Raw genomic sequence first — 72089 nt, forward strand, 5'->3', positions numbered from 1 at the left:
TTCCTTGTGAAAGCATCTATATATAATATGAATACTTTTCATTATTAAATCATACAAGAACATTTTAACAAGAATATTTAAATAAATTTAAGCAAGAATATTTTACACATTATACCCAACAATTATTTAATTGATCTTTGTTATTTCACATTTTTTTCTTAATCCGAAATGTGGGTGTGTTTACCCCCTTTTATTCATTTCGATCTATTGGGTTGCAATATAATCCTAGTTTGGTACCATTGTATTGTTTGAAAACACTTTGTTATAGGTTGGGTTTCAATAAAACTTTCCCATATTTTAAATATTTTGACTCTTCTTTCTGGGGCATTATTTTCACCAATTCCATCTGGAAAATATAAAATAATTTTTCTTTAACAGTTTCATTGTGGCTGGAGATTATTCTATCCACATGTGCAATAAGCTTTTCCTTGCTGCTGCAGATATTGTCAATAGTAATTTTTTTGGGTCCCTTTAAAATATATGTATTTTTTTGTTATTTCTTTTGGTGTTTGGTTACAATTGTATTCAACTTCTACTTTTCAGGGATTATTCTTTGTAAACATAATTCTGTAATCAGACTAAAACAATTTAAGAGGGATTTAACCCTTTGAGTGCTAAGTGAATTTGCCAAAATGGGTGTGAAAATTGTTAAGCAAAATTATTTATTCACCATAACGACTTGTAATGTTTACCTTATATAGGAATCTTTTTAATGCAAAATCTTTCATTTGAATTTATAAAACAAATGTGAGACTGGAATTTTAGCAGATTTTGTACATCTCACAGATGTTAGCACTCAAAGGGTTACACTAGGACTTGAGGGTTAACTGCCTACATCAGTAGACCCCCCTCAGCTTGCCAATGCAAGTGTTGGTTCTGCAGTTAGACAAATGAAAATGCTGCAAAAGTACACATGGAAATGGGCATTAAGCATAGGGTAGGTGCACAGACCACTAATGTTCCACAAAAAACGCAAGTGCATGGGGCGTTTAACTGTCAGCAGGCAAATCTAGCCATTTCCCACATACACAGCTCCGGAGCAACAGGTGACAGATTTCTCTACCATAGGGACAATGGCTATTTGTCTTTTCTTCGGTCTGTGGTTTGCAGAACTCTAGACAAAATGAAATACTTATAAATTCTGTGTTTTAATCTATCATATGAACGTGGGGGCTTATTTTTTTAACAAAAGGGCAGATATGCATTAACCGCCCATTTACTGCACTATATAGCTACAGCTTAATACTGGATTGCATATCAGGAGTTAAAACACTTCATACAATTAGTGCATTGATTTTCAAACAAGGTCTCCTTCTAAACAAAAGCTGATACCTTGACAATTATGTATATTCAAACTGGCCCCCAATACTTTGTACTACATTTGCCATCCTAAACAGTCACAGTAATCTACTAGTCCTGCATCTGGTATCATGGACACATCAGGAGCTTATAGTAAAGTATACGCAAATAGCTGTCAACTTGTGCAGGTTTCTTCATGCAATTCCTTGGGGGGAGCACCAGTGTCAAATTCGGTCATACATATTTCCAAGGAAAGCATGTTTGGAAAATTTGTGGTAACGAAGCTGGAAGTGTGTGTGAGCTCTCCTACAAATGTACATCATCATTCCCTTACGTTTTATAGAACCAGTACCACTTGAGTAAAAACTGAGCCCACATCTTTTCTGACATAATAAAATTTATTTCCATTTCATGCATTACGGCAGCTACAAGAGTAATCATTTAAAACTGAAGGACAATAGCTTTCTCTGGCCGTACAATGTAGCCTCATTTGTGAAATGAATGGAAAATCCACAGATACAAAGAAACAAAATTAAACAATCTTCACTGTTTTGATCTGCAAACTGACAGCCACAGACTGTAGAGGATTCTGGGAGTTCAGCATCTCACATCTGAATACATTTCACTCTTAAGTTAACCATAATCAAAAGTCAAAAACTTTTCGAAAGCAAGGACATACCCAATGTAACAAGCATTTACTGTATCCCCCGTCACAAAAGTTTTTATATTTGGCCCCTCTTAAGACTGTTATAATTGTACAGCTACAAATAGCTACACTATTGCTCTTCATATCCTGAGGATCACTGGAACGAAAAAAATGCTAGTGTGTCATTCACCAATTACCAGAGACATTTCTAATGCTTTCAGTTCTAGGTAAGCTGAACTCTTGATATGCAATGTTTACGGATGGCAGAACTCCCACCTATCTCACAGGTATAATATGTGCAAACTTGTATGAGCTCAGCAGTGAGGCTTCTCACTTCTCTGCTCATCTCAAGACACTTTTGAAGCAGCAAAAAGCCAAGCCTTTATATTTCACAACACAAAGGCTTAACTGTAACTGAGAAAAGAAATCCTTCTCAGGTAGTATTTAAAAATGTAGCTTTGGAAAAAAAGCTACCTAGGTCTTCGTGAATTAGATTTGAATTCTTAAAATTGTTTAAATAATCTGCAGAATACAGACTGATGCCCAAAAACAAATTCCACTTTCTTTTGATACACAAGCTAGAGATGAAAATAGAAAATAAAGTGTCATTTAAGAAATACAGTAAAATACTTAAAGTCAATATGGTAATTTGTCATAATGAAAACTACAATTAAATTGTGTCAAGTTTGCATTCAATTAGTTTTAATCAGAGTGGGCTAATTAGTTTACAATAAGCCCAGAACCAGGAATATTTGTTTTTTTTTGTAATACAAAGCCTGAATTTCAAAAACTGCGTGGGGTATCCATGATAAGGGTTCTTTTTAAGTCACTGAGGTGGATATTGGGTTCATAAGTAGGGGTGGGGGGGAGATTTCCAAGTCAATATATTATTAAAAGGCTAGGAATTTGTTTTTAAGAAGTTAACGCAGAACTGTTACATTCAGGTTACTATAAAAAGCATTCAAAAGCAATTCAAATACTGAAAAAGGGTTTTAAATTGGTATTTTATTAACATGGTAGTTTGCTCTGTAACATGTGCTTACACATTTGCACACTCTGAATGATCTGCTTAGAATTATGGTGTTTATGTAATGGACACGAGAACAGGGTAGTATTGCATGTATTTCTATATATATATATAAAAAAAAAAAAATAGAAAAAAAAATATCTTAGGTTTTCAATATTGTAGGCAATTTTGTCCACATCACTTACGAAGCTATTGCCAAATCTCTCCGACGATGCAGACTTTGGAAGGGATGAAAATAAAATGTTGAGTAAGGGAATTCAACAGTGGCATAGCAGAGCTCTCAATATGAGAAAGCTGACAATGTGGACTTGTTCTTTTCTGCTGTGTAAATTTTGTCATAGGGAAGAGTGTATTGTCAATGGGCAGAAAGTAAGAAGGCGATGTGAAGTAGGCTTCTGTAGAGTCAATTTTCCTCACAGTATTGTGCAGGGTCAAGAGAAAAGCTTAATCCTTTTCGGGAACCAGTTTCAAGACCTTTCCAATTGCAATGGTCTTACCTAAAACAAAAAAAAACAAAAAAAGTTACTAATAATAATATTTATAAGCCAAAAAAAAAAAAAAAAAATATATGTACTTCTGTCGAGATTACTAACAATCAATCCCCAAGCCAAGCAGACCCATTATGAAATACTACGGAACACATGCAACTATTCATCATTTATTGTTCTCTGCATATACACATCACATGTGACCAGTTACCTTGGCATTTATATCTAGGGGGGGTGTGTGTCACATTGGCATGCATGGTCAGGTACTTGGGCTTCAGACAAACCTTCACGCCAACATCAGTTCGTTCAAGAAAATAAATAAATGACTAAACGTATGGTGGAAAGATAAACTTATATCTCCCCAACCCAGTCACCTACAAAGTCCTTTACTACTTATTGTCTGGTAAATCAACAGAAAATGTTACCGCCTAGGTTTTTAAATTTATTGGGGCACATATAAGCCTCACTCCTATAATGACACCAGCCACTCTGTGGGCAACTCTATTTTAAAGGCAGGAATCCACTATTTCAATTTATGTAGCCCACTAGTTGCTATTGGCTAGATCACCTACAAATATTACCCTCTGCTTTAGAAAAGGTTTTCTGTATATGGGTGGTAAGGAAATGTGTACCCTTCATGCCCATAATTACACCTGCAAAAGTGGGTCCAGCCAAATATGATAGAGGGGAGACCACTTTCAAATGTTCTGCCCCTGTAGTAGTTGGTATGCTTTTACCCACAGTCACACTGCAGTTAACTATCGCCCAACGGTATCCAATTCAGGGGGGTTCTCAAACTCTGTCCTAAGGAGGACCCCCACAATTCACATTTTTCCTGCAAACCCAGCAGGTGCACAGGTGTAGTCATTACTCATTTTATAAGATCCACAGGTGGAGCTAATTATTTCCCTTGTATTCTGTGAGTAGACCTTAAAAACATGCACTGTGTGGGGTAATGAGGACATAGTTTGAGAACCAGTGATCTAATTAGACCTGATAAGCTGGCACTGAGTTGTACCTGTGTGTTTTCATTGCACCCAATGTTTCTTTGCAGGTAACTGGATATCAATAACAAACTGTACACATACAGATGCGGTCGACAGTAATTAGGGTGACCATTAAAAGATCAACATGCATTAGGTCAACAGTCAAAAGGTCAACGCAAGCATTTTAAAAACGTGTTTTATTTTTTCATACTTTACTATCGAAGTGGGCATAGAGAGATTATAATAGTGTGCCCATTGTAATGAGGCACAGTGTCTAAAGCATGGCGAGAGGAGCGCCATGCAAGAATAAGTGGTACACTCAACGGTGTCCATGTTGACATAAAAAAACCTCATGTCAACCTTTTGACCATGTAGACCTAATGCATGTCAACCTTTTTACGTGTCAACATTTTGACTGTCTAAATAGTAGTTGACCTATTGACCCATAGCACAAACAAGATTTTCTAATGGGATGCAATAGAGCTGGCAAACAACACTGCCCAACTGAGAATGCAGCTCATCTCTTCCACTGAGCGTGTAATCCTGGTGGTTGAGCAACAGTTGTTACATTGCGGGACTGTATTTGGACCGGATGATGCTGGTGGAGCGACTGCTCAACAGAAAGCACAATTAAACTACTTGGGAATTCCAGAATATTTATCAAAAGGCAGCTCTCTAGAACCATCCATCACTGCAAAGTCCACTGTGACGTTACTGCCCCACATTTATGTAGACTGGTGTGTGTGGTGAGAGCACCAACTTCTGAATCCAAAAGGGCAGCCCCTGTTCAAGTGCAACCTCTGGTGCCACTAAAAAGGAGACCTGTATCTCATGAGAGGGGCAGACTGTTTGCAGATTTTCTGATGGATTTGTTGCATCGGGTCAGAACTTCCATCTAAAGCGACCATGAGTGAAACTGAGCATATCACGTTTATGGTGGAAACCAGCACTCTCTCAATCTGCATGCAGTAACCTATAGACACTTGGCGGTAAAGGCAAGAACCTGCATATCTGGTCTATAATATCACAAAGCTGGTCATCAAAGAGGAACACCCTGCTGAACTCTAGTGCTCAGCAAAGCACCCAGGTGGAGCTTTCTTCCAATAGATAGTGCATGACAATGAAGCTCTATCACAAGACTAGGGTATTCCCTGTGGACTTCCAGAGACTGGACAGGATGAAAAGATAGCCTTAGGGCCATATTCTCTAAGCTTCAAAGCGATAAAATGGAGTGATAAACAGTCAGCTCCTGTCTGATATTTTTTAAACACAGTCTGTGACATGGAAGGTAGCTGATTGGCTGGCTATTTATCATTCTCCATTTTATCACTTTTGAAGCTAAGAGAATCTGTCCCTTTCTTCTTTGCAGAAAAAGCACAGATACCTGGGTATCTGTTAAGGGCTCCTGTATGAGTGGTTAGGCCTGCAGCAATCAAAAACAGGGATTGTCAGTCCCTATATAACAAAGGAAAAGTGGGGGGGAGATTGCGCAAAATTGATGACAGAACCAAGGTTTTGTAAAAATGTAACAATAACAATTTCTACATGTAACACTCTAAAAAACGGTGCAATTGCATAGGGGGGATTAAAATGGAAATAACGGGAAATTGAAAAGGCTGAGTCCAGTAATGGATAATGTCACCTTATTCTTAGGCAGATGGGGACGGTGGAATTGTCCTCCAGACACTGGGACAGGGATCGCTTTGCAGAGTTTCCTCCAAATCGGAATTGATGTAGTATTTATCCTTTGATTTGGATTCTCTGTAGTGTTGAAATTCCACTTGTAACCATGTGTAGGTACCTTAGATATGTGGCATTCCTTCAGAGGTGGTACCACAGTGGAATGATTGGTGGGTAGGTGCCCCGGTCTGGTTTCTCCACTAATGAGATGGAAATTGTAGTTTTCCTGGCCAAAGGTGATGTCTGGAACAGCAGCAATGATGGAAGGGGGTGGCTGGTGTGCCTGTGCCAACACATTTCACTGCTTAAGAGCAGCTTTTTCAAGGTAGCTTTATCAGGCTGAGGGTGGGGGTATATATACCCATATTGATTAACAAAGCATGTACACCTGTGTAAAAACAATAATCTTTCTAATAAAACAAAACAATTATATACAGACCTTGATAGGAGCAGGAGACAGATTTCATTTAAAATATGGTTATAGCCATAAAAAACGAGCAGTGCTTCCCTATAAAAACATGTTAGTTTCATACTCACACAGCCGGCGTCTTCTGACTTCCGGCTGTGTACTTCCGGGATCTCCAGTGGAACGCACGTGAGACGCATAGCGCTGTCTCATACAGCGCTATCGGGACAAAGAATAAGTGTATTTAGAAACTTATTAAGCATAAATAAATATATTAATGTTGTGGGGCGGCTGTTTTGGAAACCGCTCGGCAGAGATGAGTGTTTTAATGAAATACAATGTCAGGTGGTGTAACCACGTACGGCTATTAATTGATTCCCCAGATTTTTGGGAGAAGGTGCATTAATATATGGTGCCTATCTGAACTTAACGGATACGTTGTTTGGCACGCACGCACACACATGCGGTCCATAGGGGGAACCCGGAAGTAGGACATGTCTGTTCAAATAAACTTGTAAATCATTATTTGTTCACATTTTGTGCTCCACACTATTACTTATTGTATATAGTGTAGAGGGAAGTATACAAAGCTATAAAGTAATTTAATATAAATAAAATATACAAGTAATGGCTAAAAACGGATGCTTTTGTTAACACTAGACATATTAGACATATTAAATACAAATGTATTTAATATGTCTAAAATGTCTACTTGTATATTTTATTTATATTAAATTACTTCTCCCCAAAATCTGGGGAATCAATTAATAGCCGTACGTGGTTACACCACCTGACATTGTATTTCATTAAAACACTCATCTCTGCCGAGCGGTTTCCAAAACAGCCGCCCCACAACATTGACATTTATTTATGCTTAATAAGTTTCTAAATACACTTATTCTTTGTCCCGAAAGCGCTGTATGAGACAGCGCTATGCGTCTCACGTGCGTTCCACTGGAGATCCCGGAAGTACACAGCCGGAAGTCAGAAGATGCCGGCTGTGTGAGTATGAAACTAACATGTTTTTATAGGGAAGCACTGCTCGTTTTTTATGGCTATAACCATATTTTAAATGAAATCTGTCTCCTGCTCCTATCAAGGTCTGTATATAATTGTTTTATTAGAAAGATTATTGTTTTTACACAGGTGTACATGCTTTGTTAATCAATATGGGTATATATACCCCCACCCTCAGCCTGATAAAGCTACCTTGAAAAAGCTGCTCTTAAGCAGTAAAACGTGTTGGCACAGGCACACCAGCCACCCCCTTCCATCATTGCTGCTGTTCCAGACATCACCTTTGGCCAGGAAAACTACAATTTCCATCTCATTAGTGGAGAAACCAGACCAGGGCACCTACCCACCAATCATTCCACTGTGGTACCACCTCTGAAGGAATGCCACATATCTAAGGTACCTACACATGGTTACAAGTGGAATTTCAACACTACAGAGAATCCAAATCAAAGGATAAATACTACATCAATTCCGATTTGGAGGAAACTCTGCAAAGGGATCCCTGTCCCAGTGTCTGGAGGACAATTCCACCGTCCCCATCTCCCATCTGCCTCAAAATAAGGTGACATTATCCATTACTGGACTCAGCCTTTTCAATTTCCCGTTATTTCCATTTTAATCCCCCCTATGCAATTGCACCGTTTTTTAGAGTGTTACATGTAGAAATTGTTAGTTACATTTTTACAAAACCTTGGCTCTGTCATCAATTTTGCGCAATCTCCCCCCACTTTTCCTTTCTTCTTTGCGCCTCAATTGGACTGCTATGGCCTACTTGAAGACAAAGAGCTGTGGAAAGACCAAAAACGACAATGCCTAAAATTGGAAGTGGTCTACCTGGGACCCAAACCAAAGGAAGCACTGGTTACTGGACCAGATAGAAACATGTAAGCAGGCATTCTGGATGTCTAGGGATTGTAAACCAAAATAATCAAAGTAAGACATTCCATGTGAAATATAGTGACCCTTAAGTATCTGTTGAAGATTATTCAAAAAGAAAGGTTTGGCTTTTGTACCAAGAAAAAGTTGACTTAGAAGTCAGTGTACCACAGCATCAGACATCGATGCAGTCTGGCCTCCCACACTGGGATCCCAGGTGGAGGGCTGCCTTGTCAGGTGGCAGGCATGTCAACCGGGCATCTAGTACATCAGGGCACCTTAGCTCAGGGTTTGGAGCTCTTGGGGGAAGTTCCCTGGAACATGGAGAAAGGCTGGCCTTAGGGCTTTTCCTTATGAAAAGACGCTTGTTACTTAGGAAATGCTGCTAAAGAAAGAAATGCAGACATAGCTACAGTGGCTATGATCCGTTCAGGGTCAAAAAACATCTCCCAACAATAAAGATCTTCAAGGGCTTTCTTGGACAGTATACGTGCCAGGAACAAAGCCAGAGGAAGCCAATACATTGGATTTTAGGATACTGGTGTCCAGAGCAGCATTACCCAAGTAGGGGGCCACTACCATTAAATGTGCTATGGGTTATTTTGGGAACCATAAAAGCGTATCACTTTCAATGTATACCCCCAGCTACCGATTATCTTTACCACCCAATCGGGCCCCAGCACTGGATGTGCAATAGCACTTGCGTGGGAATCCAACTTCTAATCCGTCACTTTTAGTCCACTAAAAGTTCTGCAAATTGTGCAGACTTAGGGAATTCCATCGAAACCAATTTCGGACATTTGAAAAATCAGGGCTTTGGATTTAAGGGCCTTCTCCTCGTCCTAAAAGGACCAATTTAACCACTACCCGAGATAGGGATTCCTCCTGGACCATGTCGGAATTAACAGACGCATCTTCCTTATGGCTGTAGTAAACTGGTGTGTCTGGTGCAGAACCAGATTGGGAATAGAATGTTCACTCTTTGTATAGTTTGCGTTTGGAAACACGGTCCCTATCCAGCATCTGCTGAAATGAGGCAGACACCTGTGCTATAGTATGGGATTTTAAACAACTCAACGGCGGTTCCAAAGATGGTCCATGCAGAGTAGACTCCATAACCACGGCAAGCTGGCCACCTGTAGTAGGGGGAATGGACAGAGTGGCTTGTTAGATGATCAACCAGCTGCAACATAACCTGTGATGGAGAGGCACCCCAGGCCAGAAGCTGTGGGTGGCACCTCAGACTATCTGTGAAGCACTGAATACAGAGACCATCCTGAACTGGATCCTGTGGGAAAAGACCAGCAGAACAAGTTCTGAATGTACGCAACACAGGAGCTTGCACCTCCCTAGTTGTTTTGATCATAGAAGACATGTTATAAAATCTATCGCAGTGCCCGCACACCAGGTTAAAGTAACAGGTGTGCAAATTAGAACAGTTCAAGGAATGTAAGGGCACACAAATTACTAAGTGGGGTTTCATAGAAGCGGAACAATGATTCCCTGAACCCTGCCTGCCCAAGGAGAAAGACTGTAGAAAGATTAGATATGTATAGAAAAGGCAGCAAGTACTCAAAGAGGATTTACGTGCAAAGGGCCTTATTCTAGTTCACTCTTAGAGGCAAATTCCTTCTCAAATGGACAAAGCCATGTGCACTGCAGGTGGGGCAGATGTAACATGTGCAGAGAGTTAGATCTGGGTGGGGTTTTTCTTCAAAGCGAGATCTATATTGCGGTGTAAAAATAAGGCAGTCAGTATTTTCCCTGCACAGAAACAAAACTCACCCAAATCTAATTCTCTCTGCACCTGTTACATCTGCCCCCCCTGCAGTGCACATGGGTTTGTGCATCTGAGAATGAATTTGCCTCTAAGAGTGAACTAGAATAAAGGCCCAAAAGTCACAGCCAAAGCATAATAACGCTGGTTCTTACCTTCGTCTCGTAAGGTAAATCGACCCATCTGAGGGAAATCTTTGAATGTTTCAAGGCAGATAGTCCCTGCTGCCCTTAAGCGGGCAATGCATACTTGATCTTGTTTTACAAAGCGGGGCCGTATCTTACTTTTTTCCCCTGATTTTTTGTCTACCAAACAGATTAAGGCCTAATAAAAAACAAAACAAAAAAAAACATTGAAGTCAGAAACCAATTGTAGCAGATTAAATCAATGGACATCAAAAGCGAAACGATAGCTAAATAAGAATTGTACGTATGTAAATGTATACACAAAAGCAAAAAAAACGCACCGTTATCTCAACTTCTTCAATACATGTATGAATATGCAGCACTGCGTTGTAGCCAGGACAAATAATTGACTTGTGCTCGATAATCACAATCTGAGAAAGGAAAAACAAACACATTAAAAAGTTCATTCCTTACAAAGACAGCCAAAATCCTTCTGGTTGCTAAGGGGATGTTATTTCTGACCTAGTCTTCCCAGTGGTCCTCATGGTCTCTAAATAACAAAGAATCAACAAACCAAAAATAAAATTGTACCTGGGCATCAAAGGTGCGGCCAGAATGGCACAGGTTGTTTGGGTCGCAGAGTATAAATCCTGGAAGAATTTCCTCCTCTTCTATACCTTTCAGTCTGAGCTTCAAGTTTTCTCCCGACGCTACAAGCTCTGTCTCTACTTCATCAGAAAGTAGGCTGAGAACTTCAACAGTGTGCTTAGGGGAAACAATGATACAAAAGGTTACGCAATATTGCATAATAAGTGAATATTCGAGATCCACAAAAGGTAGGTTCTGTTGTCAATGTTTCGGGTGACAAAACCCTTCATCATGACATGTCTTGATAAAGGATTTGTCACCTGAAACGTTGACAACAGTACCTACACCTTCGTGGGTCTCTAGTTCTTTTTGCGGCTGATTTGTTGGAAGTTGCGGTGCCGCCTCTTGTTACATTGTAAGTTTAGATTCCTCTGTTCAGGAAAGAGTGCACCGCGCAAACTGTTTTTGGTGCGAGTGCTGGGCAATATTCTACTGGAGATATAGATATAGTGTGTGTGATCATTTTTAGCAAGTGCTGCATTAAACCACACTGAAAACGGTTGTTACCCTCCCCTCAGTTTCCCTAGAGATTGCTAAATATATTGGTGTATAGATGGCCATGATTGAATCTTACCTTCATTTCTGCAAGTGTGAAAAGGAGAACCTTATTTTAGGTCCAGAGTTTACCCAATAATTTGGTTTATTGTTCCACACATACAAAATCTTAAACCATTCAAACATATACAACATTCTATTCATGACTGTTAAAACTATAGGAATTGCAATATTTCATTGGACGTGCTTGACTAGGATGGGAAACTGAAAAGCAGACCTATATATTTACCGATTTACAAAACTGAGCAGCACAGCAGAGTAGGTTTTGCTTAGAATATGTGTATAACCATTAATGGGGAGAAGCCCACTTGTGATCCCAATCATCATAAGTGGGCTTCTCCCCATTAATGGTTACACATCTACTATGTGCTGTAGACTCCTATCCTAAGCAGAACCTACTATGTACGGGATCCGGTTAACATACTGGCCACTGGGATGCCGGCAGTTCTAGAATACAGATGTCGAAACCCCAACATTGGTCAGAAGACAGATGATGGGATCTAGACATTGAGATTCTAGCGTTGGCATTGTAAGCAAGTATCTGCATCCCGATAAGTATGCGGGGAGGGTTAGGTGCAGGCACTAGATGGAGGGCTCGACCTCAAAAGTACAGTTAAGGCTACCATGGATAGGAGGGGTAAGGTGAGGTTGTAAAGTTAAGGCCGTGTACACACCTAAAGATTTCTCTGTTTGGTGGAAACAAAAACCTGGTGACATATGGGGGAGGAAATGACCACCCATTGCTTCCAAATTCTGGAAAAACAAACAATGGTCAGGGACACAAAAAATATTTTTTATTCATCAGCATTTGGGTGAAAATGCGCGATTGTCCTTTTCTCACATACATAACCAAATTTTAGTTTCCAGCAGACAGACACAGCTATAGGTGTGTAGCCAGCTTTAGGCATGGGAAGGCTTAGGCGGCAGGTAGTAGGGTTAAGGGGAGGAGGTAGGGTTAACAGTTAAGCACAGAAGTTTCTCTGTACTATGCATGCTCATTTATTGCAAAATGCACACAATTTCAGATGTTTTAAACTACAGCGTGGACCATTGCCAGAGATGCCAAGTTTCCCTTGCATCAGAATAATGACACTACATTCCTGATGACATTGTTCCAGCAACTATGTAGTGACAAGACAATTGCCTAACTTACCTTGTTTGGCATCATGACAAGCTGCTGTCCTTTACATATTGAACCGGACTCCAGCTTTCCCAAAATCACAGTTCCCATATCCTACAAGGCAGAAATAACTGGTTAGATCCAGAACAGGCTATTCAGAAGATACGCAGTACGTTATTTTTTTTTTTTTTTTACCATGAGTTATTGTCTTTTAGAGTCTGTAGGTAAGAAACACTGGGGTTATTCCTCCCCACTCACTCCTGCATACAAAAACTCCCCACTCCCTCCCTCCTGTGTCAATTACGTCCTTCTATACCCATGATCAGGGTATCATCTGCAAGTATCTTCAATGCCATAAGGACACACAACCTCCTAGAAAACTTAAGGGGGATGACACAGAGGTGGCACAAATATAACAGGGTGCCGGATGACTCACCGATAGCATTACGATGGTGGCTTTTCAACAAGAGTCCTGACTGTCAGGACCCAGACAGTCAGAATCCCACGGCTATTTTCACTTGTGGGGATCCACAACCCCCATAAAGGGAGAACAACAAAGATGGCGAGCACAGGTTACCACCTCGCCCCATTGTCAGGCTACCGACAATCATCATTCCGATGTCGGAATCCCGACTGTCGGGGACTAAAACCATACCCATCTAACCGTATGAAAACCAGGTACTACATTCATTTGGACGGATGAACAAATAACAGAAAATAAAGCAGATTCTTCTAATGCAGCATGGACTGTGATTGGGTCTGCAAGACTGTTTATGAATCGTTGCTTTAAAAGCCATAATTGTAAAACCAGTTCTGTCTGTAGCTTACAAAAAGGGGCTTGTGATTAAGTATGGTAGACTTTGATTGGAGTGAGAAACTCTCCGTGTGCCAATGCCTCAAACTGAAACCTTCATCCTGACTGAGATAAGACAAACATTACTCTTACTGCTGGAAGGTAACCATCCAGTGAGAGATAGCAATATAGGACTTGCGGGTTGCCAAATATGCTTGTTTTACAAAGGTGTGTATGTAGTTTAAATAGCGTGCATATGGATTCCCATGTGAACACCACCATCCCTACCACATTCCTCAATAACAAACAGAACTGTACTATAGACATGAACTAGGAGCGTGGGAAAGTGAGCACTTGGAGACATTTCACAGTGAAAGGAAGACAGATGGATCCTTTCTAATGGTCCACCTTGACTCAGGACCAACTAATAGAATACTTAAGGAATAATCCAAGAATGACTTGTCCAGAGCTTTTTTCTGTTTGACAAATAAAAAGCATTAGGAAAATGTTAACCTTGTATTTATCCACAATTGGAAGTCGAACAGGTCCATCAAATGATCTGTGAAAAGTTGGCAAGTTATCAAGATATGGGATAAATGGTAACCCACTAAAAAGGAAACAGAAAAAAAAAACTAATATTAATTTTTGGAAATACAGCAAGAAATACACAGTACCATCCACACATATTTACACACACACACACACACACACACACACACACACACACACACGTCACTTTCTGGATTGTAAGTTTCAGTAACAGGCTTAAGAGCGAATATTCTGCTAGAACAGATGTGACAGGCCACACTATGAACAGCTTTTTATCTTGCAAGGCCACAATTTAAACTGGTCTACAAACCACTGTGCACCTCTAACAGTACTTCAGCAGGACTAATATTAATGCTTAATTCTTCCATGCATTACACACACACACACACACGGAGATGGCATTCAGTACTTACTTGTACCATGTGCATGATTCTACTGGCTCCTTCAAGTTAGATCCAGCCAGACCAGAACATGGCATAAAGTGAATGTCTTTTTTAGGGTTGAAACCAACTTTCTTTAAGAAGGGTACAAGCTTCTCTTTACATTCTTCATATCTGAAAGACAGCATATAAAATTTGTAGGGAGAATTGTCTGACATACACATATCAAACAAAGCTAATGTAATAAAAAATTAAAAAAACACAAGCAGAAAAATATTTACTATGTTCAGTGAACTCATCTGAACTACAGATGTAAGAATGACATACATAATGCCAGGTTGCCACGGCACCTAATACACACATACAGTGACTCAGGACTTGTTTGTGTGCGGCTGTATAAATAACATTGGAGGAGGACTGCATGCAACAGCAGACGACCGGTTATGTCAGGGCTGGGCAACACCGGCCCTCCAGATGTTAGTGAACTACACATCCCAGGATGCTTTGCATTAGTTTTGCTATGTGGCCATTCTGAAACTGATGCAAGGCATGCTGGGATGTATAGTTCATCAACATCTGGAGGGCCGGTGTTGCCCAGCCCTGGGTTATGTCCTTTCTACCTGGTGTAACACTAGCGTCTAATCAATGCCACAGAAAGCCTTGTAAAAACTTTTCAGGAATTCTGGAGATCCAACAGTCTATAATCTGCAAATGGTGTCATAGTACACAAAATCAGCTGATGTATGATCAGATTCCCATGTGAATAATGGAAAACAACATTAGAACAGATGTTAGAGAGGCTAAAGGGACAGGATTAGTTGGTAATGAGCCAGGTTAGGAGTAGACAGGGAGAAATGACATCTAACTATAGAGAAGTAGTTTTATTATACATTATACTCTGTTGGATGCAGTTTGAACGCTATAGTTTCACAGATCACCAAGAGTGAAACATTGTATAAACCTTTACATCTTAGAAAATATTTTTAACACTAAAATAGTTGAAATCCCATCTGATGCAACTTGGGAATTGAGATTAACCCTATTTTGCACCTCTCTATGCCAAGACCAGAGAGGTGCAAAATATCCGCTAAAAATGCCAGCGTCGTTCACATTTGTTATATAAATACAAATAAAAAAAGTTGTGTTAAAAGATTATATTTCTTAGGTAAGATAAACAATACAGTATGTACAATATACAAAGTACAATATATGTAAAGCAAAAACGGGGTTTTCGGAGTGCGCTAATTCGGGTACCACTTAGCAAGATTCCACAAGTAAGCCATTACACTGATATGTTCATTTTGATGCGGTATGCCGCCTGGTAGGCACCCACATTCCCCTATCAGTACAACTATAGATTAGACCCAAATAAAGGGTGGTGTCCATATCCTTTTATTAATCATGTAGTGCTGTCGATAAAACCTCAGAGAGCATCTCCTTTTTACCAATAAGCATTCAAGGCAATATACCAATGTCCTTGTGCCCTTGAAGGAGGTTGTACTCCGAAACGGTCGTCGGGCAACAAAGGGCCATGACAGGGATACGCTGCCTTCTATACACACACAGCTCCCTCTGAAAACTCCGATAAGTATTCATGGCACCTAAATTGATCTGATTGGATTCATGCTTGTGATTCTTTTCATTCACTAAAAAAACCTTTTAGCATTTAAAAACGGTGGTGTGCTGGTCCGTGTGCTTTGTTCAAATTTGGATGGACCTCAAAAAAAAAAAAAAAAAAAAAAAATAATAAATATATATATATATATATATATATATATATATATTTATATTTGTTGGGTTGTTTGGCACTCCTGTTGCCTGGTGCAGCTTGCCCGGTGCCTTCCTAAACAATGAATAATAGGGAGATGCTTGAGACCTGTAACAGGATCCACAAGTAAGAGGCGGCACTCCAAAGGGCTCCTGGTTTTTAAACCATATTTATTGGTGCAGAAAAGCAAAAAGGTCTACAGCGTCATCTGTCAACGTTTCAAGGCCATGTCGGCCTTTTCATCAGGACGTGGGCTTGAGAAAGTGCAAAGTGCTGTGAGTAAGAAGAAAGAAGTAGAGCTGTGCGCTCTCTTACCTTTTATTCAGCAGTGTCTGTGTACCTGTGTCGGACGTCGGTGTCCGTGCGTGCGGCTTCCGGGTTGGTAGGCTCCGCCCCCGTGATGACGCGCTGCCGTTGCCTAGTTACCTGGACGTTAGCTCCCTCAGACCTCCGGCTCCGTTACAGGCTGTGTCAATAGGACCAGCAGCGCACCTTTTTACATGTTTTTAACCACTATTTTTGCACTATATTTCCAGCAGTGCGCTGCTGGTCCTATTGACACAGCCTGTAACGGAGCCGGAGGTCTGAGGGAGCGAGCGTCCAGGTAACTAGGCAACGCGTCATCACGGGGGCGGAGCCTACCAACCCGGAAGCCGCACGCACGGACACCGGCGTCCGACAGGTACACAGACACTGCTGAATAAAAGGTAAGAGAGCGCACAGCTCTACTTCTTTCTTCTTACTCACAGCACTTTGCACTCTCAAGCCCACGTCCTGATGAAAAGGCCGACATGGCCTTGAAACGTTGACAGATGACGCTGTAGACCTTTTTGCTTTTCTGCACCAATAAATATGGTTTAAAAACCAGGAGCCCTTTGGAGTGCCGCCTCTTACTTGTGGATCCTGTTACAGGTCTCAAGCATCTCCCTATTATTCATTGTTTAGGAAGGCACCGGGCAAGCTGCACCAGGCAACAGGAGTGCCAAACAACCCAACAAATATACCTAGTGGACAATTGCTTTTGCAATATTCCACACGTGTTGAGGCACCCAACGTTTATTATTATACCATCTTTACTACTTTTATTCCTTGTTGTATGACAGATAAAGTCGCAGACGCTGAGCACTTTCCTTGCACTTTGTCACTGGACACTAGCACTTTACTTCAAAAAATGGAGCCATTAACTAAAGAGGGCATTTCTTTTGTGGAAATACAGAAACGCCTCAACGAAACCTTCTCTTACACCCCAGAAACTGTGGAAACGATTCTATTCAAGGAGGATGCAATTTCAATTCAAACATCAAAATCAGCAGATGATATTTATCACGCTTTATTAAAATTACAAAAAAAGGAAATAGACTTTCAACTCCACGGATCCACCTTATCCGACTATTACAGAGCCCACATGATCCCCCGCGGATTCAGGATCAATAACAGCCCCACAATTGGCCGCAACAATCCACAATTTTGCTTAAAGTGGATTTCGATCTTAAATAAATGTAGCCAGGATCTGATGGTCCTGGTTATAGAAGAATCAGCCAATATATTACAGACAACCAGAGCAAAAATATCCGAAACCCGCCAAGATCAGATACCCCATATACAAGATAAAAAGAACCAACCACTTTGGGATAAGCTGACAGCACAACTGGAACAGCATAAAAAAGATCTAGAAACTTTCAAAAGAAAGAAATGGGCCACAGTAACAGCGGATTATGACGATGGCCGCGTATATAGATGGCTTAGCGGAACAGCCCCCCCCGTTCTAGAAATCGATTTCAAAACAAGCAGCAATGGAGAGATCGACCGAGAAGGGACCAAAGCCGGTATACCAGCGACAACGATTTCGCTGTTGAAGACTCAGATGACACCACTAATACGGCCATCCCTTTAGGCCGACTAACAAGGGCCAGAGCCGGCCCCAAGAAAATAGACCCACAAGAAGGGGAGGGCAGTACAAACGCATCCTCAAAACCGCCAAAAGGCACCAGCAAAAAGAGAGCCTAATCTTTAACCTCTCAGCACACAATCTGACCACCGATGAGACACAAGTTCTCAATCGCGGATTATCGTTCGTCCCCACTAATAAACACCACAAGTTCAATTGGAACGTCGACCTACACCGTTTTGGTAGATCTCTACGAGTCAAAGAATATTTCCAAGCCATCCCACAGAATCAGCCGGATCCACACGACCATTTCTTAAGGAAACATGCACATTCTACTTTGGACCCCCAAAGCCATAATTCATAGATTAAAACGCTCATCAGAGTGGTAGATGACGCAGTGGAAAGATTCGATATAAATGCCCCAAAGAAACATAACAATATGAACAAACAAGAAATTAAAGCATTAAAAAACTTGTCAGAAAACACAAAAATTACAATTCGCCCCGCCGATAAAGGCGGAGGCATAGTAATCCAGGACACAGACAAGTATATCGAGAATCTGGACACACTGCTTGCGGATACCACCACATATAAAAAATTACAGGGGGACCCTACAGTTTCCTTAAAAAAAGAATTAGATGTCATCCTCAAGCATGCTTATCAAGAAGGACTGTTCAGCAAAAAAGTGTATACTACTCTTACCCAGGACCATCCCGTCACCCCTGTCATTTACACAATCCCCAAAATACATAAAGATCCAGTTAATCCACCTTGCCGTCCCATCATATCTGCCCGCAACTCTTTATTTCAACCGGTTTCACAATTTTTGGACACATTGGGCGGTATTCAATGTCCTGAATCGCTGGTTACAGTGATTCAGATTTAACATTCGCCTGCCAATCGCCGGTTTTTAGCAGTGAATCGCCATGCATGGGGATTCGTGGGGAGTCGCCAAGTCACCCTATTCAACGTGGCTGAGAATCGCCGGCCCTAACGGCGATTCTCAGCCATACCGGCGTTTCCCTACACAGCCTCATTAATGTAGTCAGTTGTTTAAAAAATCGCAGATAAATGCTAGAAACAAGCAAATTACCCTGGACAAACGCTTCCCATACAGCAGACGGCAAACGCTGGGAAATCTGGTCAAAGGGCAAACGAAGGAGTGAGGTGGGGAGGAGAATCATGGGTAAGTGAGGTGCACCATGGGTAAGAACAGTGCTTTGTGGGAGAAAAAAAAAATACCTGAAAAAATTAAATATATATTTGTATAGCACTTCTACGACCATGACATCACACAAGGGCAGCAAATAATAATACATTAGACTTGCATAGTTAAATAGAGCACTTAAAACCAATTATTTGACATGTTCCTATAAAAGTTCACCATAAAAAGATGACGAGGGGCACTCGGAGAGGAACGGCGATATGAAAGAAGAAAAAGGAATCGCCAACTTCACATTGAATACACTTTTGGCGATTCCCCTCAACTACCGTCGATTCCCCATGAAAAATCCTATACACAAAAAACGGCGATTTGTACAGGAAAACATTTGGCGATTGCAGCTTCATTCACCGGTCGTCAACGGCGATTCTAGCTCATTGAATACGGTGATTCGCATTTGGAGCTCCAAAAATCACCGTCAGCCACGAAAAAACCCCGGAATCGCCATAAAACTTGGCGATTCCGGCTCATTGAATACCGCCCATTGATTCAGCCATATATCATGCAACAAAAATCCTTTTTTAAGGACACCACACAATTGCTAAATAAACTGGCAACTCTTCAAGACTTACCATCCGGAATTCAACTGTGCACCATGGACGTAAAAAATCTGTATACCGTGATTCCACACTCCCAAGCAATAACAACCATGAGAAGATTTTTGTATAAAGTAAAATTCAACGCACTGTACATCCCATTGTTTTTGGAATTACTTAATTTAACTCTTACCCGGAATTATTTTTTGCACCATGGTTCTTATTTTTTACAGCTCACTGGGTGTTCAATGGGTTCAAATGTGTCACCGTCACTTGCAAATGTGTTTATGTTTGAACAGGAGAATAACTTTTTCTTTTCAGACACTAGTATCAGTTCAAATATCATCATGTACACTAGATACATAGATGATTTGCTAATGATATGGGCAGGTGGACCAGAAACACTCATCAATATCATATCCGACATCAACCATTCTGATGGCCCGATAAAATTGACATACATCATAGATGATATAACCATCAATTATCTAGATGTAACGTTAACTATTGCGAATCATAGCATTACTACTTCTGTGTTTCAAAAAAAACACAGACCGAAACACGTAATTAAAATACAGTAGCAACCATGCCCCACCTTTAAAAAAGGGGCTACCGAAATCCCAAATGATTCGGGTGGCCCGTATTAACAGTGACCCAAGCAAGCTAGAAACCTGCCTTGACCTCATGGTCCAAAAATTTATTGAAAGAGGCTATGATGCTACCATACTCCAACAACAAAAAATGCAAGTAATGCAAATTCCACGCAATACCTTATTACAGAATAAAAAAGTTAAAACATTCGACAGAATTCCCTTTGTAACAACGTACACCCCTGCAAGTCAAGTTTTACCTAGAGCCTTACATGTTGTGTGGCCACTAGTGAAGAGTGACCCGTCCTTACCTTGTTTCAAACAGAAAAACATTATGCCCAGCTACAAACGGGGTAAAAATCTAAAAGACATGTTGGTAAAAACAAATATTCTTCCTAAACCCCAAGCAACCTTATTTAATGTACAAAAGAAAAAACCAGGCTGTTACAAATGCCCTTCATGTACAACCTGTAAAACTATGATCACAGGTGCAGATTTTGTACACCCACAAACGGGTCAAAAATTCAAAATAAACCACGTTGTCACCTGCAAATCTCAGTACATTATATATACCATAATATGCCCATGCGGCAAATGGTATGTGGGCCAAACAATAAGGACGTTCAGAGAACGTATGGCTCTTCACAGGTCGGCCATCAATGCCTGCCTAGCCGGAGAAAAAAATAGAACAACCGGTGGCCAAACATTTTAAAACTTGCAACCATTCAGTAAATAGTCTACGCAGTAAAATCATAGACCATGTACCCCCTCTACCGAGAGGAGGGGACAGACAAAAAATACTGTCCCAAAGGGAATCTCAATGGATATTTAAATTAAATACTATGGCACCAGAGGGGTTAAATGAAAAAATAGCATGGAATGCATTTATCTAATAACCTGATAATGTGTTAAAATTTGTAAACAAGATTGTAACATTATTGCATGCATTCGTATCTGTGTACACATGGGGCAATGTAAGAGAAGTGCAAAGAGATGAGACAGCCCATATAGACGCACAGATAAATCGTTACGTCCTTCCGTTTACATTAACCTAAAAGAATACTCCAATTTGCACATGTTTTTAACCTTATTGTCCACTCAGTATATTCAGCAGTATTGTTTAAAACACCTTTTTACATGTTTTTAACCACTATTTTTGCACTATATTTCCAGCAGTGCGCTGCTGGTCCTATTGACACAGCCTGTAACGGAGCCGGAGGTCTGAGGGAGCGAGCGTCCAGGTAACTAGGCAACGCGTCATCACGGGGGCGGAGCCTACCAACCCGGAAGCCGCACGCACGGACACCGGCGTCCGACACAGGTACACAGACACTGCTGAATAAAAGGTAAGAGCGCACAGCTCTACTTCTTTCTTCTTACTCACAGCACTTTGCACTTTCTCAAGCCCACGTCCTGATGAAAAGGCCGACATGGCCTTGAAACGTCGACAGATGACGCTGTAGACCTTTTTGCTTTTCTGCACCAATAAATATGGTTTAAAAACCAGGAGCCCTTTGGAGTGCCGCCTCTTACTTGTGGATCCTGTTACAGGTCTCAAGCATCTCCCTAATATATATATATATATATATATATATATATATATATATATATATATATATATATATATATATATATATATATATATATATATATATATATATATATATATATATATAATTTACACACACACACACTAGTATCCCAGGACAGATGTCACTCGGAACAAAAAGAGAGGCAATGTAAGCATCTGCCTCTTTTTTTCTGAGTGACATCCGTCCTGGGATACTGTCTAAATTACTTGGATGAGCACGGTCAAATTGGGAATAAAAATATATTAGCCCATAAAAAAATATCCATGGTAAAAATAAACATGGACTCGTACCATATAAGAGAACACTGTGGACTGGGTACCGCACAGTATCATAAATGAACATAAGGCACAACTGCTCACAGAGGGGCAGATGTATTAAGCCTTAACAAGAGATAAATGCATAAGGATAAGGAGAGATAAACGTCCAGCCAATCACCTGCTAACTGCCATGTTACAGCCCGTGTTTGAAAAAAGTCAGTAAGGAGCTGATTGGCTAGACATTTATCTCTCCTTATCACCCTTGCATTTATCTCTTATTAAAGCTTAATACATCTGCCCCACAACGCCTGGATGGATGCCGGATAACTCCAAACGAACGCCGCAGGGCTGGTTTGCAATGAGGCGTGCAGGAACGTATCAGGTCCAGGAGGCCAAGGGTGGGACAACAGAGCGTCGTAGGCCACACATGGTATTATGAACCATAGTGTTTCAAGACACTTCAAGGAGGTTCATAATTGTGACCCCAGGACTTTAACATTCAAGGGGATCGAACTGGTCCAAAATGGAAAAAGGTGGGGATCATGATAAATTTTTATTAAAACATGAGACCACTTGGATTCTTAGATTACATACATTGGACACCAGAGGTCTTAATGAGGGGTACGAAATAACCCCCTTTATAAATTAAATTGATTTGTTTTTCATTGTCGTCTATGTCTAATGACTTATTTTGAGCATCATAGGATAGCATTTTTATTAAAGCTATGTATTCTATATGGCATGGTTTGGGTATTTTATCATATGAATCTAATAGCGCTATAGTGACTTTATATGCGTATTTTTGCGTATTGTTTTTATGTTATTTTTTTATGCATTTATCTGCACGTGCCATGGTATATGTTCAATTGCGGTAATGTGTTTTGGATGTTTTTTGACTTTGTTAATAAAAAAACACCCTTTTCCCTAGCCATGGGAGACACTGAGAAGACAATAGGATGCCGCAAAGTAGGCCCCTCAAGAATAAGAACACTCATGTGCTCAACAAGAGTGCCTTCAACAATTTATTTTCTCCCCCTTTCCCAAGACGTATGGGAGCACCATCAGTCATATTTGTGTACTGCTTAATAACTGTAGCACATATTCACGTACAATACATACCCATTTTAATTTGAAATGCTAGTTTGTCTGAGCCTGTGCAGAGACCTACCGTCAATTCCATGCTATACTTTAATGCTATTCAGATAACACTATTGGAGCAGAACTTACAACATAAACTACATAAGACTACTGTAAGTATGCAACCAGTTAAGGAGTGAGCATATTGGCAGTGTTTGACCATTTTAAGCGCCCAAGAAAAAAATAAATAAGAAATCCTTGAGCATGCAGAATATACAGTAATTCAAGACCGATTCTCTAGATATACCTGTCGTTGCTCCAGTTTACTGTTGGATCGTCCATTTTATTCACAAGAACTATTAAATGTTTTACACCAGCTGTTTTTGCCAACATGGCATGCTCTCTCGTTTGTCCCCCTTTTTCAAATCCAGTTTCAAATTCTCCTTTTCGCGCTGAGATTACCTAAAAAAGAAAAAACATAAAAAAATTTAGTCTAGAAAATGTTAACGCAAAACAGGCTATCAAATTATGTAAAAATGGAGGCCCCAGAAGGCAAGCAGTGTCTTCTCATTAGTGCCATGACTGCCACCAGAGGGAACCAAGGATGTAGAATTTGTGCTTAGTGCCGATGGAGCTATGATATTTTGCACTAGGATCACATCTTGTGGTGCAACTTTGGGCAAGCTCAGCCAGGCAAGGGTATTACACACTTGTCTAAGCGGCACAACATTCTAGAGTCATCCTGAGATGGCAAGGTGTTTTTTTTTACACTCTCTCTCCACGGTTGATAGCTAAATATTTGTTTCTTTCCAGGCTTATAAAAATGTAAACTTAAATTTAAACTGCCTTGATAAGAAATAAACGCCAAGCCAATCATTTTTTAAACCCATCCTGCAACATGACAGATACAAGCTAACTGGCTGGATGCTTATCAATCTTTCAATTTTGTGTTTATCTCTTGTTAAGGCTTAATACATCTTCCTAAATATAGCACATGGCGTTGCATGGTCAACCAATTGATGAATAGTGAATTGTGTAGTCCAGTGGTTCTCAAACAGTCCTCAAGGCACCCCAAAAGTCCAGGTTTTAGGAATATCCCTGTGACTGCATAGACTGTATAATCATACTGACTGAGGTACTAATTCATTAAGTCAGCTGGGCCTAAGCATAGAATCCTTAATGCCTGGGCTGTTGGAGAGCCTTGAGAACTGGGGTCATCTAATAGAGAATACAAGTTTACAATCCTTTCAAAAAAATAAATTCATTTTGGAGACAAATTATAAACCAAGTCTATGAATGGTGACGGTTCCTGCATATAGTGTTTCAAAGGATCTTACCAGCACAGCTAAATCTGCTTGGGAGGCTCCCCCAATCATATTGGGAACAAAGCTTTTATGGCCAGGGGCATCAAGGATGGTGAAATGCTTCTTCTCCGTTTCAAAGTACGCACGGCCGACCTCTACAGTCTTTCCCTTATCTCGCTCTTCCTGGTTTGTGTCTAAAGCCCATGAAAGATACCTGCAAATAGAGAATATTTTAGCACCTGATGGTCAGATGTTCACACAAAAAACAAACCTTATACTTTCTGCTAAAACCGCCAAGTTTTGTTTTGTACACAAAGCTGAAACAGAGGACTGTTTATAATGAAGCTATTACAACCTAATGCACCACTTACCAGGTTTCTCTGTTTTTCTCTTTTGCTTCCCTTTCATATTTCTCAAGTGTTCTTTTGTCCACCATGCCAGTTAAATACCTGAAAAGTGAAAGCAGACACTGAAAGCAGGGCCTGAAAGTCCTTGCACCGGTTATCCTGGGCAGTATATAAACTATCTGAAGGACAGTCATGCTGTATTGTGCTATACAACTGGCTATTATCCCCAACCCTCCCCCCCCCCTCCCCAAAAAATAAAAACAGCCACTGTAAACCAGAGCTACCGCATTGATATGCAACCCAAGTGGTTAATACAAATAGCACAAATCAACTGGCTTCATGCATTCGGGATTAGTTTACTTACATAATTTGTCCGCCGATAGTTGATTTTCCTGCATCTAAAAATACCAAATTATACGAATTAGAACACAATTATGAAAATACTTAGGTCAGATAATTATAACCAATAATGTTATTTAACTACATTGCATATGAATAGAGTAAAAAGTCTCTTCCAGATTTCCATCACCTACAAACCTAAAGCACAACAATATTGGTGTACTAGCTGGAATAGTTTCTATCCCATTGTTATCTTAAGTTTGAATTTTGAACATCATTGTGTGAATTGTGAGTATTCTGCTATGTAATTTCACTTATAGATGTTGTAGTGACAATAAATTGATTTATCTGTTCAATAAATATAAATAAAATGAGCAAATATTACATCTAGAGGTTTATTATACACAACTAGTTAAAAGGCCATAAAAAAAAAAAAAAATGACAGCTTCTGTACCGTACTTCCATTGTAATCTATGACAGTCAAGTGACCTCTAGTGGTCAGGAGCTGTACTTTACCTCACAGGTGAGGAGTGATTAGCCATTTAGATATATTGACTAGATTTTAACAATAAAAAAAGAAAAGTGACATCAATGAACTCAAGCCAACATACCTACATGCCCGATAAACACTACATTAACATGTTCTTTTTTGGGTGCGTCTGGAGGGATAACAATAGTTTTGGGTTTTGGAATCTCCTCATCTTCTTCCATTAATTCCTGTGCTACTTCATCAGTGGACCTGCCATCTCCCAAGAAGCCACCTCCTGGTTCCGCTTCGCTCGGTTCATCTTTGTGGTCCCAGGACTCTTCAGGCGACATCTCAGTCTCTCCATTTTCTACTGTACAAGATAGAACACGTTATTTACAGAAAACTTACAATGCACAACCAAATGCAGAACACTAAAAAAAAATGTTTTTTTTTTTTTATTAGATATGTGCGGCTTCAGTTTTACCCTGTTATCAAATCCGGATCTTATTGGCTATCCAAAACATGCAACAGACGATAAGCCAATAAAATCTGGATTTCAGAACCAAGTAAAACCAAAACCTCATTTTTATACATCTGTAATACAGGGTAAAACATAATACCGCACTTCTCAGCAAATGAAAGAAACCAACTGGTTCAGAAAGTGCAAAGAACTCCAGGATAAAACAGCACCGAGAAGAGACTTCATTAGGAGATTTTGTCTACGTAACCTAGACCCAGAGAGAAGGTAGGAATTCTTCCAATGGATAGAACTACAATATTCCAATTGTTATTAGAGCAGCTTGCCTGGCATGGTTGCATCAGATGCTGGGCTTTCGGTGACATGCAACCAATTATAAACACCCACTGAGCAGCTACTGAAAGCTGCCCACCTCAGGCTCCACTGCTTCCTTGTCCCTGCATCATAAGCTGCATTGCACTGAGACCAAGAAGCATTTAAAAAAAAAAAAAAAAAAAAAGAAGGAGTACAGGGAGGGGCTGTTTGCAGTGAGGACACAGCCTTATGTTCCAAATACTGTAGTATCACCATTCATACTCATTTCAATTACTTTTATTAATATCCCTCTGTTAACATAAACCGCTTTCAATTAATGTAAAACTCATTTGTGTTACATTAATGGTGTGTACACACGGTACTTTTTGCCTTCCGATGTTGACGATAGTCAACATCGGATCGGAATCGGATGCAGATCGCAAGGGTTTTAACCCTTCAGATCACAATTCGATTCCGATGCGCGTTCACGTATCGCAAGGCAGAACGTCTTTTCTGCCTTGACTATATAGTGCAGATCTGCACTATATAGTCAGACTTGTATGCAAATCGGATGTGCCTTCAGATACTATCCACGATCCGATCGTGGATAGTATCTGAAGGCACATCTGACCGTGTGTACACACCATTACCACCACTGGGTGTTTAGACAACTTTCCAGGGCTATTTGGAGAAATATTTTCAGCTAGATTTGCCCAAAATAAAGATATAGTAAAAACACAGATTTAAAAAATACACAATAAAAAAAAAAAGGTAAGGGAAGTTATTTGATATGCATTAAAAAAATATGAGGCGGATATATGAACCCCTCCAAACCACCATTGCCTGTTAAAATGTATCTTTAATAACTGTGTTCTAATCCTTTAACTCGGAACAAAGCCCCCCCCACCCAAAAAATATAATAATAATAATGTCGTGAATAAATGAATGACTCGCTAAGCCACATGTTTTTGCCGATATTGTGGACATTTTTGCATAGTTACTCAATTTTCACCGATGCAGCTTCAACACCCTCCCCTCAAAAAAATAAAACAAATGAACTTTTCCCTTATTAATTTATTCTTGGCTCTGCAGATGCAGTTCAGATACAGAGCTACAGTAAATATACTGATATCTAAGTCACAAAATATAAACAAATCAATATACAGGCAGTATTTAATTGTAGACAAGGAGCTGCTTAGATCAGGTGTTTTATCAACAGAGTCGTAGCTTTCAGAACATCTCAAAACCAGCAGACAGCAAATTTTAAGAATAAAACGGTCAGGAAGCTCAGAATAAATATTTTATAAAATGAATCAATGACGTTAGGCAGTCTTTGGCCTTTACTTTGACTGTTTGCTTTATAAAATTTGTGAGTAAATTTTAAAATGAAGTAAATAAGAGTGCTGATATTTTTGATGAAAACTGTGCTTTTGCAGTCTCTGACTAGTCAATGTACAGAAAATGTCAAGCAGGAATGGAAGCCGCAGCAACCTCAGCCCATTTACTTCCAGAAATTCTAATAAGGATTTAAACAGTAAATTTCCCCTATAGGGATAGATTTATTAAGCTCGGTGAAGTGATAAAGTGTCTGGTTTTTATCACTGGCCAATCAGCTCCTACCTGTCATTTTTTAAACCAAGCCAGTAACTTCAGTTAGGAGCTGGCCGGCGATTAAAAAAAAAAAAAAAAAAAACAGACTCTTACTTCACGAGCTTAATAAATCTACCTCTTAGAATGTAGAATTGCGTACACTAACAGGTGCATTCAATGCCTTAGGGCAGGGGTTCCCAAACTTTCTAATCATGGCACCTTAGAAAATCATAATTTTCCCACGGCACCGCTAGGCCCCCAAATATCTATATCAAATTAAGTTGATTGTGTTTATATGTGCTTCTTCGGTTCAGTTATGTGGTAAAGGGCAGTATTTGGTTCTGATTGTACACATTTTATGATTGGCAGCCACCTGCACTGGTTTTGTCCAGAAATAATTGATCATAAATAATTTTAATTGGTCCTGGGCGACCCACCCGAGGCACCCCTGCAAGTGTCCCGAGGCACCCCAGGGAGCCTAGGTGCACAGTTTGGGAACCACTGCCTTAGGGGGGGTTTGTATGGCGAGGATGGCTTAGTTTTGGCAAGGAAAAGCCACGGCAAGTGAAGGGGAGGGAGTAGATTCAATCTCTGCCTATATTTCTGACAGTGGAAATATCAGCAGTTTAGTATTCAATTCTGGCCAGGATTCGCCTGCTACAGACCAGCTTCCCTTTGGAGGCGAGTCTATTGTCGGAAACTGCCATGGCTTGTCGTATCCGCATCGGTTTTTATATTTTTTTCTCCGACCCACTGATTCTACTTCCTTGATATCCTTGAACTGTAAGGTTTTAGCAAGGTGTCCTAACTACCCTGATCAGTAGCTGTAAAAACTGGTGGGGCAGACCTAGGTCTGCTTGTGCAATATACCAAATGAAACTTAAGAGGAAGGCCACTACTGTTTAAAATTGTCTTCAGATTATTATTTATAACTTTGTACTGTGGTCCATGTTAACCCTAATGCCGATGTTTTTTTATGTGAAGTGTACCCGTGATGAGATGTTTATTGAACCTGTTATGCAATGTCAAATTTTTTCAATGCTTCAATAAAAAATTATATAAAAAAAAAAAATAAAGCTAGCAAGGGACATTGTTTAGGTTATAAACCTTTCCCTCAATAAGAGGTATAAACCATCACTGCCGAACATCAATTTGTTACTGTCAAACAGATGTGTACTCCTACATCCAGCCTCAACAGGATGAGATACCTGGTGTGTTTGAGCCACCAGGTCCGGTACAACTCAACAGGAGTCAAAAATGTGTCTTAGCTGTAACTGTATATGGTGTGTGACTCAGTCTGCATATGAGCATAACAGAACGTGTACTGGAAAGTTTGCTGTAGCCGCTGCATTGTAGAACTCTGCGTCTATGAACCTGTGTCATATCAAATAAAGCAGCAGCCTCCTCATGCGTCTTAGTTGCATTGGCGAAAAAAAAAAAAAAGAGCTACAAAACTCACGATACTTGGCGTGCTATAAAGGGCTGTTTGGCATCACTGCAGCAAAGAGAAGGGAACCCTTATCTGTACATGAATATATCATGTTTTGAAACCACATTAAGTTATTTAACTATACTGTAGTTCAAATATAATAGTAATTTTTCGTCTACTACAGGGTGCAAGAGTATGAAGATTCAAATTCATGTTACTCACCAACGGGTTCAGAAATCTCCATGCCAACAACAGCATTGGAACCTATAAATAATCAAAAAACCTGATGCTTAGGCAAAATAATGTTCAAACGTTAAGGGGGCGATTTAATCATTTTCGCTGGCAACAGTTACTAGTGGGCCCACTACAGAGGAACTAGATTGTTGCTCTGTTTAGCTAGGCATGATGCAGGAGAAATCCTTTTTTGAAAAAGGGGAAAAAATTGGGAGTACAGGGAAATGAGTTGATCCGCACTTATAAATCTTAATACCTTTGTTAATCAGCACCTTTTTATTGGTGTTTTCTTTGGGTATGATGTTATGGATGAGAAATCCTCTCTAATCAGCCTCATGAGGAGGCCCGTAAAAATGTGGGAAGACACGGTGGTTTGGTATGGCAATAACCAGGCATTTAGAGGAATCTCATCTATTAAGGCATTACAAGCACATAACTGAATTGCATCATCGACGCCTATCAATTATCATGCCACATAAAACAATTGAATTGCCCACTAAAAACTTTTGTCAAGACTAAATATTGAATACATTTGTTATCTAAAATATGACAATATTTTACAAATGCTAACAAGACCAATACAGTACATTGTGTTTTCCACAAGTTCTAAAACATTCTCTATGATGAAAAATACAATACAGCCATGTCCAAACATCTTTAGAATCGGACAAATATTACATTTTTACAAAGTCTGCTGCCTTAGTTTTTATGATGGAATTTTTCACATACTGCAGAATATTATGAAGTGTGAACAGATGAATTGCAATTAATTGTCCCTTACTACATTGAATATAAAATGAATCCCAAAAAAAACATGCCACTGCATTTCAGCACTGCTACAAATGGACCGGGTGACATACAGTTATTCTCGCATTAACACAGGTGATTGTAGACAAGGAGCTGGAGATCACAGTCATGCTGACTGAGGATGCGTACACACTGGCTGATATATCAATGCACCATAGGCCAGTGTGTAAGAGTGATCTATCTGTGAACGGTGTTCACAGATATATCGAGTTGGCTGTGCAACAGAGACGATGCCATTGACATAGATTGATCTGCAGATATATCTACTAGTGTGTACCCAGCTAGAGTTCGGACACACTGGAAGCTTTAAAAAAGGAGTGTGGTGCTTGAAATCAATGTATTTCCTGTTATCCATGGTAACTAAAAAAGGAAACACATGCAGTCATCATTGCTTTGCAAAAAAAAAGGGGCTTTACATGCACGGACAGTGCTGCTAGTAGGATTGCATCTCCAGCAACCATTTATTGGATCTTAAATAACTTCAAAGAAGGCGGTTCAATAGCTGCGTAGACTTCAGGGTGTCTTTGAGGTGCTGTTTAGCGGTTATATTGGGCAAAACACCAGTACAGAGCTTGCTCAGGAATGGCAGCAGGCAGGTGTGGGTGCATCTGCACACACAGTGTGAGGCAAAGATTTTTGGAGGATGCCTGCTGTCAAAAAGGTCAGCAAAGATGCCAATTCTCCTCCATAGTCCAAAAGCATACAGGTATGTTAAGTGGCGACAAATTGAACCCTAGTGTGTACATTGTGGTTAAGGACAGACTAGATTGGAAAAGTGGTTCTTATCCATGTTAACTCAACCTTTGACCTTGTGCAGGTCTCTTACCCCAATATATTTCTTATTCATGCTCACATTTAATATTATTTAGCATAATTATACAGTAATCCACATTTAGGAGTCTTCAGCATCACTTGGAGACGAGCTTTTGCTAATGATGCGAATTCGTTGGCAACAAAAAAAGAAGGAATAGAATGAAAACTATAGAAGAACCACATACCTTCAGAAGACTGGGACTTTTCTTCTTGTGCAGAATTATCTGTAGCATCTGCTTGAAAAAAACAAAAACAAAACTATTAGTTGGAACTTGACCTATGCTAGTAAGATACATACACACAAAGATGTGTATAGAGCCCTTTCATTACCCATATAGCTTTTAGGTTGTTTAATGTGTGGGGCACACATTCAAAGTGACAGGCGTATGTGTCGTTCCAGAATGATCCCCATACACCCTATCACCAAGGAAGACCTGCAAGATCAGCACTACCTAGTGTCCCCGCTAAGCTGCTTTTGCAAGGCACAGCGCCCTGCCCGTTTCTTTTTTAAAAACTTCTAAACGCGCCCTGCCCCCATCCGTACCGAGATGCCGCTGAGTGACCCAGGAGCTGAAAGCAGCCTGTTACTGCCGACACAGCTTTCGGGTGTCTCCTCCAGTATCACTGTCAGATTAGATCAACAGCAGCAGTGAACACAGTCCGCCTGCTCCATGAATGTGGGCAGCTACCACTCCTATGCATGTGTAATGAGCAGCTGCCCGGGATCTCAAGATGCCGCTCCTCATTACATCATTCGCAATGTGTGCGGTGGCAGGATGATGGCCATTCTATTTGGAGCGGTGAGTGGGCAGCTGGAGTCAAAGGCAGCCTGCTCTACCGCTGCATGCATCTGAAGGGGAGACTTAAGTGTACGGACACCAGATACCCTGCGAGCCGCTCGGCAGGGACGCATGCCATCCATCACAATTCAATGTGATGGATGGCATGCGTCCCTGCTTCCCACCAGTCTCGCCTCCAGGACAGGTGGTCAGACGCATCGCACCCGACGACATGTCAGGGACAGCCAATTTGGTCCGATTTAATGGACGATTGGTCGTAATCGTCCGTAAATCGCCTTTATGCAAGGAAAGGCAGTAACAGGAGCCACAGCAGTGAGGACTCGTGGCAAGAGACTGTCTCCTATGTTGGTGAGCAAGTCCTATAGTGGCCCATTATATATGATAACTTTTAGGGCTGTGTGCCTACAGTTCAAATAAGTGCACGGTGGGAGGTCAGCACCCTGCCCTAGAAAAAGAGTGAACACTAACTACCCTAGTGGTCAATGTGATCTGTCTCACATTTCAATTGTTACCCCCTTAAATATATTCTAAAATTAGAATACACTACATTCTGAAAAGGCCCATATGCACTAGATTAATTTCAGCTGAAATTTGCTCATTTTGGCTGTTTTAAGCGATTTTCAGCTGAAAATCGCCCAGTGTGTTCGGGCCACCGATGGTAAACTAGCGATGATACGCGCTGCCACATCATCGCTAGCAAAGTCTCCCATCTGCTGGTTTTACCAGCATGCCAGGGATGATGGCTGGTTTATTCGCCATCATTGCTGTGTGTGTACGCCCCTCACCAAAGAATATATTATACTGTTTATGTTTTTACCAAACAAACTTTGTAATTTATTTAGTTTCTTATATAGCGCAGCATATTCAGTTTCCATTTACTATTGGGGTAATAAAAGGTTAAGCGTTATATATGGTTTATATTGGCTATACATTTCTGGTAAAAAAAAAAAAAATTAACCAAAAAAACAGCATTTTTATTAGAAGCATAGTCGCCTACAGTACTTCCAAACATACTGTATGCAGATTTCTGACAAACAGCAGCACAATGCAAAAATGTAATCTTAACCCGGTTTGCTTTACAGTCTGAATTTGTCAAGGCTACAAACTGAATGAAATCACCAGTATATAGATACTAAAAAACTAAATAGTTTGTCAAGACCAAATATGGAGTACAATGTGTGGAGTAGCACAGAGGTACTTTGGGTCTGAAATCTCCAAAATATGAGAACAGCTTTGTATAGGTTTGGGGCATCGTTTCACTTTCACTTTTTTGTCCTTCAAAAGCAACATTAGAGGAATGTGCATATTTTGAGGTTAAATGTGCTTTAACAAAGCTGCACCTGAAAGTAAAATAGAATTAAGATTACACGTCATATATTAAGATGACCATAAACCTTGCTTTTTAGCAGTTTCAAGAGCAAAAGGCTACCTTTCCTTAGACCACAATCTTTAAGCACTCTCAGGGCCATATTCAATGCTCTTTTGTGGGCTGTGATGGTGAGCAGTGCCGATTGCTCGTTTCCACAGCTCGCGGGTCAGTATTCAACTGACTGTACTTGTTTCCTAGCATGGCGCCCACGATTTCCATCTTATACAATTTAAAATTGTATACCATTGTATATGGCATACAATGAGATGAGATTTTAAATTGTATAAGCACACTAATGGGTGCTTTCAATGTAAATTGGCCCCCCTTTAAGATTTTTAACTGTATAAGCACTCTAATGGGTGCTTACAATGTTAAATGCACCCCCACTATCAACGCCAACCCGAAGCGTGGCGAGCGCAGCGAGCCAGCGGTACGCGTCCTCAGACCTTTTCATACCCCCCACTATCCATGTCGGCGTGGAGTTGATTTTATATAGTGTGGCGAGCGCAGCGAGCAGCCGAGCCCGAAGCGTGGCGAGTCCCGCGTTTTACTTCACATGTATTGCGGGGCTCGCCACACTATATAAAATCAACTCCACGCCAGCATGGATAGTGGGGGTATGAAAAGGTCGGAGGACACGTACCGCCGCCCCTCGCTTCGGGTTGGCGTTGATAGTGGGGGTGCATTTAACATTGTAAGCAACCATTAGGGTGCTTATACAATTAAAAATTGTATCTCATCTCATTGTATGCCATATACAATGGTATACAATTTTAAATTGTATAAGATTGGGTCCCATCGCATCTCATCACATACCATATTAAGGCTTATGGTATGCAATGCGATGGGCGCCGTGATGACACACAAGTACCCAACTGACCCCATCCCCCTCCCCACGCCAGTTTTACAGCAAGATGGAAACGGCATATGCGGCAGCCAAAAAAGCGAGGATTTCTACGGAGCGCTGAATAAGAGGCCGGCGCGTGGGATAAACGGCAAGGGTGTCTTCTTTTCGCCGATGCTAGTCGTTTAGCCCCCTCGCCGCCAGCATTGAATACAGCCCTCAGAATTTGCTTGTCCATATGCTAAAGAATCTTTTAGTTCAACCAAATTTATTTTTGTAAAGTATCTACAAGTTTCTCCATAACAGAATCCAATAGTTATTACAACTACACAAAAAGAAAAAAAAAGAAAAAAAAGAAAAAACACCAACAAAACAGTCAGTAGACAGCAGTAAGTACAAAACACTACCGATCAGAATATCAGACAAACAATTGAAAGGTCAACTTGACTCATATGTGCTCGCTAATCTGAAACTAACTGCTGTAGGGCCAATAAGGTCATCTTATGCTGTGCTTTTAGAACAGAACTGCAGCACTGTATAGAGCATAGATTAAGCACTTAGATGCCCTACAAATGTTTTTTTTAAATGGAAAAACCGCAGACTAATAAATTTGATTACATACCATCACACTCAGTGCTAGCGTTCTTTTGAAAGTATTTTTTTTTCCCCCGAAGCACACACTTAAATAATGGGCTCATTACTAAATTATCATTAAATCAATATACAAAAAGATGAAAGCTAAAGCCTTTTCAAACCAAATGAAATTCAAATATAAACGCAATCTACTGCAATTGGCTAAGTCAGCCATTATTCGCCAAGTTAAATGTTTGCAAACATGTTCGAGTCCCCGGGAGGTCCTGGTTACTGAGAATATAAGGTGCTGTGTTCAGTAAAACTAAACAAGCAAAATAGAGAATATTGTTGGAAAATAAGAGGATTTTGGTACTCACCGATAAATCCATTTCTCTGAATCAGCAGGAGACACTGGAGATTACATCGGGTTTAGAGCTGGGAATGCTGGGAGCTAGGCACACTAAATTTGTTTCAGGGCAGGCTGGCTCCTCCCCTCTAAGACCCATCATACCCCCAGTTAGGAAATTGTCCTACTCGAGGAGATGGTAACGAAAAAACATAATTATACAACTAGAATATAACAACTTGCATACAACAGTCATATTTAACCTTATGAACAGACCGGGCCTGAACTGGCCCCACAACCAACAGGATCAAGAGCTGGGAGGGCGTCCAGTGTCTCCTGCTGATTCAGAGAAATGGATTTATCGGTGAGTACCAAAATCCTCTTTTCTCTCTCATGCAGCAGGAGACACTGGAGATTACATCGGGGAGGTACCAAAGACCGTTCCCCGGGCGGGTGAGCTCTGTGGATCCTGTAACACCAACCGACCAAAATTTGTCGCCGGTGTTGCAAAGGTGTCAAATTTGTAAAAGCGAACGAACGTGTTCACTGATGACCATGTGGCTGCCCTGCAAAGCTGAGATGCAGAAGCCCCTCGCCTGGCAGCCCAAGATGTACTTACTGACCTGGTTGAATGTGCTGTCACCACTGACGGCGGAGTCTTTCCTGCATGGATGTATGCCTGCCGAATGGTCAGCCGAATCCATCTGGCCAGTGTCTGCTTTGACGCTGGCCATCCTCTGCGGAAAGCATCGTATAGAACGAACAAACAATCCGATTTTCTGATCTGTGCAGTTCTTTTGACATAAATCTTAAGAGCTCTAACTACGTCCAAGGAAGATTGAGACGTAGGAGCACCTTGAAAAGAAGGGACTACTATCGGTTGATTTATGTGGTAAGAGGACACTACCTTAGGTAGAAAAGACGGTTTAGTCCTCAATTCTGCTCTGTCTTCGTGGAATACTAAATATGGTGCTTTGTAAGATAGTGCACTCAGCTCGGATACACGCCGTGCTGATGCCAGGGCGAGCAAGAGTACAGTTTTCCAGACTAGAGATTTTAAAGGAACCTCTTCCAGAGGTTCGAACACCTCTGATTGTAGGAATGCCAGGACTAAATTTAAGTCCCACGGCGGAGCCGGTGGGACGAAGGGAGGTTGTATCCTAAGAACCCCCTGTAAGAAAGTTTGAATCTCTGGAATGAGGGCCAACCTCCTTTGGAATAGTATCGACAGTGCAGAGATCTGTACTTTAAGTGACCCTAGGCGGAGGCCACCGTCTAGGCCTCTTTGAAGGAATAGTAAGAGCCTGGATAATTTGAATATCCGAAACGGCCACCTCTTGCTTGTGCACCACTCAGCATACGATCTCCAAATGCGATGGTAGTGAGCAGCTGAAGATGGTTTGCGCGCCTTTAACATAGTGGGGATGACTGTCCTTGGAATCCCCTTTTCCTTTAGGACGTCGGATTCAATAGCCACGCCGTCAAATGGAGGGAGGCTAGGTGTTGATGATGGAAAGGTCCTTGTATCAGAAGGTCGTGTCTCTGCGGTAGAGGGTATGGTTGATCGGCTAGCATTTGTTGGATGTCCGAGAACCAACTTCTCCGTGGCCAAAACGGAGCGATTAGAATTGCCTGTATTCTTTCCCTCTTTAGCTTCTTTAGCACCTGTCCCAATAAGGGCAGAGGTGGGAATAGATACACCAGGTTGAACGTCCACGGAATTGCCAATGCGTCTGTTGCTATGGCCCCTGGATCTCTTGTTCTTGCTACGTACCTTGGCAGGAGGTGATTTTTTCTTGACGCCATTAGGTCGACTTCGGGAGTTCCCCATCTCTCTGTGAGTTCCAGAAAAACCTCGGGGTGTAGTGACCACTCCCCCGGGTGTAGATCCTCCCTGCTGAGGAAATCTGCTTCTAGATTTTCTACTCCCGGGATGAATATGGCTATCAGATGTACCTGCCAATTCTCCGCCCACTGGAGGATTCTGGTGACCTCTATCATTGCTTGTCGGCTCTTTGTGCCGCCCTGTCGATTTACATACGCTACTGCTGTTGCGTTGTCTGATTGGATCTTTACAGACCTCCCTTGTAGGAGATCCTGTGCTTCTATCAGAGCGTTGTAGATTGCCCTTAGTTCTAGGACGTTGATTGACAATAGACTTTCTTCTGCACTCCATCGCCCTTGAAGTCGAAGGTGAAGTACCACTGCACCCCACCCTCGAAGACTGGCATCCGTTGTCAGTAGGATCCAATCCCATATTGCAAATCGGCGCCCCTGCCTGAGATGGTCGGAGTGGAGCCACCACAATAGGGCGTGGCGGGCTCGAGTGGATAATTGGATCTGTCTGTATAGCAACAGATGCGATCCCGCTCCTTTCCTTAGTAGGTCTAACTGGAAAGGCCTTGAGTGGAAGCGCCCCCACGTTATGGCTGGGAATGCTGCCACCATCTTCCCAAGAAGCTTTAAGCACAGGTGTAGTTGTACTCGACGGTGACTCAGGGTCTGTCGAATGAGCCTCTGTATGTCGCTGATTTTGTCGTCCGGCAGAAATACTCTCCTCTCTCTTGTGTCCAGCCAGAGTCCCAGGAACAGGATCCTCTGTGTTGGTTGGAGTGATGACTTCTTGAAGTTGATGATCCAGCCCAGCTTGGTCAGGGTCTGGACTGTCAACAGAGCATGCCGTTCCAGTACTGCTGGAGATGGTGCTTTGACGAGTAAATCGTCTAAATATGGTATTATAGTGACCCCTTGGTTCCGGAGGTACGCTATAATGATCGACAGTGTCTTTGTGAAGACCCTGGGTGCCGATGATAATCCGAAGGGCAGGGCCCTGAACTGAAAATGTTCCTTGCCTATAGCAAATCTCAGATACGCTTGATGAGGCCTCCATATTGGTATATGAAGATAGGCATCCTTGATGTCCAGCGAGAGCATGTACTCGTTGTGTTCCAAGGATGCTATTACGGAGTGAATAGACTCCATCTTGAAGGGTTGGTAGGCCACCATCAGATTTAGAGATTTGAGGTTTAAGATGGGTCGTACTGACCCATCCGGCTTGGGCACTACAAAGAGATTGGAGTAGTATCCCTTGCTCCTTTGAGTAGAAGGCACTGGGATGATTACCTGAGCCGCAAGTAAGGTGTCTACTGCACTCTGCAGTGCCATCCTCTTGTCTTGTGCAGTGGGGAGAGCTGTAGTGAAGAATCGAGTGGGGGGAGGAGAATCGAACTGAATCCGATAACCCTCTGAAATTAGGCTGCGAACTCAAGGGTCCTCTGTTAGAGAGAACCACTGGGTTCTGAAGTCCAGTAGCCTTGCCCCCACTATAGATTCTCCTAAGAAAGCTGGCAAATTGTCATGCCACTGGTTTCTGAGCTTGTTTGGGCTCAGTACGGGTGACAGAGGCCTGAGGTCTACTTCTGGCACGAGTACCTCTAGTGGAGTGGAAACCTCTTCCCCTTCCTCGAAAGGAATTCTGTGGGCGAAAGGAATTAAATGACTGGAACGATGGCCCCGTGTATTGGCGTCTAGCAGGTGGAGGTGCTGTTGGCAGGAACGCAGATTTGCCACCTGTTGCTTGGGCTATCCACTTGTCCAATTCTGGGCCAAAGAGGACCTCTCCCGCGAACGGGAGCCCTTCTACAGCCCTCTTAGATTCAGCATCGGCCTGCCATGAGCGGAGCCCTAAAGCTCTTCTGGCGGATATTGCGTTAGCTGAAATGCGTGCAGATATCAAAGAGATATCTCTGGCCGCTTCCCCTAAATAGTTAGCTGACTCTTTTATGTGTTCTGCCAGTTGTCTAATTTCTTCTGGAGGTATACCTGAGTCTAGTCCTTCAATAATCATGTCCGCCCACTTGGCATTGGCCTTGTTTACCCAGGCAGAGACAATGGCTGGTCTGAGTTGAGCCCCAGCAGCCATGTAAATAGTTTTTAGGGTGGACTCTAACTTACGGTCTGACGGGTCCTTTAAGGAGCATGCGCCAGGGACCGGTAGAGTGGTCTTTTTTGATAATCTGGACACCGATGCATCCACTGGAGGCGGGGTCTCCCATTTTCCTAGGGCAGACACTTCAAAGGGATAGACTACTGGAAAACGTTTTGGAATTTGGAAACGTTTGTCAGGCTGCTTCCATGCAGCTAACAATTTATCCTGGTTTGGACAGGGAAAAACTATGGAGGATTTCTTTGTTTGTCCAAACAGGTCAAACTCCTGTGGTTCTGGAGTTGGATCGTCTGGTAATTTTAACACTTGTTTTACCGCCACAATAAGAGCTTCCACTCCCATGTGAGTGGGTTCAGGCTCAGGTTCTGGGAGAACCTCCTGTACATCTTCCCATTCTCCCTCCTCCATTTCATTATAAGGAGCATGATCCTCCTCAGAATCACCCTCCCCTTCAGAGTACACAACCTGTAAAGGACGCTTTTGTCTCACAGGTGCTGTTCTTTGGGGATTTTGCATGGATGTAGCCAGGGTGTCTACAGATCTAGCTAAAGTAGTCACCCATGGAGGCTCAGCACTACGGTTTTCTGCTAATTCTGCAGATAACCTTTCCATGGTACCTGACAACAGAGATACCCATTTTGGTGTGGGTGCCTCCCCTGAATCACCTGCCTGGGAAGACGGTGGAGAAACAGTGCAGGCTTTACATAAATTAGTCTTTCCATCAGCCGAGTGCTGTGTAAATCTAGCATTACACACAGTACAGACATATAGCTTCTGTGAAGCCTTGGTGCTTGATTTGCTGGTCATGATTTCAGCCCAAACCCGGTCTGATAGTTATACAGATACCTGCACTCACACACACACCAAAATGACACACAGTACAGATATGTTACTGGGGTGTTGGGTCCTGGAGGTTAGAAACTTACACCTATTGGCCCTTACTGTCCTCACTAGGACAAATAATTTTCCCCACACTACTGCGCTGTGTAGCCCGATGCTGCTGAACACCTATAGGGAGAAGCAGACATTAACAGGGCTCTTGCGTGTGTGTTATGGCCGCGCCATGCCGCTTACAAACAGCCTCAGGCTTCTTCCCGCCTGCACCCTCACCCAAAATGGCGGCTTCCCGCGCTCCCTCCGACGCGCTGCTGAGGGCTCCAGCCGCGCACCTGTCACTAAACCTCCGACAAGCACCTCTGCGTGCACCGCCGGAGACCGGGGGAGCGCGGCTCTGACCCCCGCTGCCGCCTGAGGGAAAGCGCGCGGTCGCGATGCAGCGGTACTCACTGTGTCTGACGGTCCCTTCGTAGGCGGCCGCAGGAACACTGGAGAGTCTGGCAGATGCCTTTAGTGAGGCTCTGACAGGCTGCTTGGTATAACCAAGGGCGCAGGACACCCGGACCCACACTTTTAAGTGAAGCAGGGAAGGGTTCCTCTCTTTTAAATATCTTCAGTTCTGGAGCAGTGTAAAAACTGTGACCAGCTCCCGTGGCACAATTTTCTAACTGGGGGTATGATGGGTCTTAGAGGGGAGGAGCCAGCCTGCCCTGAAACAAATTTAGTGTGCCTAGCTCCCAGCATTCCCAGCTCTAAACCCGATGTAATCTCCAGTGTCTCCTGCTGCATGAGAGAGAAAAACCACTTAATTTGGAGCCCCACTCTAAAGGGGCATACACATGGGGCAATTTCATCCCCTTTTCTAAGCAATCTTATTAGATCGCTTAGAACAGGAGCACAGAATGCTCTGCAAAAGCACGGTCCTGCCGGCTGGCAATGGCTTTCCCCATTATAAAAATAGGCAAAGCCCCACTCAGTACAAAAAGCAGGGTTGCCCCGTGTGTACGGGGCTTTATGCTGCCCAAACAGAGTTGTTTGTTTTTTTACCTCATACTTTCAATATGCTATAAAAGTAGCCTGCTTGTGAAACATGTATAGATAATCAGCTCTCACTAGATGGGTGTATGCATTATCTAGTGCTGTGCTCACATATCACCACTGACAGTAGTCTGACCAAGATAACAATGGGGCAGATGTATTAAGCTTTAACAAGATATAAATGCAAGTGTGATAAGGAGAGATAAACGTCCAGCCAATCAGCTCCTTACTGACTTTTTTTAAACACCGCCTGTAACATGGCAGTTAGCAGGTGATTGGCTGGACGTTTATCTCTCCTTATCACACTTATCTCTTGTTAAGGCTTAATACATCTGCCCCAATAAGTACACTGGAATTGCTGAGCAATCAGCTGAATATAGCCAGCTCTGACTAGGTTGTCAGACACCACATAAGCGTACCGCGTCCCCTCACATGGCTCGCTATGCTTCAAGTACTATTATATTCTCCCTCTATGCCTACTTGGATCGTGAAGTAAGAACACAAACAAGTCTATCTGAAGTGACTCTTCATGTGTGGACCATTGACATGTTGACCTTTTTCACGTCAACTTACTGCCGGTCAACCAATAGTAGTCGACCGGATACCCTGTCTTGTTAACACTGACACATAATGAAAGCAGGAGAGCAAGTTCGTTTCATTTAAGCAAATTAAAATCTTTTTTTGTAAGTTACAATTACCAGATATATATATATATATATATAGCGCACACATATTCCGCAGCGCTTTACAGAGAATAGTTGAACATTCACATCAGTCCCTGTCCCAGTTAAGTTTACAATATATATTCCCTACCACATGTACACACACACACACACACACACACATTCATTCTAGGGTTAATCTTGGCTGTGAGCCAATAAATCTTCCAGTATAATATTGGATTGTGGGAGGAAACACACGCAAGTACGGGGAGAATATACAAACTCTGCACAGTTAGGGCCATGGTGGGAATCGAACCCATGACCTCAGTGCTGTGAGGCAGCAATGCTAACCAAGCGTAAACTAAATGGTCTTTAAAAACATTGGTCAAACACATTCAGGCTCTGATATTTACAGTAAACTGGGTTTTCAATAGAATGTATCCTCCTACATCTAGCATCAATATTCCTAGCAGTGTGAAAAGCCAGACGCGGCGCGTTTTTTTATCCGAATGCGACTGATGTGTACATACTAGGAGATATTTTATACAGGGTATGGTTGTTGCCCTTCTGAGCGATACAGCTTAAAATACAACCTCCCCCAGTCATCTGTACATGCAGCTAAATTTGGCAAATCATCAATGACTGTGTGTATGGGGCAGGGGACCGATTACATCATAGAAAGATATCGTTCAGTGTGGGCACCCTATATCATTCACAATCTCAACACGGCTACGAATCGCAAAGCAGAAACATCACTGCACTTTGATATGCAACATTGGTATTGTAAACACTCATACTTCAGTCAGTAGATTTAATTATACACCATGCCTAAATAAAAACACACCCTCCTCACTGATCAGCAGCCTGCAACTTAAGTTATCACTACACCAACTAAGTTTGAAGGTATGCTAAATGTAGGGTACTGAGTATAAGGTATGTATGAGTCACTGGATATATGTGTGGGCTTCTGTGGGTACTGAATAATGCATGTACAGTTCATGGTCACCAAAGGTGCATGTGCGGTGGTCTGAGGGGCATTGCAAAAAAATAAATAAATATGGGGGCCAAAGTAGGAAGATTAAGTTACATTGCTACATATTAGTGCTTGAAATTAGCCACAAAGCTGTAGTGATACAGCTCTCCCCATTTGTCAATCAACATAACATACCCTCGTCTGATTAGGAGCATGCCTGTAAAATCCTAGAGTGGACACTAATGTGGACTTCCAAAATGATCATGGTTTATTAAGATTGTCATCCACCTGTGTGTTTCACAACAGAGATACTGGATGGGGCCCTAGACCGTAAGACTATAGCAAGTAGCCCTCAATATTCTTTACACAGAGGACACATTCCGCAAAGGGTATGAGCAAAGTATAGCTGTATCAGCAGATGACATTTATGTACTCTATACTTGTCCTCTATTGTACTGAACTGTAAAGCCCTGAACACACTGATAAAGGCAGACAAAATGCACAATACCGTTAACATTGGGCCAGAAGTTATAGCCTCAGAATTTAATGGCCATGCAGAATGCCGGCCAAACTCAGAAGATATAAATATAATTATTTATTTTTTAAAGGGGCATTCGCTTACAAGGCATGGTTTATGCACTCTGCGGATCCCGAATGTCAGCTGAAACACCAATTATGACAAAAGACAACAAATTATTTTATACTTGTGTGTATGCAATATCACTAGAACTCAAATGTCCAGACTTTGATTATGAAACCGTTTTTTACTATGTGGTGAGATGGGGTTCTCTTGCGGCAATGTTCCAGGGAGTACACAGCATTTACACCATATGCAGTGATAAATGGGCTTTACAGGATTGAATACAAAGCCATTACTAAATCTGCACTTTTGTCTCTTTAGGAATATTCAGTAGACTGATACAATAGCTGTGTACAACAGAATATGTTAAACACGTAAAGTACTGCACCAAGACACAATATTTTATAAAATGTTCCCATCAGAAAACAATTGTAGTCCCCATATTAGTTTTGAAAAGTGCCTTTGCAAAATGTCCACAAAAGGTACTAAGCAGGAGGCTGCTACATACACACTTTCTTTATGGGACTGATCAAGGAAATCACTCAGCGATTGTGCCAAGTCGGGCTTTGCCTATATTTAATCGTCAAAGCCCTGGCTTTCCGTATGGGCTAAAGCGACACCACGCATCGCCATAGGGCATACACACGGAGCAATCCCTGCTCCATTTCTAGTCCGATCACTTCGAAATGGAGCTGAAATTGCCCAGCGTGTATGCCCCTTAAGTCAGATGCCATATGCAATGCATTCTCAGACTAGACCGATTAGATCTTTAGCAAAATCAATTACAGTATCATTAAAATACCAAAAGGTATGACTAAACATGGACTAAAATTGAGCAAAAGACTAAAATGTGACTTAACTACACTTTAAAGTAAGACTAAAGGCCCCCATACACTAACCGATTTTGGTCAGATTTCAGCCAGATCAGTCGGATCTGGCCGAAATCGGACCAAAATCGGCTAGTTTTGATGCCCCCTTAGATCCGATGCGCGGTCCCGTGCGCATCGGATCTGCGTCGGGTGGTCGGACCTGCTGCACGTCCGACCACCCGACTTGGGACCTAGTGGGGCGGCGAGGCGGTAGAGGGAGCAGGGGGGGCTGGGGACGCTGCGGGGGACACAGGCGGCATAGAGCCGGGCAGGGGGAGCCGGCGGGAGCTGTCAGTATTGAATAAAAAAAAAAAAAGCCCATACAATGCATGGGCGGCCTGTGATTGGCTGAGCGCTCTCCAAGCCAGTCAGCAATTGGCTGAGAGAGCGCTCATCCAATCACAGGCTGCCCGCCGGCTCCCCCTGCCCGGCTCTATGCCGCCTGTGTCCCCCGCAGCGTCTGTGTCCCCAGCAGCGGGGGACACAGACGCTGTCCCCCGCAGCGTCCCCAGCTCCCACCTCTGTAGCCCCCCCTCCCCTGGTTTTTTACATGTGATAAATCGAGACGATTTATCACATGTAAAAAATGGCACATCAAGTGCCAATCTAATCAAGCTCCCCCGGGGAGCAGCCGGGGAAGCTCAGGGGGAAGTCGGGGGCGACTTGTCCTAAGGACAAGTCGCCCTAGTGTATGGGGGCCTTTAAGCCCCATATACACAGGCTGATAGGGGAACCGATGCTGAGCGACATGCTTAACGGACCGCTCAGCACAACCGCGCTGTGCGACTATACCTGCAGGCGACATGTACGGGCCTTAAGACAAAATTGAAAAGCCTTGTGTGACAGTCACATGAGAAAGAATCAATACATAGAATGTATGTATACAAATTCTAGCAGACAGCATATTTCCTGACCTTTTCATACAAAAAAAGAAAAATGATGAGTGGTAGCCCCAGGAGAAGGAGCATTTGGTAAAGCTACTGGTTATTTTTTGAAGCCTACCTGAAAGTGCAGCTTTACATGCACTAAACTCGCACACAATGCCAACCGCTACATAGAGTGGCTTAGATCAAGCATCTTTGTCTGGAGCTTGCAGCTGTTCATATTCAGCAAATGGAACTGAAGGCCACCTTCCCACAGCAGGGGTGCACTATGGACAATTCCAGTACTAGAATGTAAGCTCTCCTAGGCATGGCCCTCTTTCCTCAAATACTGCAGTTCTGTATAACCCTGATACTTATTTCAGTGTTGTGTGCCGATACAGCCATGTCATGTACCCTGTACTTGTCCCGTATTGTAGTCCACTGTACGTTACGGTTTCCCTTATTCATTTATGGGCTCTGTAGCCGGGAGCTGCAGATCCCTTGTGGAGTCATATAAAAGGTATAAATAATACTTACAAATCTGTTATCAGTACACTGACAGGAACATGCTCCCTGTTGCCATTGCCAATATTATACAGAATGCTCTAGTGAGGTCACAAACTTCACGGTTCCCATATGCAGCAGCCCAAACAGCCCTCGTTTGGACAGTTGAATCTAGTTGAACGCGACAACACAACTCCACAACTGGCGTTCATTAATTTGATGTGACCTTTGTATACCTAATGTAAGGTACATACCAAAATGATTATGATCGCGAGACGATCCTACAAAGGTCGCACGACCTGTTGGAGCACACGATCTGCTCACAATCTGTACCCAGTTGAAGGGATCTTTTACAAATCCTGAATGCAGCAGGTAGGATCTTCAAAATGTCCAGCGGGGACACACATGGGATCGGACCTGGATCTAAAACATGCCAAATTTACATCGAAATTGAGGGGATTGAGGCCAAATGGTTCTGGTGTACGCAGAATTAGTGTGACCGAATCTGTACACAAAAGTTCTATAATGCAGGAACAATTCTGTTTTGTTGCAGCGCTTTGCAACCAAGATTCAAATTAACACACTTGGCATAACCTGAACCTGGAGACTCAGTTACGCCATCCATCTCATGCCACAGAGGGTAAACTTACCAAAGACAGGTCAACGATCTATTCAATTCAGCATGCTGTGATTAGCGGCAGAAGGTAACTCCTGGAGCTATTCAAATCAGTGCACAGTGAAGTCCAGCTGGAGGATTTCTGCTTGAACCCCTCCTGTAGTGAGAGCAGAAATCCAACAAAACTAGGTCGGCAATGTTGTTTTGTGCTTTTGCATGGCACAAACAGCATCGCTGTTTGTGCCATGCTAAACACCCGCAATTACGGGCATTCTCCGACGTAACAGCGTGCTGATTTGAATAGCTCCAGAAGCCCACTTCGGGTGATACTAACTGTGCCGAATTGAAACAGCCCCAATGCTGTGTTTTTCAGGGTCTAAATCTAAAAATGCTATTTTTAAATACTGGTCTTAAGATTTGTTATTTAAGGAAAACATCAAAAACATCCTGCTAGTAAATGTGAGTCTAATACCCTAAACAAAACATCGATGTTGAATTAAATAAAATATATTTTTATCATCATCATCAAGGCACTGCAACATTCTGAGTTTTAAGTATAGCCAAGGCTCAGCGCAGATGGTTAAATCAAATACATCCTTAACATTTTTAGTCAATTGGATATAGAGTAATATAGGACCTAATTTCCCCTGAGCTCCACCGGCAACTCCCACTGAAGATTTAGCACTTGATGTGCCATTTTTTACATGGGATAAATTGCATGCAATTTACCCATGTAAATTCCTGGGGAGCTGCAGGGGCAGGAGAATAAAAAAATAAATCTGAGCCTGGGGGGTGTGGGTGCCGTGTTGCAGGCAGTCCGCAGTGTCCAGAAAGTGCTGAGCGGACACTTGCACAGTGGCGGCAGAATTAAAAATTTTTTTTAACTAAAATAGAGATAATATAAAATACCTGTATGGTTTGTGTACAGAACCTCTAAAAAAATGTTATCTAAATTGTAAATCACCTGAGGCCAAGCATAGATATCCTTAAAAAAAAAAAAAAAAAACACTGAGCACTGCATTTGGGAACCCCTGTCCTAGATGTATGATGACACCTCTACCTTGGTACAGGCTGAAGGTGCCCATACACTTGTCCGATTTGGGATGATTTCGCCAGTTCCAGTCGGATCTGGCAGAGAAATCGTCCAAATCAGATGTGTTTGACACCTTATCTGAGCCGATACCCAGTGCGCAAGCTGAATCTGTCGGATTGGACCCATCAGTGGCACATCGCGGGGACTTAAGTTAACTACACATGCAGAGGGAAAGTTCGATTTTTATCTACTGCTCTGGACATATGGGAAAATTCAATTGTTTTACACACCCATTCACTAGTTAAAGTGAAAGGAGATAGGACACAATTAAATTATTTTTTCAACGTGCTGGTGCACACAGCCAGATTGCATTAAGCTGTATGAACCTGATAAACCCAACAATGTGAAAAACTATAGCCACCCAAACAACTTAAGGGGGCCTTACGGTGCCCATACACGTTACAAGATATAACAAGGGTGCTGGGGGGGGGGGGCCCTAATTAGTACTGCTGAATTTGACCAGTAATTCAGCAAAAAAATACAATCGGAAAATACAAATTTTCCAGGCGTATTTGGTTGAAGCCTGCATGGATCAGTCAGATTCATGCAGGCTTCTCTGTGCCGCAGGAGGGAGAAGAGGCGAGCCCTGCTGCGATGACTCGTAGGCAGGGGCTTGCGCTCCTGATGACCCATCTAAAGATTTCACAGGCAGAAGGTACGACCAAGGAGGTGCGATGCAATGCGTACAGGAACGCACATTGCATCGCACCTCCTGTCATGTAATCTGGGCACTGTACATGCGATTTCTTGCTGAAATCGCACGTAAATTGCCCAAACTGCATGTATATCGCCCTAGTGTAAGGGGGCCTTTACTTAAGGCATATTTCAGCTCACTACCTCCAGTGAAATCCTCTATTGGGTTCCTGGCACAGACAGCTGCTGGTAAAAACAAGTGTCGTCCCCCCGCCAGTGATAATCACACTTGTGTTCAATCTCTTAAGGCCCATACACACTGTGTGACTTTGGGCTGAAAGCAGCTCAGTTGTGTAATTTAATCTGCTTTCAGCTCAAAAGCTGCCCAGTGTGTTCGGCCCAGTAGTAAGTGCGGATGTGTGATCCCTCATCACTGCCAGCCGCCGCTAACCTGCGGTTTAAATCCCGGCGGTCGGGATCCCGGTGTTCAGAATCCCCTCCGCCGAAATCCAGACACTTTGTGTCCCTCCGTGGGTATCCACGACACCCCTGGAGGGACAATAAATTAGTGTGCCGAGCGTAGCGAGGCACCAGGCCCGCTGCGTGGCGAACGCAGCTGCCCGCAAGGGGGGGCGATCCACGTCCCCCCCTTGTCGGGATTTCGGACGCCGGTATTTCATACTGAATCCGATTGATGGGGTAGACAGGTTTCCATAGTGTCCTATTTTGCTCGCAAGGGCGAAAATTGCTCAAGTGTGTATGCTGTCCAGTGTATATGGACCTTAAGAGTAAACACTTCTAAAACACTGACATTTTCATATGCTTGCTGTTATTAGATTTGCTATTTAATATTATATTGTAAATAGTACAGATGGAGCCTCTTTCAGGATGCCAGCTCGCCATATCAGAAAAGCTGGGGGACACAAGAGCATCTCACACGCTTGGACATCCCATTGCCTAAAACAGGGCGCGCAAACCCCATTCTTGGCGGACCTATAGCATGTTGATAGTCATGCAGGGAGCCGCTCCATCTGTATGTCTATATCAACAGGTACACAGTAGTACATACATTTACTTGCTTAAAATAGTTCTGTTTATTTTATTTTTTTCAGTACCAGAAATATGATGTCATTTTATTGTACATATTTTTTATTGTGTAGCCAATTAGTTCTACTGTACGCCTATATATTTCACTTGGAGCCACAGCAGCAGCATTATTTTTTTTGTACAACTGAAGGAATTTTATACATTTATGTTCACAAGCAAATAACGGATAAAGCTGCTTACATATGAATCCATTTTAGCTTTCTTGTACCAATGTTTTGTTCCACTTGATACAAAATGTATCAAACACTATTTTGCTTAAACATTAGTACAAGTAGGACCTGATTTAAAGGTCCCATGTGCCCTAGGCTAATACACATGTAGCTCCCTTTGTAACACTGCTCAACACACATGTATGGGTACTCAGGGACTCGCCAGTCATACTGCCCATGTATATTTAATGAAGGTTATACAACTGGCATGTAGGATCTAATGCTTGTGGTGTGTGATGGAGAGTTTGGCTTTATGGTGTGTACACACGGTACTTTTTGCCTCAATCGGAATCGGATGCAGATCGCAAGGGTTTTAACCCTTCAGATCATGAATCGATTCCGATGCGCGTTCACGTATCGCAAGGCAGAAAGTCTTACCTGCCATGACTATATAGTGCAGATCTGTACTATATAGTCAGACTTTTATGCAAATCAGATGTGCCTTCAGATACTATCCACCATCCGATCGGATGGTCGATAGTATCTGAAGGCACATCTGACCGTGTGTACACACCATCCGACTGCCCAGCTGGGACCGTACCACAATGTACATAAAGTAATGGTTCCATTAGTAAGTTACATGGGCACAGCCATCTGGAAGCCACCTTAAGAAATTCCCTACAGTACATTGGGATGGATGATAGCTAAGAAGAATAGAATAAATAACCCCCTCCCCTCAGTCCTGGCACCCTAGGCTGCAGCCTGATCATCCTATTGGTTAATCAGGCACTGGGTACAAGCAGGCAAGAATGCATGCATTGTAATGGTAGGAAACTAAGGCCCATCGGTTCCTTTCCCCCGGTACCCATTAGCAGCAGATATTGCAAGGTTGCCCGCTCAGTTTACTTTCATCCACCACAAGCCGTGTAAGTGGACTATCCTGTTGCACAGAATGAATACCGTGTAAAGGTATATCCTCAATGAAATCCCTATTTGGTTATTTGGGAAAGATGAAACAGATTAAGAACAGCTGATTGAGTTTAAAGCCACATCCACCAATGTGATCAGGCCTCTTTTTATGCGATTCCCACGCATCGCATGAAAAGTGACACATTGCATGTTATTTACCGGTGACTGCGATGTGAGGAACTTCCCGTGCACCTCGCATCGCAGATCCTACAGGCTGCTATGAATATTCGTAGTAGCCCATAGAGATCTAGCTGTATTGTATGCAAAAGGAATGCATTCAATGTAGTGTTCATTTTAGCACCCGCTATCTTTGAAAACCCATGCAGTTCCTTTTCCCTGCCTGGGGTGTTGCTGTCTGCTGTAGTGCTTCTAGCACAGTGTGTTCTGTATATCAGCACTGATATGCAAACCAGGCCTGTGCTAGAAACACTACAGCAGACAGCGACACCCCAGGCAGGGAACAGAAACTACATGGGTTTTCAAATCTGCACTACATGCAATACCTCACCCTTGTGGATGGGTGCCTATAGAGTTGAAGAATAATAATGTAAATACATGCTAGCACATTGTCAACATCCCTGAAACATGGCATTACAAGGTACACTGTTGGGCAGGACCAGGTACACTGTTGGAAACACCTACACCAGGCATGTTCAAACTATGGCCCTCCAGCTGTTGTGAAACTACAAGTCCCATCATGCCTTGCCACAGTTTTGCTATTAGGGAATGCTAAAACTATGGCAAGGCATGATGGTACTTGTAGTTTCACAACAGCTGGAGGGGAATAGTTTGGACATGCCTGACCAACAGCAAGTAAATCTGCAGCACACTACAGACTTTTAAAGCTGGTACATTGCTAGACATGCCATTTAAAAAAAAAAAATATATATATATATATATATATATATATATATATATATATAAAAAATGGTTAATATACAAGTGCGGTGCCCAGTACTCCCCATCTAACGCTGGGGTACATCACAACCTGATCAGACCTGCCACTAGAAGCTCACTTACCATAAGATGAGCCAGTGTGACTATCCATAGCAGTTATTTCAATCCTACGCAGCAGCAATGACAGCTTCCCCCCCTCCTCCCTTTACCGGCATACCACCCATGCTGCAATACCGACATGCCGGGGGTGAGTGGGAAAGTGCCGGCCGGAGCCATCACGGTGTCTCCCATCACACCGCAGGCACCTCCCTCCCAGGCAAGGAGACCAGGGCGGGGGCATCGAGATCCAGGCCCGGGCTCCTTACCGGTACAGCACCCCCTATACAAACCATCAGGCGCCCACCCGCCTCCCACTTCCCTTTCCCCGGCCTCCACAAGCCCTTGCCCCGCTCTTTACCCTCCTCCTCTAGCCCGTCCGCAGACACGCTGCCCTGAACCAGGAAGGAAGGCACGAACTCCGCAGCGTGGACATTGGGGACGAACGGCCTGGCGTTCACGTTGAGCGAGGCCAGGGATGAGTTGAGCTGGGCCTCCGGGCCGTCCACGTCCGCCTGATCCCAGGAATCCGGGGCTGTGTCGCTAGGGTCCATGGTTTCCGGGAAGCTGCTGGCGGCAGTGACGGAGAACACCGCGGGGCGGAGGCGGACGAGCTTCCCGCTCGGAATGATGGGACGCGGCAGCTGTGAGGAAGAAGACCCGGCTTCTGAACCCGCTGGCTGCAGCGTCGGCGGCGGCACTAACCCGACTCAGCACTCACTCAACGGCTCCTCGTGTGTTGCCGCGACGTGACAGACGTAAGCCGGCGCACGGGACGCGACGCAGAGGGCGCAGAGTGGTAGTTCCGTCACACCGCCTTCTCCATTCCCTGACATGGGGCGCGCCTCGCCTTCTACACTACAACCTCCACAAACCATAGCGCGCGTAGAAGCGGAAGACTAGCCATTTACCTTCTCTGACGCGCCCGGATAGGGTTGCTGGGAAATGTAGTACTTTTCCCTCTTCAAGTACTGACTATGCATCGAGTACGGGTGTGACTTGTACACATAGCAATAGTCTATGAAAGCTCTATTCATGCACTGGACATTTGTTATTTCCACTGGTATTCTGTGAAGCCTGAGTGCAGAATTCTGAACAGATGTTCTCTACACAAGTGCCATACCTCCCAACATGACCAGGAGGGACAGAATGCTCTGTTTCTGGACTTTCCTCAATGTTTCCTGTGTGGAAACGCCTTTCTTACCCATTTACCTGCTTGGAAGAGGTGACAGCAATCATACATTAAGAGGGAAGTCCAGAAACAGCGCAAAGTCTCCCTCCTGGAGTGGGTCATGTTGGGAGGTAAGAAGTGCTAACTCCCAACATGACCCTCTCCAGGAGGGCGGCCAGGCTATTGGTAAAAACCGAACCCAGACAACACCCCGGCCCGGACATCAGAATATGCAGTCCGGAGCTTGTAGTGTCCGGTCCGGGGGGGGGGCTTCACGTGACAGCTGTCACCATGGAGTGGAGGAGGGGGAGAATAAAGCCTCCCTGTATGGTTCGGGCATGTAGCAAAAACCGGAACAGTCCGGACCACTCGGGGAGTCTGTAATCTCCCCTTCCACATGTCCTTGGTGAAAGCTATCACAGGCATCCCCCCGGACAAGACACCCCCCCCAGACGGGACACCCCCCGGACCTGACAGTACAAACTCCGGACTACAGATTTTGATGTCCGGCAGTCTGGGTTATTGTCCGGGTCCAGTTTTTACATAGTCCTGGGACACCATGCTCTGCTCCTGGACTTCCCTCTTAATGTATGATGGCCATCACCTGTGTTGAAGCACCTTTCTTATTAATCTGTTTAACACAGGTGATGGCCATCATACATTAAGAGGGAAGTGCAGGAGCAGAGCATGGTGTCCCTCCTGGAGAGGGTAATGTTGGGATATATGCAAGTGTTTATACATGGGGTAGAGATTCAGACAGTACTTTTGAGCCAATGCAGAGACTGGTGTGCTGGAGGATCATATGTGCTTTTGTACTGCGCATTTTCTAGAGTCAAGCAACAGCACACAACCATAGGCAATGCTGAGTTATATGCCCCACAGTCGTGTTACCAATTGTGTCCCAAGGTGCCTAACTGGCCCTTTGAGCATTTACACGTGGTCAGAGATTAGGGACCTGTGTGGGCAGGAAGAGCGGAGTTGTGTGTAACAGTGGATACTCCTATTGTTAGGATATTTTTTTGCTCTAGTAATTAATGTGTATCACTAATACCCCTTTCACACAGAAAAGAAAATTACCAGGCCAAACATTTCTGCCCACTAATTTGACGTTCAACACAGGTCCTTTTCTTATGTGAGTCAAACCGGACCCTGGTTGACCCTTCCACGCAGAAGAAATACCAGTGTTGATCAGCAAATTACCAGGTAGAAATGCTTGACCTGTTAATTTGCTTTTATTTGAAAAGGTGGGTCAGACTGGGACTGTCAAAAAAGCCAGCACTCAAATGCTGAGTTAAAGCCGGGACTTATATACAAATCTGTCTGAAAAGGGTAAAATACAAATCTACCGGCCTTCCTGTTTATCAGCCATTCGCACTTCTGATCAGCTGGAGGGAACAGAGAGGCATTTCAGCATCAATCTTGGCATTTCTGTCACGTATGGCAGCATAAGAACAGATATGGTGAAAGCTGGTGCCCAAGTCAGTACATAGGGTGAGAATATATCTTACAAATGTGTAAGAATAAACATAACAAGGACTTTTCTGCTTGCTATGTGCAGACTGGTGGACCTGACAGCTCACTATGGGGCAGTGGCGTAGCTAGAAATTTTTCTCCCCCCTGCCCAAAAAATTCCGGCACCAATGCCCCCCCCCCTCCCCCAGAAAGGGCGAGGCAATGGGCGCCACTGGCTGAGCTGACAGGCAATCCAGGCAGCAGTGAGCGCTGAGCTGGTCCCGCCCTGAACATATCTAGTGAGCGGGGACCCATTGCAGTGTATATTTAATGAGCAGGTCCCCCCCCTGTGCATATGTAATGAGTGAGACCCACTCATTACCTATGCATGGGGCAGGGACGCGCTCATTCAATATGCACTGCACTGGGTCCCCGCTCACTAGATATGTTCAGGGCAGGACCAGCTCAGCGCTCACTGCTGCCTTGGTTGTCTGTCAGTTCAGCCAGCGGCGCCTACCACAGACCCCGCTGGCACCGCTCCCCCAAGCCAACACAGGGTCTGCCACATATGCCACAATTATTGATTCACAACTCCAGTACAATCGCCTTCAGTATCTCATTGATTGGAAGGGATATGGTCCTGAAGAGCGTTCCTGGACTGATGCTTCTGAGGTTCACGCTCCAAGATTGATACGTGAGTTTCATCGCAATTTTCCTCGAAAACCTCATAGGAGTCCTGGGGCCACCCGTAAAGGGGGGGGGGGGGGCGGGTACTGTCACGATCCGTCATGCCCGTAGGCCGCAGCCATACTCACAGCACGCCAGGATTTCCTCTGGTTCCCTGACATGGGCGCGGCCATCTTGCTTTCTCTCACATGACATTCAGAAACCAGAACCTGTCTGCCTGATTCTGACATCATCCAGCTGGGTCCAATCAGCACCGCCCCCTGATTACTATAAGTATTCTGGGGAAATGGTCTGGAGTTGTCAGTGCAATGGTGTCTACAGCCTAAGTAGCATCTAAGGATCTGCTCCTGTGTTATTCAGCCTCCAGACCAGTGCTATTGTCATCTCCAGCACAGCTTGACTCCTAGCAGTTCTGCTGCATTCTCTCCTGCTGATTCCAGTCAGTTCTGCTCTTGCAGTTACCACAGTGTCTATCTGGTTCACCATCGGTTTTCCATCGGCTCACCAATGTTGTCATCGACCACTGCGCTTCCCATCCACCTACAACTCTACTACCCGGTACCATCTTCTATTACCAGACACCCTTCAGAGAGTCATCATCGATTACAACCACCATCGGTGACCTAACATCGAACAGCTATCATCATTGGTGTACTTTCTTTCAGTGACGGTGTTATTGGTACTATCCCAAGCTACATACTTACCTGCAGTGCTCCATTGTTGTCCCCAACACGCCATCGATGGTCAACATCGGTTTCTGCCAAGTGAATCTCCAGAATCCAGATCACTGTGATATTGTGTTATTGAACATTTCTAGTTACTGTGTTGCTGGCTCCAGTCCAGTCCTCATCATCCCAGTGATGTTTTGCTTATCTCCAGTCGTCTGATGTTACTTACCTGTCTATGTGTGTAAAATTCATTAAACAACCAAGTTTTCATTTTACCTCAGCCTCAATGTCAAGTCAGTCCTCAAGTGTGACAACTACCACTTTTATTGCACTAATAATTGCTATAATGGACATACCATCTCCACTTGATTACTGTAAAGGACATACCATCTCCACTTGTTCTAGAGGATGCACTACCTCTAGAGATTTATGAAGTCCTGAAAGATGAAACGCGTTGGGTTGCGAATTAGATCTTATTTGTGAGACCTTAAAAATGTGGATGAAGTTACACTTGCTGGAAAACTCTTAATAAATGTTCATTTGTTTTTTTATCAATTACTGTTTTTTTATGGAATCTAAGAGTCACTTAAAAAAATAAACTGGTATAGGTGATATAGCGCACCTCTATTCTGTATATATATGTGTGTGTGTATGTATTTGTATATATATATTATATATATACAGATACAAATGACCGCACTCTCACCCAAAGTAGCAACAGTGGGGTGCCCAACCAAAAGCACCGGCCAAAAGGCTGGTACTCAAAAATAGTCCAGGAATCCACACACAAGGTGTAGAAAGGAGAGCACTCTCCAATCACAAATATAATTTTGTGAAAATCCAAATGAGTTAAATAATGAAATAAAGAGACATCACAATCCTTGGAGGTAAAGGTGATATAATAGTATGATAGCCCCGACGTTTCGGTCCAAATCAAGGACCATTATCAAGGAGCCTAAGGCATACAGAAAAACATAGGTCATATACACATTAACATTACAGCAGAAATGTGCATGAATACAGCAAAGTAAAGGTAAAGTCTTACATTGTCATCAAAGTATACAGGTAGTCAGCGATGAGGTAATCTCTGCCTTGTAGGACAGGACAAGATCAGCTACCTAGTGAGTGCAGTCCGGGTCCCGCTATATATACCCATAGGAAGGGGTTAAGGAGCAGGAGATCGCGTCATAATAGCCTGCGTGTCAGGCTGCTGGAGCGCAAGGCGATTTCCGGAAATACCGGAAGTCAAGTGGTCGGTGGAACGCACTTGACCCGCACAGCTTCCGGGTAGCCGGGAGCTGTGTCATAGTTACATGAGTACGGAGCGGCGAATGAAAATACTGCGCTAATGGGGACTTGTTAAACAATGCAAACGGATGATCAAGGGTCAATCAGGACCCATTAGAGAGACAATTAGTCAAATGGGATTAGGAGGGATCGCGCATGGCAGGGTAAATAGCGAGAGCCGGAGCCAGAAGCAGGAAAGTGCTGGGGAGGCAGATAAGACGGCGAATGGTTACAGATAATACTGAAGGGTCAAAGTTAGTGCCAGAGGGCACTGTATAGTAGTCTAACGAGTAACCAGGCAAAACTGGGTGGAAATTAAATGAAAATAAATCATAAATGTCCGGGAGTGCTAAAGGTGAGAGAGATAAAATTGTGAAAGTTACTTAAAAACTGAACAAGAGGAGATGGTAGTGTGCAAAAGAGGGGTACAATGGGGCTGACATGATATTGCAAAGGTGAATAATTACACAAACAAAAGGGCGTGGCTACACATATGGAAAAATGCTGAAGACAATTATGCGGTGAATACAGAGCATACATATGGATGGGATAGAGCATAAATGCATGTTGGTCCAGCGGCATCGACAATGTATACATGGGTGTCATACAGGTGGCTGGCAGGTGACTCTGGTAGCGGCCGTACTCTGAGGCCATATAGACCTAGGCGCCAACCCAACCCTTATCGCCTCAATACTGGATCTTCCACATCAGCATCAGATAACGAGCAATCAGGGCCACAATCTGATTTTTTAGGATCAGACCCTGGCAACAGTTCCAAAGCCAGAAAACCACCAAGAGGGCGAGGACGGGGCATAGACCACACCCTCGGTGTGGCCGAACTAGGAAAAAGGGTCAGGAAACCAGTACTGACCTAGTATTCAATTTGTCCAACACACCCCTCACCCCGGCAATGAATTCGCTTCTAGCCAAGGGGTTGTCCTTTGTACCCACTTGTCCACACGACAACTTCAATACCGCCGTAGATGTTTATAAGTTCAGCCGAAAATTACGACTACAAGAACAGTTTGCTGGTGCTACCAACACTGCTCCCCGTTCTAGTTTCCATAAACCCTCAATGTTTGATCCCATCTCACTCAACCCCAGCATCAAAACTTTTACACGACTGGTCGAGAACGATATTCTACAAACATCACCTAAACCTAGATTTGACAATCTAACCCTAACTGAACGTACGGCCCTCAAAGCCCTGAGAGATGACCCTAACCTGGTCATCCGCCCAGCTGACAAAGGTGGGGCGGTGGTGGTACAAAACTGGTCTGACTATCACACCGAAATACAGCGCCAATTGGCTGACAACAACACCTACCAAACTGTACCACAGAACCCAATTCCTGAATTCAAAAAACGTATTGACAGACTGCTCACCGACGGCTTGACTCAACAGTGGATCACCAAAGAGACCTTTGAATACTTAACAGTAGACTTCCCTGTGTGCCCCATCATATACACCCTACCCAAGATCCATAAATCCCACTCTCACCCACCTGGAAGACCCATTATTTCCGCCAGACTCTCTCTACTACAACCGCTAGCCATCTATGTGGACCATTTTTTGCAACCCCTGGTGACCTCCGGCAATACATATGTCCGTGATACCACTGACTTTATTGGAAAATTAAAATCCATCGAATTCCCACCAAACCCGATACTATTGGCCACTATGGACGTGTGCTCACTGTACACAGTGATCCCACATACAGACGGGCTACGGGTACTGAAATCCAAGCTGGATGCCCGACCCACCCTTGAACCACCTACCAATTTTTTGGTCGACCTATCTGAAGCAATTCTTAAATGCAATCACTTTCTTTACCAACGCAAGTACTACATACAGGTGTCTGGGACTGCGATGGGGTCAAATTTGGCCCCGTCATACGCCTGCCTGTACATGGCCGACTTCGAGGAGACCCACATCATGCCACAATATGGCCCGCAGATACTCTTCTACAAGCGCTACATCGACGATGTGTTCTTAATCTGGTCAGACACAACAGAAGCATTTAATCTGATGGTTCAATCCTTAAATGATCTCAACTGTCCCATAAAATTCACTCATCTCAGTGACCAGCAGTCCATAAACTTCCTGGACATCAACATCTCCATCACGGATGGCACTCTGCATACCTGCCTATTCAGGAAACCAACAGACCGCAACACATTACTCTCAACAACCAGTCAACACCCTCCAGCCCTCAAAGAACACCTACCCATCTCCCAATACATGCGGGTCATCCGAAACAATTCAGACCAAGCCACAATGGAGGTTCAACTCCAAGAAATGACCCATCGTTTCTCTGAACGAGGTTACTCATCCAGCACCCTGAAACGCTGCCTCGTCAAAGCCAGATCCAACTTACTGCAACCACAGCCTAACGCCCTGACGACACCTAAAAAACCCCCAAGAATGGTGTTTGTAAACCAGTACGACCACGTATCTTCCAACGTCCAGAAGAGCCTAAGAAAGCATTGGCCCATCATCGCCACCGATAAAAACCTCAAACTACAACAATATGGACCTCCAATGATTGCCCACAAGAGAGGACCCAACCTGAAACAATTACTTATGCGCCCGATGGTGAACCCCACACCCGACAGCAGCATTACTTGGCTACACACTAAACGCCCCGGATGTTTCCGATGCACTGGATGCACAACTTGCAGCAGCATGACCCCGGGCCCTACCTTCCCGCACCCCCACTCGGGTAAACCAATAAAAATCAAATACCGCCTCCATTGCCAAATGGACCATATTATTTATCTCCTGAACTGCCCTTGTGGACTGGCCTATGTTGGCATGACCTCCAGGAAATTTAGAGAGAGGATGGCGAACCACAGGAATTCCATCCGTAGTGCACTTGAATCTAAGAAAGCAGATTTGCCCATCCCTAGACATTTCCTTGCAGCAGGTCATCAGAACGCCAACCTCCGATGCCGACTCATTGACTGGGTACCCCCATCACCCCGTGGAGGTGACAGGGGCCTGAGACTTAAAAAACTTGAGAGCCGCTGGATTCATAGACTTGACACAATCGCACCCAGGGGTCTTAATGAAAACAACCCCCTGTCCATTTTTCTGAGACCATGTTGATGTATCCATCCTCTACCTATATGTCTATATATATTATCTGTTGCTCTTGTGACACCCATGTATACATTGTCGATGCCGCTGGACCAACATGCATTTATGCTCTATCCCATCCATATGTATGCTCTGTATTCACCGCATAATTGTCTTCAGCATTTTTCCATATGTGTAGCCACGCCCTTTTGTTTGTGTAATTATTCACCTTTGCAATATCATGTCAGCCCCATTGTACCCCTCTTTTGCACACTACCATCTCCTCTTGTTCAGTTTTTAAGTAACTTTCACAATTTTATCTCTCTCACCTTTAGCACTCCCGGACATTTATGATTTATTTTCATTTAATTTCCACCCAGTTTTGCCTGGTTACTCGTTAGACTACTATACAGTGCCCTCTGGCACTAACTTTGACCCTTCAGTATTATCTGTAACCATTCGCCGTCTTATCTGCCTCCCCAGCACTTTCCTGCTTCTGGCTCCGGCTCTCGCTATTTACCCTGCCATGCGCGATCCCTCCTAATCCCATTTGACTAATTGTCTCTCTAATGGGTCCTGATTGACCCTTGATCATCCGTTTGCATTGTTTAACAAGTCCCCATTAGCGCAGTATTTTCATTCGCCGCTCCGTACTCATGTAACTATGACACAGCTCCCGGCTACCCGGAAGCTGTGCGGGTCAAGTGCGTTCCACCGACCACTTGACTTCCGGTATTTCCGGAAATCGCCTTGCGCTCCAGCAGCCTGACACGCAGGCTATTATGGCGCGATCTCCTGCTCCTTAACCCCTTCCTATGGGTATATATAGCGGGACCCGGACTGCACTCACTAGGTAGCTGATCTTGTCCTGTCCTACAAGGCAGAGATTACCTCATCGCTGACTACCTGTATACTTTGATGACAATGTAAGACTTTACCTTTACTTTGCTGTATTCATGCACATTTCTGCTGTAATGTTAATGTGTATATGACCTATGTTTTTCTGTATGCCTTAGGCTCCTTGATAATGGTCCTTGATTTGGACCGAAACGTCGGGGCTATCATACTATTATATCACCTTTACCTCCAAGGATTGTGATGTCTCTTTATTTCATTATTTAACTCATTTGGATTTTCACAAAATTATATTTGTGATTGGAGAGTGCTCTCCTTTCTACACCTTGTGTGTGGATTCCTGGACTATATTATATATATATATATATATATATATATATATACACAGAGAACAAAGGGGCGCCTGGCGTGTGGTTTGGAGTCCCGGCAGCGCAATCCAGTGTGTGGGGCTTTCCTCCCATCGGTGGTGGTGTGCCCCGGCTATTTATAACATCTTGTGGTAACCAGCCCACAGCAGTTTTTTTATTGGTACGAGCAACAGCTTTTATCTGTATTGGATTTTGTACTCTATATTAAATGTCTTTTACATGCACCATGGAGCGCCCCTTTGTTCTCTGTGTTTTCTAGATTTTGATTCATCCTGTTCTGATTGTGGACTTTGGTGACTTTCTCAAATATCCCTATTTAAGGGTTATATTGCTGGACCAATATTGGACTTAAGATTGAGCGCTGCTCACACAGATATTTCTTCCAAATATATATATATATATATATATATATATATATATAAACAAACGGGATGCCGGCACTCAGCTCCTGAAAGGCTTCTTGGGCCCCGTGCCCTCGGTAATGACCTGCTGTGCCAGGTCCAATATATAGAGAGAAGACAGCCGCGGCACTGGGGACTTGATTCAATGAAGGAAACAAACAGCCATGCTCATTTCATAATTGACGTTTCAGCCTTTACTTCCGGCTTTTTTCAAAATAGCTTACATCATGTAAGCTATTTTGAAAAAAGCCGGAAGTAAAGGCTGAAACGTCAATTATAAAATGAGCATGGCTGTTTGTTTCCTTCATTGAATCAAGTCCCCAGTGCCACGGCTGTCTTCTCTCTCTCTCTCTATATATATATATGTATATATATATATATATATATATATATATATATATATATATATATATATATATATATATATATATATATATATATATAGACATTGTAGGGGCTCTGCACACACTAAATTAACTGATAATAAATAGTGGAGATTTGGCTCATGAATTGATCAATTCATTTAAGCCTGCAGCCCCCTTCACGGGACCCCACTTTTCTGCAGGTCCTAACACTATCGCTGGAAATGGCTACAATACACATAGCTATCGCATCAATGTTTGATTCCAGGCATGCTATCTGGTCTGAAGCTCACAGCACACTTTGCTTTTATAGGTGAGCAGCTACCAACACACCTGTCACTAATCATCTAGGGAAATGGTTAACATAAGCTATGGAATCTTAGTTAAAACATGGTGCATGAGAGAATGTGACCACAATAAGACTAATTTAAAAAATTAATCTAATAAACAATATATACACTTAACATCGGCACTCACCTTTCCTAATTTTGGGGTGCCCTATGGCTTGTGACCACATTGTTTAAACAGACATTGTAGGGGCTCTGCACACACTAAATTAACTGATAATAAATAGTGGAGATTTGGTTCATGAATTGATCAATGCATTTAAGCCTGCAGCCCCCTTCACGGGACTCCACTTTTCTGCAGGTCCTAACACTATCGCTGAAAATGGCTACAATACACATAGCTATCACATCAATGTTTGATTCCAGGCATGCTATCTGGTCTGAAGCTCACAGCACACTTTGCTTTTATAGGTGAGCAGCTACCAACACACCTGTCACTAATCATCTAGGGAAATGGTTAACATAAGCTATGGAATCTTAGTTAAAACATGGTGCATGAGAGAATGTGACCACAATAAGACTAATTTAAAAAATTAATCTAATAAACAATATATACACTTAACATCGGCACTCACCTTTCCTAGTTTTGGGGTGCCCTGTGGCTTGTGACCACATTGTTTAAACAGACATTGTAGGGGCTCTGCACACACTAAATTAACTGATAATAAATAGTGGAGATTTGGTTCATGAATTGATCAATGCATTTAAGCCTGCAGCCCCCTTCACGGGACCCCACTTTTCTGCAGGTTCTAACACTATCGCTGAAAATGGCTACAATACACATAGCTATTACATCAATGTTTGATTCCAGGCATGCTATCTGGTCTGAAGCTCACAGCACACTTTGCTTTTATAGGTGAGCAGCTACCAACACACCTGTCACTAATCATCTAGGGAAATGGTTAACATAAGCTATGGAATCTTAGTTAAAACATGGGGCATGAGAGAATGTGACCACAATAAGACTAATTAAAAAAATTAATCTAATAAACAATATATACATTTAACATCGGCATTCACCTTTCCTAGTTTTGGGGTGCCCTATGGCTTGTGACCACATTGTTTAAACAGACATTGTAGGGGCTCTGCACACACTAAATTAACTGATAATAAATAGTGGAGATTTGGTTCATGAATTGATCAATGCATTTAAGCCTGCAGCCCCCTTCACGGGACCTCACTTTTCTGCAGGTCCTAACACTATCGCTGAAAATGGCTACAATACACATAGCTATCACATCAATGTTTGATTCCAGGCATGCTATCTGGTCTGAAGCTCACAGCACACTTTGCTTTTATAGGTGAGCAGCTACCAACACACCTGTCACTAATCATCTAGGGAAATGGTTAACATAAGCTATGGAATCTTAGTTAAAACATGGTGCATGAGAGAATGTGACCACAATAAGACTAATTAAAAAAATGAATCTCTGAGAAACTATGTTTTAGGAGAAATGTCTGCATCTTGGGGGACGTGACTGAAGCGTCACGACGTGGAGAGGAGGGAGCAGGAGGACGCCGAAAGCCAGAGCCGCGTCTGAGAGCACGGGGAACCGTGGCGAGCGCGGCGCAAATAGCCCCAGACGCTGCAGCTCCCCTGTGAGAGTGGGAGAACGCAGGCACCGACAGAACACCCCGAGCTATCAGAGCTCAACTGTGCCTGGGCAGGGAGAGACGCACCGGAGTGGTGGGGATCGCGGCTCCCGGCGCTACGGGTGCTATACCCCCGGAGAGGAGTGATTGGAGCTGCCACGCCAAGGCTTGACTCGCCGTGCAGGCGGGGAGGCGCACGGCGTTGTCGCACCTGGCCGGCTGGAAGATTGGTGAGCGCAGCAACGAGCACAGAGGAGAGACTTGTGGGCAGAGACCCCTGCCAAGTGCCGGAGAGCGGGATACTCCAGAAAAGAACTGGGCATCAGCCTGTTAAGGTACCCGGGGACAGAAATATATAATTGAGCAAGAACTGTCGTTGTCAGCAAAGGGGTGAAATAGTTAAAACTGCAGAGGTCTGGTGCAGGTAAAGGGAGAACGGAGTTCCTGCCCCTCCCCACATATACAATGGGGCTAAGGGGGACTTGTTACCTAATGCCCCAAGGGAAACATGAAAACTTAACTTAAAATGTGTCGCTTCTACCCTTTCTAAAAATCCTCAAAAATCCCTTTCCTTTTCTTCCCTAGGGGATAAATTTCCGGGTGGAGAGAGAAGTGCAATAAAAGTCTAGCCATAAAATTAAACGTCAACACCCCACAGCTTGATAGTGGTGACAAGTAAAATGGCCACTAAAAAAACAAAAAATGCTGCAAATGCACCAGCAAGCATTTTTAAAACAGCGCAAACCTCCATGAATAAATTAAAGGATAGAACATCTATATCCTCAAATGTACAAATAAATGCATCCCAGACTAAGGCCCTTATTCTGATTGACGCGGACTTTACCGCATACTTTCGGATCGCGTCTTTTCGGCGTCTGCGCATGCGTGGAGAACGCAACGCGCATGTGCCACGCCTTGACTCCGTACCAGTTCGGCCAAATCCCGTCCAAAACTGTTCCCCGCAATCAGTCGGGAAATATGGGCGTATTATGGGCGTCATGCGGAATGTCACATGGGCGTAGTTTCAAAGTGGGCAAAACGGGGCGGAAACATGGGCGGACACGGGGGAGTACACTTATGTTGGGGGGCGTACATTCGGATAGCACTCCGAATGCACGCGATCAAAAAGGGCAGAAATGTGCGGTGTCCACAAGTGTACTATTGCTTTGCGGACACCACTCGTTCATGCGGTAGGCGAACGGACCGCCTAATGACTACAAGCATTAACACCTGAACCCAATAGAATCTACTCCTTTACTCATTACTCACTAATAGGCCGCTTGTCAGTGCTTTAATTGAAACCATTGCTGCTTCAAGGAAACCTTAGTAATCCCCCACATATGCTGTACTTGTCCCACACTTAAAAACTGCTAACAATGGACATGACTGAATCTTAATACTATCAATACACATGTGTATTCGACATGTACTCATGAAACCACACATTTTTGGGTAAAGTAAACAAATTTATTTCTATACATGTCACAGTCAATGCCACTGTGATGCAATGACCCAAAAATACAAAATCCAAAAAAGAAACAACATGGCAGGAATGTAGCAAAATAAATAATAATACAAAACAAATATAATTGCACACAGATGGACTCCAGCACCTCCTATGTGCCACTGCACATGCAGCCAGTGGGAAATGAGGATGCTGCTGGCCCTTCTACAGCAGGGCAACCTGCACCTGACCATTCTACAGCAGGGCAACCTACACCTGGCCCTTCTGCAGCAGGCCAACCTGCAGCTGGCTCATATGCACCATCAGCAGAATCATTTGGAACATAACCGGGGACTTCACAAGATAGTACCATGGCCATCACTTCAAGTACAGCTGACAGTAATGGCAGGCAAAAGAGGGCAACAGGGGAACCAAAAAGGACATATGAAGCAAGGGCTCATCTGGTTACCCTCAGCATGTGATTGGACACAAGAAGCTGACACACACAGCACAATGGAAGATTTGGGACCACATAACGGTGGAGATTAATGCAGCCACAAGTTCATTTGCGACCACGTTTGGCCTTGGTAGGCTCCTTGGCCTGTGCAGCAGCTCTTCGGGGATGGCCAGATGCTGGGGCAGGTGGAGCAGATGATGTTGAGGGGTTGGCTGGTCTACCCCTCCTGCCAGCAGGGAGTGTTGCCGGTGGTAATGCACCAGAAACGGATGACATTAGGACCCTGTTGCTGGTAACCAGCTCCACCATAAGCTCATTATGGTGGAGGAGGAGATCATTTTGGCGGGTGGCTTGCTCGGCCAGCACCTGAGCACTTGCAGCCATGGCCTGATGTGACTCAGCCATGGCCTGCATGCTCGCAGCGATGGCCTGCTGGGTGCTGACCAAGCTCGCCAGGATCTCCTCGGTCCTATGCATCCGTTCTGATGCCAAGTCTCCCTGCTGGTTGATGTCCCCAAGCATCTGGGCCAAGGCGGCCAAATCGGCTTGGGCCGATGGCTGCTGCTGCACAGGCCTACCACTGGGGCCAGGTGGCACGGACTCCTCCACCTCCTGAGCAGAGTCGTCACCAAGCGGTGGGGTGTCTGTGGAAAAAGATAAACACAATTAGGAGACATTCTAAGATAATTACTTGCACAAGTTTATGGCATGACCAATATTTACCTTCCAGAAAAGACGCAAACACTTCAGCTGGGGCCTCGCTATCCATCGTGCTCACCCCCCTGATCTCCTCAACTGATATACAGCTCTCGGCCATCAACTCCAGGGGGGTGAGCTCTAGCCCTGATGGCATGGGCCCGGCCCCAGATGTCTGGCTGTGTTCCCACCGCTTGGTCATCTTCCTCTTCAGGTTGGTTTTGAAGTCCTGCCACCTGCAATGTAAGTTGACATATTAATACATGTCACTCCAGATGTTAGCTGTTGCAGCCATTGCTCTGTGCTACATATTACGACATGTGATTAATGTCCTAAAGATAATATTACATGCAACTATGATATCCACCGTTACAATACACATTCACAATCACCCTACTCTAACTCTCACCGAAATAACATGGCAATAATGTATGTGTATCGTAACAACCTCACGGGCCATTTGCAAAATCCATCTAAGCATCAATTCAATCATTACTTGGCTATTACTGGGCACATGTATCACAAAACAACTTGCCTCTTCTTCACATGGTCCGTCTCACGAACTTGTGGCGCTACTTCATTAATCTCTGCCGTTATCTGTTCCCAAATCTTCCATCTGCGTGTGTGTGTCAGCTTCTCCGATGGACACTCAATCCAATCACGTGCTCGGGGAACCAGGATGGCAAGCTCCTGTGCTTCATATGCCTTATTTTTTTTGGGTGGTTCCTCTGTTGCCCTGGCTCTCCCCTTGCCACGTCCTTGGCCACGCCCCCTGTCACGTGTCGCTGCACTTGAAGTGCTGGCCATGGTACTACCTTGTGAAGTCCCCGGTTGTGTTCCAATCAATTCTGCTGATGGTGCATATGAGCCAGCTGCAGGTTGGCCTGCTGCAGAAGGGCCAGGTGTAGGTTGCCCTGCTGTAGAATGGTCAGGTGCAGGTTGCCCTGCTGTAGAAGGGCCAGCAGCCTCCTCATTACCCACTGCCCGCATGTGCAGTGGCACATAGGTGGTGCTGGAGTCCATCTGGTCAAATAGTTGCTGCAGATCTGGGTCCACCTCTGGTTGTGATCCAGACATGTTAGCAACAACATGGTCACCTTCTAATACACCTTTATATACTGTTTGTGTATCCTGTTTGGCGGACATCAGCGGCAGCTGCGTTCCGTGCGTGAGCGTACGTCGCTGTTTTTTCGCGCCGCATACGGTGGCGGAAATTCCATTGTGTAAAACCTGGCGAAAGTTCTACATGAAATACTGGGCACCAATGCTAACATTGCATAGAATCTTCTGATACACCTGTGACTATTGCACAATACACATGCTATTTGCTAGCATGACATGACATTTGATTCATGACTACTGTGGTATTGTGGCGTTTGATTGCAAGCTAAAAGTAGCCCAATCCCTTCGATAATCCAGGCCACAAGTCATGCAATACTCATCTCTACTGTTATAGACCACACATGTGAGAGGCCTATAAATAGTGACTTGCTGCTAGAATCATTTGTCTCCAGATCTGGACTTGTCAGGGTCTAAGGTAAGCTCTTCCATGCTCCTTGTAGATATGATATCCATTAACAATGTAAGTGTATGAATGTATGCACCATTGCCTCACTGACTACAGATTGTTGGGCCAGCAAAGTGCGTGTAGCATTATTGCAACATGTCACATGTTCACTATTTCACTCACAGGTCTTAAACCTGTGTGGGTTCATCTATTGCAGGACAACATGTCCCAGCAATAGATGAAATGTCTCATAGTACATGATGTCGGCAAAAAATGCTGACACCTTTATCTGAGTGTTTGGGACGGTGTGTATTGAGTTCATATTATTGTGTCATCATTATAGAGTCAAATGGATCTGAGGGATTTCACGGGGCGGCCATCTATTGTACGTATTGAAGGCTACAAATCTATTTGTAGTGGGATATGGCCATTATGTGCATAGGTGCATCAGTATTTATGTTCATTTCTTTATAGGTTGCTGAAGCAATGATGCGCTACATGGAGAGGAGGCTAAGGGCACTTGCGGCTCTCCCCACTCGTCGGCCAAGGAGGCCAGGACGTGCTAGAATCTATCGCACACGGGTGACTCTGTTTGCTATGCCCGATGATGAGGTACTTACTAGGTACCGGTTACCGCCACATGTAATTCTTGATCTGCTCACCTTAATTCAGAGCGATCTGGAACCTCTACACGGGATCACGACAGCAATTCCGCCTCACACACAGCTGCTGGCGGTGTTGCATTTCTGCGCCTCAGGATCATTCCAACAAGTAGTGGCAGTACTTGCTGGAATATCTCAGCCGGCCTTCTGCCGAATCCTGAGGCGTGTGACGTCGGCCATGTTCAGGCGCAAGGGGCACTTCATGGCCATGACATTTGCCACCGAGACCCTGCGCAGAAGCCAGCAGGCCTTCCATCAAATTGCTGGCTTCCCTAATGTGATAGGGGCTGTGGATGGCACCCATGTACCATTTGTGCCTCCATCTCGAAGTGAGAAGATATATAGGAACCGCAAATTGTTCCACTCACTGAACGTGATGGTGGTATGTGGCCCATCCATGGAAATTCTCGCCTTCAACTCGAAGTTTCCCGGAAGTGCCCATGACTCTCATGTCATCCGACAAACCGGGATATGGCAAAGACTCCAAGAGCTGGAAGGCCGTGATGCGTGGGTTCTGGGTGACTCCGGTTACCCATGTACGCCCTGGCTACTTACGCCGTACAGCTACCCAGCACCGGGCCCACAGGAGGCATTCAATCGGGCGCATGTTGCCACCAGGCAAGTGGTGGAGCGCTCAATTGGCCTTTTAAAAGGTCCATTTAGAGTGCTCCACCGCACTGGTGGTGACTTACAATATGCGCCTCAAATGGTGTCGAGGATCGTGGGCCTGTGTATATTTTTCCACAACATTGCTGTGCGGCGTGAGATACCCTTTGATGAGTGGGAGGTACCATCTGAGCCGCAAGATCCGCCCATGCGCCCATCCCGCGCCCCTGAATGCCGGAGGGGATACCAGCTGCGGGACTCTGTGGCGCAAAGATACTTCAGGTACATGTTATCGAGTTGACAGAACACACCAATTTTAGTCAAAATCAGCCCTTCAAATAAGTACAGTGTGTTAGTTGTCAGTGTTACAAAACTAAAATTAGCCAGCCTGCCCTCCTAATGGCAAAGAAATAGGAGATATTTATCATATGTGCTTAGTTTTGGGGGAAGTTCAATATAGGTGCTAATTATTATACCTTGTACAAGGGATCTTATGTGTTTGTTATATCTTCATTATTGTAGTTGATACTATCCCTGATGACTGGTGAGTACATTGATTTATTCTCTAATGTGTTGGGGATTTTTTCCTGTGTTGATGTATGATTTGTTTGCAGATATATATATATATATATATATATATATATATATATATATATATATATGATATTTGAATTTATTCACATGTTTCAACATTTCAAGGAGCAGGCACCCAGGCAGGCAGGCAGGCAGGCAGGCAGCCAGGCAGGGCTGGTGTATAATGCTGGTCTCAGGATACCTGCAAGTATGTGTATGTGTCTTTTACACATAAATGTACGCATACACATAGATGCATAGAGTAAGTAATGCTAACTACAGCTATGCGTTGCTAAGCTATAGCACGCGTTGCTTGGCGGAGCGAGGCGTCATTGGATTTGCTAAGTGCATACACACTGTGTTTTATATATATCAGATTTGTTCATTGCCATACATCAGCACTACTGTTTTTAAGGCATGCGAATTTGTCACCATTTGTGTTGGCGCAGAGACGCTGTTCATGTAAAGATGAACAATAAAGTTATTAACACAAATAACTGTGATCAACCAATGACACCACCTGATTGGTTGATAGATGCCATTGTTAACATGGCGGAGACACGAAGGGCAGACCCCTTTACACATGCGGAGCTGAGGGTTCTGGTCTCCGTCATGGAGACAAGGCTGGGCCGTGCGGGGCCCTTTATCACTAACCGCCATAAGCGGAGGGCCTATGCTGCGGCAGGGCGCCGTATTTACGCCCGCACTCGGGTGCGGAGGTCCCTCGGGCAGCTCGAGAGGCGGTGGTCGGACCTCCGCAGGCGCCAGCCCCAGATGTTGCAGCAAATCAGGGGCGAAATTGCTGATTGTGAGTATTTTCGCTATGAAATTTCGCACTTACAACATAGCATATATAAACAATAACATGTGTCTCATGATAAGTGGGTGTCCATGGGTTTAAAAGTCCATAGACTGTTATGTGTGCTTCTTCCTGGTTAACATGCAGTCATGTGGCTTTTATATGTAATGACATAGCATTGAGGATTCTGATGCATACAATGTGCCAGATCTAATATGTGTTACACATTGATAAATGCCAGGGTTGTAATGTTTGAACAAATTACTAACAATCACATAATAATTTAAATGTCACATTTTTGAGTCCATTAACAGTAATGAGCTACTTGCCTGCATCGTTTGCCATCATTATCACCCTTCCATGTATGTCTTGTTATGGATTAATACATGTGCCCCAATGACCCGACATTGACCATGATTTTTTTTTCTACCACACAGCACGAGCCCGAGCCCGACAGGCCCGTGAAGATGCCGAGGCAGCCCTGGCCCAGGAGGAGGCCCAAGACCCTGAGGAGGAGGTGGCGGCAAGGGTGGAGGAGGAGGAAGTGGAGGAGGAGGAAATGTTGGAGGAGATGGTGGAGGAGATGGTGGAGGAGGTGGTGGAGGAGGAGGAGGTGCCTGAGGAGGTGGTGGTGGAGGAGGTGGAAGAGGAGTTGGTGGCAGAGGAGGAGGTGTTGGTGGCGGAGGAGGAGGTGGAGGAGGAGGTGGTGGTGGTGGAGGAGGAGGTGGAGGAGGAGGAGGTGGAGGAGGAGGAGGAGGTGGAGGAGGAGGTGCTTGTGGCGGAGGAGGTGGACGTGGTCATGGTGGCAGAGGAGCTGGCGGAGGAGGGGGCTGAGGAGGCCACGGTTGCCCCAGAGGATTCAGATTCCGAGGGGGAGGAGGCGTGCCAAGCCCCGGAGTCCCAGCAGATCGGTATGTTTACATAATGCATCATTCATGAAGTAGTTGTACTGGTATTTGTTATGTAGCACTGGTGATTAAAAATTTTGTTCCAATACTATTCATATAGAGCCCAAAGTGGGTAGCTACAGATACAGGTACGGGTTAGATGGGGTGTCCAAGGCATCCCTTTCATCCAGGACACCTCTCAATTACACAGGTTTGTGGGATGGGTTGGAGCTCCATTTTGACTGCCACATAACCATTGTAGTTAAACAGGATCCTGGAGTAAAGGGATGAGGGATGCTCATTTGTGGATTAAATTCACCTGCTGCAATCGTAGATTATGACTCATCAAATAGTGGAATCTATATTGTTGGTGAATGTTATTTATAAACTCTAGGATGTATGCTATAAATGGAGTATGGGCCGGCCTACCTTGGAATGGAGTCACAAGTTGCCAGTGTCCCAGGAGCCTCCTCTACCTAAACACCCCCTGTAGTTCAGATTGTTTTTTTGCCCTCACAGAATTGTAGGTTGGTTTAGACAGAATTATGATTTTGAGGATGTGTACTGTGCATTCCTGACATTTGCATAACTCCCATGCCACGAACCATCACTGAACTTTGACTGAGCAGATTGTGACAAGTTCTTATTGACGGAGGCCATGACATGCTTGTCATTGGTTAGTCATGGGTGGGTTGTGACTGAGAAGAAACACTATGACTGTTATGTCTTCTGCAGAGTAAAGGGTAGAGGCAAAAAAAGACAGTATGTAGTAAATAAGTTTGCATGTATGTATATATGTATGTGTCATATCTATTTATCTATGTGTGTCTCTATCTCTCTACATAGATAGATATATATATATATATATATATACACACACATGTCACCTAGCATTTGTGCAATTTATGTCGCAGTATGTGAAATGTATGCATGAATAACATGACTAATTTTTGCCCCTTTGACATGCCCACAGATGACACCACACCGGAAGATGAGGGGGTGCGTGGGGCCCTCCTGC

At 43.6% G+C, this 72089-nt stretch overlaps 1 protein-coding gene across 3 annotated transcripts; it reads right to left on the reverse strand.

Moving 5' to 3' along the window:
- Positions 1-2930: 2930 nt before the first annotated feature.
- Positions 2931-52315, reverse strand: GSPT1 (G1 to S phase transition 1). Of its 3 annotated transcripts, none has more exons than XM_083153312.1 (15): positions 52294-52315; positions 31592-31639; positions 29775-29816; positions 25904-26131; positions 25318-25351; positions 24978-25055; positions 24640-24820; positions 23610-23764; positions 14406-14546; positions 13957-14050; positions 12684-12764; positions 10919-11092; positions 10669-10758; positions 10358-10526; positions 2931-3469 (listed from the first exon to the last, which is right to left on the reverse strand). In XM_083153312.1, exons 1-15 carry the CDS (start codon positions 52301-52303, stop codon positions 3417-3419), a joined length of 1578 nt encoding a protein of 525 aa, XP_083009438.1. In that variant the 5' UTR covers positions 52304-52315; the 3' UTR covers positions 2931-3416. The 3 variants fall into 3 exon arrangements, with proteins under 3 accessions (XP_083009438.1, XP_083009437.1, XP_083009436.1); XM_083153311.1 differs by lacking the exon at positions 52294-52315 and adding an exon at positions 51532-51987 and having other exon boundaries at positions 25904-26128; XM_083153310.1 differs by lacking the exon at positions 52294-52315 and adding an exon at positions 51532-51986.
- Positions 52316-72089: the final 19774 nt, after the last annotated feature.

The sequence above is a fragment of the Crinia signifera genome, chromosome 7 (assembly GCF_055691185.1).
Source record: "Crinia signifera chromosome 7, ASM5569118v1, whole genome shotgun sequence".
Classification (NCBI taxonomy): domain Eukaryota; kingdom Metazoa; phylum Chordata; class Amphibia; order Anura; family Myobatrachidae; genus Crinia; species Crinia signifera.

What these genes read in the sequence shown, in the direction of transcription:
- GSPT1 (XM_083153310.1), bottom strand. Translation starts at nt 51,724, where the DNA reads ATGGACCCTAGCGACACAGCCCCGGATTCCTGGGATCAGGCGGACGTG. An exon ending in GTAAACTGGAGCAACGACAG is followed by an intron (nt 14,547 to 23,609) that starts GTATATCTAGAG and finishes GCTGTCTTTCAG; the next exon opens with ATATGAAGAATGTAAAGAGA. An exon ending in ATTTACCTTACGAGACGAAG is followed by an intron (nt 3,470 to 10,357) that starts GTAAGAACCAGC and finishes TTTTTGTTTTAG; the next exon opens with GTAAGACCATTGCAATTGGA.